Below are 72,089 nucleotides of genomic sequence, written 5' to 3'. Positions count from 1 at the left end.
TAAGGAACTTTACAGCATCAAATACTCTATTTTAAATAGTTTTCTATTCTGTACTAAGTTGTAAGTCATTTTCATTTTACCCACACCCTCAAGAAAGGCTTAACAAATAACATCCTTGCATCAGTGAGGTTTGGGGGAAATAAAGAACAGAAAGGATGGGTTCAAATGTGGGATGAACTGATGAAGAAAGAGGACAGTAGCCACATGAAGGAAGGCAGCAAGAAGGAATCAAGAATTCACTGACAGCATAAATTTTTAGAGTGAACTGACCAGAGAGATACACAAGGAATCCTCAAAAATATTAGGGAAAGTATTGGACTTCTCACAGATTAGACATGTGCCTGTGTTACTTTTTTTGCGTGTTAAAGGGAAAAAGAATCAACATGAGACTGAAGGACTTGGAAATATTCAAGTAATGCTTAAAAGGCTTTTCTCTGTCCCACCATAAAATAAATATTCACTTTTATTTTCATTTTTTTTTCATTGAACTCTCTAATCTATTTAGAATTTATTTTGTACGTTGTATGAAGCACTTTTTCCGTCCAGATAGTTAACTAATTGTTTTAGCAACGTTTGTTGAATAATCCATGCTAGACCTTCCTATTTATCACAGCTTCTTCATCATATGGTAAGGTCTATTTTTGGATTCTCCATCCTGTACCATTCACCTGTCTGTCTATTTCTGAGCTTATACTACATTTTTATTTCCCAAGTCTTTGGAAGGTTGTCTCCAACTTTGGGTTGCCAAATAAAATACAGGCCACCCAGTTAAACCACAAATTTCAAATTTAATTAGGTGTCCTGTTATCTTTAAAATCTGACAATTCTACTTCCATTTCATTATTCTTTCTTTTTCTTCACTATTTCCTTGGCCATTCTTATCCATTTATTCTCTCATGAACTTTTGAATCATATTATCAAGTTTCCGCAAAACAAACCCGTTAGGTTCTAATTGAGTTTGTATTAAATATATAAATAAATTTGGTGATAAATGCCTTTTTTCAATTTTTAGTCTTCCTAGTTTAGAATATGTAATATCTCTGTACTTGATCAAAGTATCCCTTTTGTTTCCTGGTAAAGTTCTGTAGAATTTTTTGTTTTGTTTTGTTTTTATTTTTGTTTCTCACACAGGTCCTGAATGTTTCTTGTAAGGTTTATTCCGAGATATTTGTGTATTTCTGTTTGTTTGCTGCCTTTGTAGATCTTTTTTTCAATATATTTCTAACTTTTTGGATGATACATAAGACTTTTTCTTTTTTAAGTTCATTAGTTTTTTTAAATTATAAAAGCAATACATTGCAGAAAAAAATAAACAGGACAGGAATGTAAAACAAAAAGAAAACAAACTTCATTCATTCCTGTTTGCTTACCAGCCAGCATCACAAATCTCACTACTCAAAGGTAACAAAAGCTAATAGTTCTGTGTATATCCTTCCAGGCATTTTTATGCATTTAAGGCATGACATAAAATGCATTTTACACAAATATGTATGCATACACCTTTCTATACACATATGATCTTACTATGCATATTGTTCTTTGAATCTTTTATATTAGATTGCTTAATCAACTCTTTTATTAGTTTTAAAATTTTATCAATTGGTTCTCTTGGATTTCTAGATATAACAATTATGACATTTGCAAAACATGATAATTTTCCAATCTGTATCTGTTTTCTCTCTTTTCTTTAATCTCTCTAACTAAAACTTTCAGAATAATGTTATAAAACAGTGGCGATGGTGGTTTATAGTTTGAGTGTGCTCCTTGAACAGAAGTCATAAATCCAAATGCCACAGGAGCCAGGCAGGCAATACAAATAAGCAAACTAGAATGAGAAAGATAATAAGGAACATCAAGGAGTGTCTTGAACTGGGGAGTTCACACTCCATCCAAAAGGGGACTCACACAGTTACTTCCTGCTTGCCATCACCATGTGGGAACATGGGCCAATTTTTGCCAAAACTGGTTTGCGATGCTGAAGATCTGGATATTTATGTGCTAACTAATTTTTTTAAATGCTGGAAATTAGTTCAACTTTTAAAACCTTTGCAAACCAAACAGAATTTGTCTGTGGGTTATATTTTGTCCTGCAGGCTCCAAGAAGGTGACCTCTGCCCTATTCTTTTAGCATTAAGGATGATGTTGGCTGTTCAATTATGACATATTCTTTATAATGTTAAGGGTTCTTCTGAAGATGAAATGTTAGATGTCTATGTGACAGTTCACAAAACAAATTTAAGAAGAATCTATGACACCATGTTACCAAATGGGTACAAGTCAGAAATGGATCAAGAGGCAGGCTGAGATATTCTGTGCCAGCTGACTGCCTGCATTTGGCATACACTGTAAACCCTTTCCAGTGAATTTCCCTTTCACAAAATTCTAGTTTTTGTGAATTTACTTCTGTAAAGTTTCCCACAATCCCAAGAAATGTGAGTATTGGAGAAGTAAAACATACATTCTTTTGATTCATAAAACAAAAAGGCTGTGAATATTGGGTGGTAGACAGCTACAGGGGAAAATAAATCATCTCAGTGTGCTAATTTTCTCAGTATGGTAATTCTAAGCAAAACAGACTAATTGGCCCCTATTGACAGTGTGAAGGAGGGAGTCTCTTAAATGTTTCTAATTAAGAAAATTAATTGTATAGTTCACACATTATTAATTTAAGATTATATCCTCTTTGTGTGGTTTGCTGGGTTTGCTATTTTTATTTTGATAATTAAAAAATTTGTTTATAATATTATACTCAGTTTACCCAAGATCTTTCCTTTTGACTTCAAAATATCTTGTCCCTGAATTTTAGAAATATATTCTCTACATTTGAGGAGATTATATTATAGTAAACATTTAGTAAAAATTTGTTGACTAAATGATATAATTAATGAACATATTTGTCATAATTTGTCATAATAATGACATAATTAATTGAAGTCTCATTCACCAGCAAAATTCTTAAATATTAACTCTAACATTTATCCTAAACTCAGCATTGACTTCAATCCCCAATTCTAACTTTAACCCTAAACTCAATAGTAATGAAAACCCTAACACAAATAATGAGGATAATAGTCCAAATTTTCACTCTAATCTTAAACTAAGATTCAGGTTCTTCTGTAGCCCCAAGAGAAAACAGGAAATGGAATGAATAACAAAGATAAAAGCAAGGCTGTGTCAGAAGAGAGAGGAACAGATACCTACAGCCAGAGTGGTACATTGTACATACATACTCTGACCTGGCCATTACCATTTTCATCAATATGACATTCAACTAAAAAGTAATTCAGAACTAAACCCTATTATCACTCAAACTACAAATGGGACATACCTGTTGGTGCCTCCATCAGCCAATCGACAACTTTCTGATACTGTTAGGAAACATAAATGAAACAATGAGTTTGAAAATTCCTTACACATCATTGGCACAGACACTCAACAAATTGCATATCCTAAAAACTCTTTAAACAGGCAGATCACAATGCAGGAACTCAACCAGTCCACCGTGACAGAATTCATTCTATTGGGCTTTGCCCCAAGCCCCAGGACCAATCCTCTGCTCTTCACCTTCTTTTTAGTCTTTTACCTGCTGATCCTTGTGAGCAACAGCCTCCTTATCACCCTCATCATCCAGGACTCATGCCTCCACACACCCATGTACTTTTTCATCAGTGTCCTCTCCATGTTGGTGTGTGCTACACCACCACTACTGTGCCCCAGATGCTTGTGCATATTCTCAGCAAGAAGAGGGCCATCTCTTTTGCTAGATGTGTGGCCCAAATGTACATCTTCCTCCTCTTTGGGGTCACAGAGTCTTGGCTTTTCTCCATCATGTCTGTGGACAGATATATGGCCATCTGTCATCCCCTCAGGTACAAGGTCATCATGAGCCGCTGGGTGTGTCTCCTCATGGTGGGCATCTGTGTGGCCTATGGTGTGGTGGGTGGCCTGTGTGATACCTTCTTTGCTATGCGCCTGCCCTATTGTGGTCCCAATGAAATTGACCACTACTTTTGTGAGGTTCCTGCTGTCCTGAAGCTGGCCTGTGCAGACACATCCCTCAATGACTTGGTGAACTTCATCACAGGCTTCAATGTCATTGTGGTCCCACTGTCCCTTGTTGCCATTGTTTATGCCAACATCTTTGCCACCATCATGAAGATCCGCTCAGCCCAGGGGCATATCAAGGCCTTCTCCACCTGTGCCTCCCACATCACTGTGGTCACCATGTTTGCCATTCCATGCATCATCATGTACATGAGTCCTGGCTCAGGTGGCTTATCAAACAGTGGCAAGAAAATGGCCCTCTTCTATAACATTGCCACAGCCTTCCTTAACCCTGTCATCTACAGTCTGAGGAACAAGGATGTAAAAAAGGCTTTCCTCAAATTGATGGGATGGAGCAGGACCCAAGAGTGAACTGAAGAAAGCAGGTCTCACCAATCACCCACTCCACAAGGACTTTTCCATGAAATGTGGAAGAACTGACTCCAAAAAGATGTCTTCACCTTTGCCCAAATGGGAGAGGCACAGAGTTCTTGGACATCTGTAGTATCTGTGGTGATATTGTTTGGAACAGAGACAACTGTGAAGGTATGGCGCAGTGACTGAGAGTTTGGACGTTAGTGCCAGACAGACAAGGTGAGAGACTTGGGTCTACCACTGATTAGATCTGTGAATTTTCGCAAGTCATTTAACTACACTAAGGTTTGAATTTCTTCCTCATAGGGAATTAATATATGAAAAGTGCTTAGTACAGATCCTGACATGTAGTAACCTTTAGATAAATGTTAGTTTTAATTTTCTAAACTTAGTACTCAGCTATAAACCACCAACAAACAATCAGCCATGATTCTCTTGGACTGTTGAAGTGATCAGAGACCTAGAGGGTAAAGAAAAAAAGGGAGGAAGTAGAGAAAGCAAAAATGCAGAAACTGAAAAATGGAGAATCTTTGGGTGTGATACTTAAGATGAGAAACAGACTTGAGAAGGAAAAAAATAAACCTTTATCTGCCCACCTACAGACTGCCAGTTAGAATATCTGAGATCAGTTGAAATTATCCAAGGAGTGAAAAAAAATACATTTGTGATCACTTGTGTCTATGCTTTTGTATTTTCATACTTCTTGATATTCTTTTTTCTCTTGTTTCTAATAAAATCCATTTTGGAAAGCTCCAGTATGTCTTAGGTGATCTACAGGAAAAAGTGTCCTCTGAAACTGGGGTGGAGTAGGGGGCTGAGGTTGTTCCACCCAGGTGCAAAAAATTTAGGGAATCCAGACAGCAGTAAAAACTCAATGGGGAGTTTTTGCTCTGTTTCTTCTTGCTTGGAGGGACTTTCCCAACCACCACGCTCAAAATCTGCTTACCCCACATAGAATCTTTACAAATGCAGGTTGTTTTTTCTCCCAGGATTCACACATAGAGCCTCCTTACCAGGCATTGCCTATATTTACCGACTTTTGCCTTTACCTGGTGCCGTTGGAGTTCCAGGACTCCACAAAGCTTCTCTCATAAGCTAACATGCAGACCCTTCTGGTTCTTCTTTTCCAGTCTCTGGCTGATGTACCTTTCCTGCAGAACCCCTTGCAAAAAAATTAGCTAGATTGGTCAGAAAAATGTAACATGAATCCTGAGTCCTCCATGAGAAACCAGTGTCCATGTAAGGGAGCAGGTTCCCAATATTCTCTGCAGTGCAAACCAACTGCTCCACCCATGAGCCAGAGTGTTACATAAATAATGAAGCAAAATTCAAAAGCATATGATAAAATAGAGCATAAAAATGCAACCCACATATCATCAATATCGTTAACACAGAAACAGTTCTTATGAATTGTTAAGAAAAATACAAACATCCAGGGAAATTGGCAGTAGATAAGAACAGTGAGTACATAAAGAAGAAATTAAAATCATCAACAAACATATGGGGAAATTTCACCATACAGGCATCAAAAAATGCAAACTAAAATATCAGTGAGTTTACCGAAACTCATATACAGATTCAATGCAATCCCTATCAAAATTTCAACAACCTACTTCAAAGACTTGGACAAGCTAGTTATCAAATTTATCTAGAGGGGGAAGATGTCTCGAATTTCTCAAAACATTCTAAAAAAGAAAAATGAAATGGGAGGACTTACACTCCCTGACTTTGAAGATTATTATAAAGCCACAGTAGTCAAAACAGCATGGTACTGGCACAAAGATAGACATATTGATCAATGGAATCGAATTGAGAATTTGGAGATAAACCCCCAGGCCTACATTTCACTGATCTTTGATAAGGCCCCCAAAACCACTGAACTGGGTCATAACAGTCCTTTCAACAAATGCTGCTTGGAGACATGGATATTCATATTCAAAAGAATGAAAGAGGATCCCCGCCTCACACCCTACACAAAAATTAACTCAAAATGGATTAAAGACCTCAACATAAGAGACAGTACCATAAAACTCCTAGAAGATAATGTAGGGAAACATCTTCAGGACCTTCCTAGAACTTACACCCAAAGCACAAGAAACAAAAGAAAAAATAGATAAATGAGAACTCCTCAAACTTAAGAGCTTCTGTACCTCAAAGGAATTTGTCAAAAAGATGAAGAGGCAGCCAACTCAATGGGAAAAAATATTTGGAAACCATGTATCTGAGAAAAGACTGATATCTTGCATATATAAAGAAATCCTACAACTCAACGACAATAGTCAGACAGCCCAATTATAAACTGGACAAAAGATATGAAAAGAAAGTTCTCTGAATAGGAAATACAAATGGCCAAAAAACAATGAAAAAATGTTCAGCTTCACTAGCTATTAAGGAGCTGCAAATTAAGACCACAATGAGATACCATCTCACACCAATTAGAACTACTGCCATTAAGCAAACAGGTGACTATAAATGCTGGAGGGGATGTGGAGAAATTGGAACTCTTATTCATTGTTGCTGGGGTTGTATAATGGTTCAGCCACTCTGGAAGTCAGTCTGGCAGTTCCTTAGAAAACCAGATATAGAGTTACCCTTCAATCCACTTCTTGGTATATCTGGAAGATCTGAAAGCAGTGATGCAAACAGACATCTGCATGCCAATGTTCATAGCAGCATTTTTCACAATTGCCAAGAGATGGAAACAACCCAAATGTCCTTCAACTGATGAGTGGATAAATAAAATGTGGTATATACACACGATGGAATACTACGCGGCAGTAAGAAGGAACGATCTCGTGAAACATATGACAGCATGGATGAACCTTGAAGACATAATGCTGAGCGAAATCAGCCAGGTGCAAAAAGAGAAATACTATATATTACCACTAATGTGAACACTGAAAAATGTAAAATAAATGGTTTATAATGTGTAATGTAGGGAACCTAGTGATAGATAGCAATTAGTGAAGGGGGAATAATAATCTAATAAGAAAAGATAAGTTATTATGGGTACATTTAACATTCTGGGAAGGCTCAGGAATGACTACGGTTTGTTAATTTCTGGTGGGTATTTTAGGAACATGTTCACAGAAATGTAGTTATCTTAGGTTAACTGTTTTTCTTATTCCTTTCCTGGGTTATAGTCTCTATATTTTCTTGGGGTAGAATAGGCACATGTTGGAAGTAATTCTAGGATATTTGTTTTTTCTTATTCCTTTGTTTCAGTTTTGTTTGAAATGGTTTTCTATTGTCTATGTTTTTAATTTTTTGAGAAAGTTAATTTAAAAAAAGAAACAATGAAAAAAAAATATGCAGAGCCCCCCCCACCCCGAGGAGCTGGGGGAAAATGCAGAGGTGTTGGGCTTCCTCACCTGGATGGTTGCTGATGTTCTCACAAACATTGAGGACTGGTGGGTTGATGTGCCGATCCCTCCATCACGGGACTTGCCTTTAAGAAACACGTAACTGCAAAGGAGAAGATAGGCTTGCTTATAATTGTGCCTAAGAGTCTCCCCTGAATCCATCTTTGTTGCTCAGATGTGGCCCTCTCTCTCTAAGCCATCCTGGCTGGGGATCTCACTGCCTTCCCCTCTATGTGGGACCTAACTCTCAGGGGTGTAAATCTCCCTGGCAATGCAAGATATGACTCCCAGGGATGAATCTGGACCCAACATCATGGGATTGAGAACATCTTCTTGACCAAAACGGGGACACAAAACAAATAAAACTTCAGTGGCTGAGAGAATTCAAATGGAGTCAAGAGGTCACTCTGGTGGACGTTCTTATGCACTGTATAGATTACACTCTTTAGGTTTTAATGTATTGGAATAGCTAGAAGTAAATACCTGAAACTATCAAACCCCAACCCAGTGGCCTTGATTCTTGAAGATGATTATATGACAATGTAGCTTACAAGGGGTGACAGTATGATTTTGAAAACCTTGTGGATTGCACTCCTTTTATCCAGTGTATGGATGGATGAGTAGAAAAATGGGTGCAAAAAGCTAAAGGAAAAATAGGGCAGGATGGGAGGGATGATTTGGGTGTTCTTTTTCCACTATTATTTTTTTATTCTTATCATTTTTCTGGTACAAGGAAAATGTTAAAAAAATAGATTGGGGTGATCAACGAACAAATATATGATGGTGATGTGATCAATTGATTGTACATTTTGGAAGATTTTATGGTGTGTGAATAAATCTTAATATATATATATATATATATATATATATATATATCAATGAGATATCACTTTTCCCCTTTGAAACTGACAAAGAGTTTTTAAACAATAGAGTCACGGGGCTAGCATATGATGAAAGATGGACTTTCATACATTGCTAGTAGGAACACAAATTAACATGAACTTTTTTGCAAGATGATTTGGTTTTATTTATTAATAGCCTTAAATATGTTCATACTCCATGACCCAATAATACCACTTTTAGGGCATTTTAGTAAATAGACATCAGAAGTATAGGAAAAGTAACACAAAGGTTTTCATTTCTGTTGCTTACAATAGGGAAAAATTGGAACCAATTGAAAATGAACCTATAATAGAAAAGCATTTAAATATATTATGGTAAAACCACATAATGGTATATTATTTAGCCATAAAAATTGTATTTTAGAAGAATATTTTAAGATACAAATGCCAAATGCTCACAACATGATGCTAAGTGAATAAAAACAAGAAATAGCTGGTGAACAGCAGCTGTAATCATACAATTAATAGTTCTATATGCCTTTTCACCTTTGAAATCAGACACCAAAGTTTAAAGTAGGCAGAGAGGACCACTAAGTCACACATCTCTGCTTACAGACACACACGTATACACACACAAACACACAAATATGCATACACACATTTCTCCACTTAAACAATTTTTTTTATTTAATTAAGGCAACTCATCTTGTGTGTGTGTTCGCATTCATTGTTTTACCCCATCCCCACCCATTTATCCAATTAATTTCACCTTCAGTCACAGTATATCCCAACATCTGGTGTTCCAGTTTGTTAATGCTGCCCTTATATGAAATACCAGAAATGGATTGGCTTTTATAAAGGGGATTTATTAGGTTACAAATTTACAGTTCCAAGGCCATAAAGGTTTCCAGACTAAGGCATCATCAAGAGGATACCTTCACTGACGGAAGGCCAATGGCATCCACAACACCTCTGTCAGTTGGGAAACCAGGTGGCTGGTGTCTTCTGGTCCTTTGCTCCTGGGTTGTGTTTCAAAATGGCTTTCTCCAAAATGTCTCTGGGCTTCTGCCTTCGCACCTCTCTCTCAGCTCCTGTGCAACCTTCCTTCTTTCTTCCAGGGCATTTCTCTCTAAGAATCTGCGGGGAGGTCCTCTCTTAGCTTCTCTGTGGCAAACTCTGGGCTTCATCTCTTGGCTTAGCATCTCCAAACAGTCTTCTGTCATCATCTCCCAGCATCTCTAAGCATCAGCAGCTGTGTCGGCTCTTGAGCTCTCTTAAGTACCCCAGTGAACTAATCAAGACCCACCCTGAATGGGTGGGGTAACACCTTCATGGAAATAATCAAGTGAGTGAGTCATAGCTCCATGGAAATCTCAATCAAAAGTTTCCACCAAACAAGATTGGGTTAAATGATCATGTCTCCTCTGGGGTCCATAACAGTTTCAAACTGGCACATCTGGTAAATGATAGTTTGCAATGATCTAATCCACTCTGTGGACTTCTCTGTCCATGTTTTTTAATTATAGAAGTTATGGGTTTACAAAACAATAATGCATAAAATACAGGATTCCCATATACCATCACTGTGTAGTGTAATTCCATGGATCCTTTTTCACCCTTCTTTTTGTTACCATGTATATAATCTAACATTTACCCCTATAGTAGCATTCAGACATATATTTCAGTATTATTACTCATGTTCACAATGCTGTGCCACCATCACCACCACCCATCACCAAAATACTTTCATCATTTTGAGTAGGAACCCAAGTTCCATTTCCTATTCCCACCCCGTTCCCTGGTAACCTTTATTCCATATTCTGACACTATGAGTCTGCTTATTCTAATAATTTTAAACCAATAAGGTCATGCAATATTTGTCTTTTTGTGTCTAGCTTATTTCACACATGGTAGTCTTCAAGGTTCAACCATGTTGCTACATGTGTCAGGCCCCTACCTCACACCATATACAAAAATCAACTCAGAATGACTCAAAGACCTAAATATAAGAGCCAGAACTATCAAACTCCTAGAAAAAAAAGGTAGTGAAGCATCTTCAGGACCTTGTGTTAGGCAACGGTTTCTTAGTCTTTGCACCCAAAGCACAAGCAACAACAGTTCACACAAAATAGATAAATGGGATCTCATCAAAATTAAAACTTCTGTGCCTCAAAAGACCTTATCATGAAAGTAAAAGGACCTCTTCTCTTAAATTCACACAGCAGGATTTGTGGTATGTCTGGAGTCCCGGGAAATTCTAGTAAATAAAGAGACACAAGTCTTTTTTGATAGAGCCTCTGTCAATATTCATATACTTCATTTTTTTGCAAACAGGGCAAACTTTGATTTCTGCAAGAAGCAAAGCTTTCTCCATTGAGACATCTAATAAAGTTCCATCAGGTGCATTTCAAATTTCTCTGTCTAAAGATCTTATTATGTCTACCCTATGTGACATTCCCTCTTCCATGGAGCTTCTGGTTATTTGTCTATTCTTATTTCCTACTTTTATTTGAGTCAATGTTGGCAATTTACATTTTTCCAGAAAGTTGTCCATTTTATCTAGTTCTTCAAGTTTACTGACTTAAAACTTTTAAAAAATCTGCTGCATGTTTAATTCTGTACCCCTTTTAATTCTTAATATGCATTTGTATATTCTCCCTTCACTCTTTGATCAGTCTTTTCAAAGGGTAATGCATTTTATTTGTCTTATCAAAGAAACAAATTTTGGCTTTGTTGATTAACTATCTTCTACTGAATTAATTTTTGCTTTTGTCTTTATTATTTCCCTCCTTCTGTTTTCTTTGCATTTACTTTAGTCTAACTTCTCAAGTTGAATGATTAGCTCATTTATTTTCAGTCTTTTATATTCTGTAACAAATGTCTATAGGGCTATATATTTCCATTTAAAGACCACCTTCATTGCATCCCACAAAGTTTTGGTATGTAGTGGTTGCATTGTTAACCAGTTCTAATAATAGTCTTTTCTGCTACAATGCATATTACCATAATGGGAATTAGTATAAATCAACTAATCAATATGGGAATAATGTCAATTATGAGAAGATCTCATTGGTTCATACACTTTTTTCTAACACATCCATGTTTTCTAAACCAAGTAATAGTATTTGCCTGACTGTGTAGCAGCCATAACTGCCTCAAACCTCAGGCTGTGGACTGAGCATCTCAGAGCAAAATCTTTATTTCTACCGAGCCAGCCATGTTCACATTCCAGGTTTTAACAGTTCAGTTGGAACATGTGTCAAACTGAAAGTAGGGCAGCTGAAAGAAGGAAAACCAGTAAAGCAGTATAACTCAGTCCAAGGAAGTTCTCACTCTCGGAAGCAGAATTCCAAATGAGGTAGTGAGTTCCCCCAGGTCAGTGAAAGTGATCATTCATGCTGGTAAGGAAGGCTGCAGACTTGAGTCCTGCAGAACCTGAATGACTTCTGAAGCAGCTTCCAGTTCTGTGGTTCATGATTACTGGAGATTTGTGGGATAGGGGTGCCAGGCATATCACCCATTTCTCCATTACTTTCCTCTTACAGGGGATCCTGATGAGATATTCTGCTCCCACTGGTCCCCAGGCTGGTACTTGTCAGACATGGTTGCAGTTACAGATTCCTCAGTGTCTCCAAGAGGATGCACATGGATCAGCTAGCAGCTGATGGGAGTAGTGAACACAGGAGTGTTGTGCTCTACTTTTGCTGGGCAGAAAGAGTTTTGTGCCAACACCAAAATGCCACTAGTACTGAGTTTGTGAAACCTCATGGATGGGGCTCCAGTGATCCGCAGGGGCCAGCCCCTTGTCAACTCCACCATTTTCCAGTGAAAGTAGTTGTGCAAGATAAGAGGCACTAGCACTTTGGTTATGTCTAGCTGGTTCAAACACACTATCAAGCAGAAGTGGCTGGAATATGGCCATGCAAGGCCAGCCTTGCAACACCTTGCTATTGATATCACTTAACGTTCACTCAGGGAAGAAAGTCATTGTATGTGTTATGAAATAAGGAATTATTTTAGGAATTAGAACTTATACAATTGTAGCATGAACTGGAGAAGTGAAGGTCTCGAAGGAAGCATTGGAGGATTGAAATCACTAACCATTCATCCTGAAACACTAGTACAAATAGACAAGTCAGAGCCTACAGAAAAATCTGAGAAGCCAAACAGGTCCTGCACTGAAGTGGGACTATAATAGGTGATCTCATGGAGAGGACTATTAGAAGCTACTCCCTCTGTAGGTCCATAGCTAAGCATCAAGTTGTGGGCCAGGGGTTACTGTTGGTTCAGAGGGCAAACATTTGGTAATATGAGCCAGACATGGTTTGGAGAAGAACAAGTTGGGGCCTTCACTGTCTATCCATCACTATATATGACCATGAAGACCTTCAAGCAGTAGGGAATGCTACTTCACTTATGCAGGCCAAATCCTGAAACAAATTAAAAAAAGTGGATTCTGGGAAATGTAGTTCCAAGCTTAATCAAGTTTGGGTTTATTTTAGAAATAAGGGATTTATTTTCAAAATTAGATCTTACACAATTGCAGGAGGAACTGTCAACAAAGTTGACAATACTGCAGCCAACCACCATTATGATTTCCTCTTTAATCCATGTATTATTTAGAAATAGCTTTTAAAATTCCATATGTGTGGAGGGACTTCTTCTGGCTAAGACCAAGTAACAGGTATTTCACCTACCTTCATACAATAAAAACTATATAACAGAACAAATTTTATGAATCAACTCTTCATAGTCCTTGGACAACAGATTGTGTAATACAGCAATCCTTCAGAGCATAAAAATACAGAAAGTAAGCTTTCTGGCCAGGAGAACATCCAATACATGACATAGGAAGGTGGAACCCAACCAGACCATAGTAGTTCTTATGATGGAGGAAACAAAGGTTGAATTCTGAGCCATTAAGGAATCTGAGGAATTTGAGAAAGGAAGAAGAGATATAGATAAGGAGTCTCAGAAATATACATAGAGGTCCTCTGGAGTCATTGGCCAAATTATGAGCTGCACATAGACAAGGTGAAACTCTTTAAATGGCAGATGGCAGCCACTGGGGGGTTGTGAGATGAATGAAGATTCAGGGCCATGTTGGGAAAATTGGGATTGTAACCAGCAAGAGTGGAGATACCTCACTGAATACTTTAAGGCCCCTGAAACAACCTCATCTTAAAAGTAGGGCTATTCTAGCCTTAGACTAAGGGTTACTCTTGATTCACCCCTGTAACCTAAAACCAAGTCTCAATAGGATTAAGCTGATATGACAATAAATTAACTGCCTACCAGAACAAAACTCAACACCCTTTGAAGGGAAACAATATAACACAGATTCTCTACCATGTAGCATTACAACACCCAGCATAAAATCAAATTTTACTAGATATATGAAGGAGCAGGAATATATGACACATAACCAGAGAAAAAACAATCAACAGATGCAGACTCAGAGGTTAAGCAGGTGTTAGATTTAACAGAAAAGACTTTAAAACAGTAATTATACATGTGTTCAAGGATTTTAAAGGAAAACATGGACATGATGAGTGAACAGGTGGAGAGTCACAACAGAGAAATGGAAACTATAAAAAGTTTTTTATAGTTTCCATATACAAATAAAAAATAAAGTGTATGGAGGGAGGAGCTAAGATAGCGTCATAGAGAGGAGTGGAAGATGGTTAATGCCCCCCGGAACAATTCATAAATGACCAAAAAACTAGTAAATAACCTGGAATAACTGTGGGGAGAAAAAAGTGACTGTCCACTCATCATCTACCAACCTGAATTGGGAGGAATGCCTGAGATAGCAACATAAAATCAGTAAGTAAAGCTGTGGACCCACACTGAGAGCAGAGAGCCCCTCCCTCATGGGCAGCACTCTCTCAGCCCAGCTCCAACTGGGGTTTTAATGTTAACTGCTCAATACAGAGTGTGAATCCTCAACAAGCAGACAGAGGCTTTTGGTGACAACTGACCTTGGGAGAGTCAGGGAACATATCTGTCTCAGGACAGGGAGCCCAGAGGATTGGGTGCTATCTCTGACTGATGGGTGAACCTGGGAGCTTTTCTGTCCCTTTCTCTCTGTGTGGAGAAAACCTCAGCTGTTTTCAGCCCACAGCGCTTTGCAGTAAAGACAGCCTCAGCCATTTTAAAATCAAAACACTTTGATCAGCAGAGTCAGAGAAAAAACTTATTGATACGCAGTGACCTCTCTGGAGGGGGCATAGCTTCCCAAGAGGAAAGGGAGGGGCCCAGCTGTACTGCCCACCTTTCTGGAACCAGACCCCAAGGCCTGGGAGAGGAGAGCCACAGGCCACACCCTCTTATACAGGTGGTGACAGGCTAACAGGTGCACCTGCAGAGCAGAAAAGCACAGGTGTATCAATCCTCTAAGAAAAACCATCAGGGAAATCAGATACTGAATATTTCCTCCTTCTGTGACCTGAGTCTGTTCTCGTCTGGGAAAACCTGACTGGGGTGGCCTAGGAGGTCAGATGCCTAAACAACAGAAAAACGAAGCTATGGCCCAGTGAGAGGAACAAACGTACACTTCAACTGAGATACAGGAATTTAAACAACTAATGCTAAATCGATTCAAAAAGTTTAGAGAATACTTTGCAAAAGAGATAGAGGCTGTAAAGAAAACACTGGGCATACATAAGGCAGAAATCGAAAGCTCAAAAAAACAACTAGTAGAATCTATGGAAATGAAAGGCATGACACAAGAGACAAAGGACACAATGGAAACATACAACAGCAAATCTCAAGAGGCAGAAGAAAACACTCAAGAACTGGAGAACAAAATACCTGAAAGCCTACATGCAAAGGAGCAGATGGAGAAAAGAATGAAAACATATGAGCAACGTCTCCAGGAATTTAACGATGAAACAAAGTACAAGAATGTACATATCATTGGTGTCCCAGAAGGAGAAGAGAAGGGAAAAGGGGCAGAGGCAATAACAGAGGAAATAATCAATGAAAATTTCCCATCTCTTATGAAAGACATAAAATTACAGATCGAAGAAGAGCAGCATACTCCAAACAGAATAGATCTGAATAGGCCTACGCCAAGACACTTAATAATCAGATTATCAAATGTCGAAGACAAAGAGAGAATCCTGAAAGCAGCAACAGAAAAGCAATCCATCCCATATAAAAGAAGCTTAATAAGACTATGTGTGGATCTCTCAGCAGAAACCATGGAGGCAAGAAGGAAGTGGTGTGATATATTTAAGATATTGAAAGAGAAAAACCGCCAACCAAGAATCCTATATCCAGCAAAGCTGTCCTTCAAATATGAGGGAGAGCTCAAAATATTTTCCAACAAACAGACAATGAGAGACTATGTGAACAAGACACCTGCCCTACAGGAAATACTAAAGTGAGCACTACAGAGTGATAGGAGAAGACAGGAGTGCATGGTTTGGAACACAATTTTGGGAGATGGTAGCACAGCAATGTAAGTACACTGAACAAAGATAACTATGGATGTGGTTGAGAGAGGGAGGTTGGGAGCATGTGAGACACCAGAAGAAAGGAGGAAAGATAACGACTGGGACTGTGTAACTTGTTGAAATCTAGTGTTCAACAATTGTGATAAAATGTACAAATATGTTCTTGTATGAGGGAGAACAAGCAAATGTCAACCTTGCAAGGTGTTAAAAATGGGGAGACATTGGGGGAGGGATGCAATCATTGTAAACTAGAGACTGTAGCTAACAGAATCATTGTATTATGCTTCCTTTAATGTAACAAAGGCAATATACCAAGGTAAATGCAGATAAGGGGGGGGATAGGAGAGGCATGTTAGACACTTGACATTGGTGGTGTTGTCTGACTCTTTACTTTGACTTAAGGTTATTTTTCCTTTTGGTACTTCATTTTTTTTCCTCTTTCTTTTGCCTCTCTACCTTCTTTGACTCTCCCTCCTGCCTTGTAGAAGAAATGTAGATGCCCTTATATAGATAGTGGTGAAGGTGGTGAACACATAAATATGTGACCATACAGAGAACCATTGATTGTTTACTTAGGATGGAATGTATAGTGTGTGAACAAAACCATCTTAAAAAAAAAAAATGGGTTGATGACAAAATCTCGAGGGCAATATACTGAGTGAAATAAGCCAGACACATAAGGACAAATATTGCAGGGTCTCACCAATAAGAACTAATTATAATATGTAAACTCATAGACATGAAATATAAGGTACCAAGATATAGGACAAGGCTTAAGAATGGGGAGCGGTTGCTTAGTATGAGCAGAATGTTCAACTAGGATGAACTTAAATGTTTGGAAATGAACAGAGGTGTTGGTAGCAAGATGTGAGAATAACTAACAGTGCCAAATGGTGCATGAATGAGGTGGAAAGGGGAAGCTCAGAGTCATACATGTCACCAGAAGGAAAGTTGGAGGTCAAAAGATGGGAATTATAAAACTGAATCCTATGGTGGGCAATGTCCATGATTAACTGTACAAATACTAGAAAACTCTTCCATGAACCAGAACAAATGTATGACAATACAACTAGAAGTTAATAATAGAGGGGCATATAGGGAAGAAATATGTACTATTGCAAGCTATAAACTACAGTTAGTAGTATTTCAACATTCTTTCATAAACAGTAACAAACGTACTATACCAACACTACAGACTTCAGAGAAAGCAAGGCCTGACAACATCTTGATTTTGTACTTTTAGTCTCCAAAGTGCAAGACAGTAAATTCCTGTTGTTAAAGCCAACCTGCCAGTGGTATTTATCATAGCAGCCCTGGCTGAGACAGAAAGTAAAATCTTTTCAACAAATATTCCTGGAACTATTGAATATTTATCTGAAGAAATGAACTTTGACTCTACCTGACATTATATACAAAAATTATTTCAGGTGAGGTCATTGACCTAAACTTAAAACCTAAAATTATAGAGCTTCTAGAAAAAAACATAGGCAAATATCCTTGTTATCTGGGGATAGGCAACATTTCCTTATAAGACTTGGGGACCCAGAGCCCGGGCCCTGTCCTCCCCTCTATGGTGATTTCACGGAACCACCTACTTGACCAGGACAGATCTTAAAAGTCAACAGACCTCATATGTAAATAGAGCATTGAAACTCCCTTCCCCTAATCACTATTGATAACAAATTGCCACATTCTTGTGTCACAAGACCCTGCTGAAACTCTGTTCTTACACCCTCCTTGTCCTAACCCTTATTAACCACCGCTTGGCAATCCCTGCTTTTGCAAAGTGCTAACTTCCCTCTTTCCTGGCCAGCCATCACTGTGGAACCATATCTTCTGTAAGTTAACTCCTATTAAACTCATGTCTGTCTCCATGCCTGATATGTTCTTTGATCTTGGGCTAAGCAGGGTTGGAACAATAGGCCATGGAAACTATAATAATAACAAAATTAAAAAACAATAAATCAGACTTTGTCAAATTAAAATTTTCTGCTCATGAAAGGATACCATTAAGAAAATGAATAATCAAACCACAGAGTTGGAGAAAACATTCACAAAATAAATATCTGACCAAGGGCTGTTATCCAGAACTTTTTAAAACACCTTCTACAACTCAATAACAATACAACCTGATAAAAAAAAAAAAAAAATGAGCAAAGAATTTGAACAGATGTTTCTCAAGATAAGAGATATTAATAGCCAGTAAGTACATGAAGAAGTACTCAACATCATTAGTTATCAGTGAAATGCAAAATAAAATCACAATGTTATACCATTATACCCCCACCAGAATAGATAAAATTAAGATGATTTGTAAAAAAAAAAAAAAAAAAAAATTGGCAAGGGTGTGAAGCAACCAGAACTATTAGGTATTGTTCATGGGAATAAATTGATCCAACTATTTTGGGAAAAGTTCTGCAATTTCTTATAAAGCTATAGCTACATCTATCCTATGACACAGCATTTTCACTCCTACATAATATACAATAAAAGTGAACACAAAAGGCTTACACAAAAATGTTCATAGATCTTACTCATAATAGCCAAAACCTGGAGACAACCCAAGTGTCCATAAACAGTAGAATGGGTAAACAAATATAATACTAGGCAAATAATAGAACAGCACTCAATAATAAAACAGTAATGAAATACTGATACATGCAACAACATGGATACCAAAAACATTATGCTGAGTGAAGAATACAGACACAAAAAAAATACATAGAAAACAATTAGATAGATGTTGGACTGAAACCCAATAATATCAATAATTCAATTATTGGTAAATGGCCCAAACTTATACTTTAAATTCCCATGGCAACTACAGCAACAACTAATCCCAAACCCAGATCAACTGCTGACTAAATTGACTTTATCCTCACATGAGTGGACTGACAGAAGAGGCATGCCATTTTCAAACATAAAAAATGGTTTCCTCAGTCTCTACTGTTTTTTTTACACAATGTCCTACACTTAATTTTAATTAATTAAAAGAAGCAGGAAAAAACTCTTGTGATGAGATAAAACAGATCCAGGCTAAGAAGTGATCTTTAATAGGAAGCAAATGTATGATTTCCACAAGGTGGAAGTTTAGACCTATACAGGAAATGAAGATCATTGGAAAAATAAAAGCTTTAATTTTTAATTTCTTTAGAAGATAATAAGTAACCATCTAAAGCAAAAATGTACTGTGGGGTTTATAACTCTGTAAAAGTATAATATATAAAAACAATGTACGGCTAAAATTTATGACAGCAGACAAAGGATGGGAGAGAAGAAATGGAAGTATACTGTGGAAGGCTCTTACTCTATACATGAAGCAGTATGATATTATTTGAGAGAGATTGGAGTGAGTTAAAGGTGTGTATTGTAAACCTAAGAGCAGCCACTAAAAGAAAAAAGTTATGGTTAATAAGCCAATTTTGGAGATAAAATGAAATCATAAAATAATATATAAGGTGGCAGAAAAAGAGCAAAAAAGGAACAGCAAACAGATGAGAAAAATAGAAAAAAATAGCAAGATGGCAGATTTAAACTCAGTTATATCAAGAACTGCATTATAGGTAAATGGACCAAATACTCTAATTCTAGGCAAAAATTTTCAGATTGGATAAAAAAGCATGACCCAGCTATATGCTATTTACAATAAAGCCACTTTAAAGATAAAGACATGGAATGGCTAAAAGTAAATGAAAAGGAAAAGAAATACCATGTAAACACTAATCAAAAGAAAGCTGGAGTTACTGTATTAATATCAGACATAGTAGACTTCAGAAAAAGGAATATTAGCAGGAATGAAGAGGACATTCCATACTGATGAAGGGGTCAATTTATCAAGAAGACATAAAAATCCTAAATGTGTATGCACTTAAAAAAGAGCTTCAGAATACCTAAAGCAAAAAACTGATACCACTGAAAGGAAAAGTCAAAAATTCACAATTTTTACAGGAGACTGCAATGTTCCTGTCACAGGAATTCATAGAACAAGGAGACAAAAATTCAATAAGCATTATAAGAATTGAACAACAACCTAACTGGCATTTGTAGAGTATTCCACACAATAGCACAATATCTACATGTACTCCCTGGTCACTCATTAGAGCTGGGGCCTGAATGCAGGTATCTGGCTCTTGACCCAATGCTCTTCTAAAGTCCTGGAAGAACATCAACATACAGATTTCAAGATGGGAAATGCCAGCTCAGCTGGCTTCTGACCCAAGGGGTGGGTGATGGAAGGAAGGCTAGGGTGAGAACCATGGGAGTCACAGATTTGGAATTTTCTCTAATCCTAACAGTGACATCAACTTCTGAGAGAACAATCTAAAGGTCCCATCTTAGATCTAGAAGGATTTGTTCTTCAGCATTTGAGCTCTCCTTTGTCAGCTACCCTAGCAGCCAGTTAGACCTTCTGAGATTCAGCATTCTCAGGTCATGTCCCAGGTTTCAGAGAATGAGTTGGAGACTACAACTTCCATAGGGCCTGGGTCACTAGTCTTGCTCCCTAATTTGGCCCTCTTCATTGTCAATGAACCAGACATCTCTGCCAACAACAGCACAAAAAGGGAGTCTGTTATTATGGTACCGTTAGAAGACTTGTGTCCTCAGGGTAAGGAGGCAAGCCTTGGGACTAAGATGTGTTGGTCCCTGTGTCCCTGGGCACCTATCTCTATGTGGTGAGTGGAGTTAGGGACCTAATTGTGAAAGAAGGGGAGTCCACTCCATCCTCTGTGTTCCTACAAAAGAAAGTTTTATTCTACTCATTTCTACAGGTTTTTATAGCATACAAGGTAGTTTCCTACATGACTGTTTTCAGGTATTTCAGGGAGGATACATTTTTTCTAAAGCCATAAGGTGTATTTACATATCCTTAATCTCAAGGGACAATTTCTTTGGGGCTAGACAGGAAACAGCAGGGGCAGGAGACAGGAGCACGGAAAGAGCCCAGCAAGAACTCAGAGACTATTTCCTTATCTAAATTGCTGTCTGCCTTCAGACATGCAAAGCTTTTGGCCTTTTCCCAGCCTGGTGCCCACCTTCAGGCTTCCAGATTTTGGGAAATGGGCCCTATGTATAATCGATTTAGCCAGGGGACCTTCCATGTCTCCACACCTAATTCTGGATGCATCTCTGCACCCTGTCTGTAATTGGCTTAGACTATGGGAGTGCTAGAACTTTCCCTGCTGCCCGGTCTCACCAGAGCAGCTGTGTAGGCTGGAGCAATGACCCAGCATCAGGGCAAGGCAGAATTTTGAACCACATTTTCCAAGGACCTCAAGCAAAAGGAAGTTGGAGTTAGAGTCTGCTTGCCTGGAGAAGACAGTAACAAGTAGTGCTACTTCTAGTATTTTGTGTCACTCACATATATAAACTCATTTCCTTCTCAAGTCAGCCCTGTGAGACAGACAGAATGAAAATGTTTTATCCTCTAATTTTCATTCTGTGAGTGATAATAATAGGGTCATATATGGAAAAAATATACCTAATAACTATAGATTATAGTTAATAGTAATATTTTGATATTTTTTCAATTGTAACAAAGGAACCAAATTAATGCAAAGTCTAATAATAGGTGGGTATATGGAGACATATTTTTTACATGACTTTTCTGAAAACTTACAACTTTTCTAATTAAAAATAATAATAATAATTTTAAAAAAACATTATGATATGTGAAAGAAACCAGACACAAAGTACTACATACACATTGTATGATTCCATTTATATAAAATATAAATATAAATAAATCTATAGAGACAAAAATAGAAAGATAGAGGGATTGAGAGGTAACTGCTAGGGGTATGGAGTTTTTTCTTTTGGAATAATGACAATGTTCTAAAATTGATTGTAGTGATGAATGCACAACTCAGTGAATATACCAAAATTGATTGTACACTTTGGATGGATTGTATGGTGTGTGAATAAAACTGTTTATTAAAATAGATTATGTTTAGTAATTCAATTTATTATGACAAGGAATAGTATAAGACATTTTAGAAGAAGTTTAATCAAAACAATTATCATTTACCCAGAAGGGTCATTTTTAGTCATCCGAATGATTAACTAAATCCAGACTATCTCATTTCCTTAAGAAATAATAGAATATTATTGTAAATGTGGCTGGAAAATTCTGTTAAGGAAGAATTTGAAAACTGAATTTTTTTTTTAACTGAATCTTGACTGGTCAAGTAGACTGTTCATCTTTGGATGTAGGGTTGGGAATAAAGGGAATAACTGACATAATTTTTTGCTACCAAGTGTTATTTCCTTAAAATTTTTTTATTGTAGAAACTAAAATATACATATAAAAATAAGTAAAATAGTACTCACTGTCTATTCCTATTTTATCACTACCACCCATGTCCCTCTTCTGTATAATTATGAAGCAAATCCTAGACTTCAGATAATTTTGTCTGTAAATATTTTGGTATGTATTTCTAATGGGTAAGGACTTTAATCCTGAAAATTCCATGATAATACCTATAAGAAACCCATACATAATAATGTTTTCATATAATCAAATATACAGTCACAGTTCAAACTTTCAATTATCACATGAAGCTATAACTTTTAAAATATTTATTTGAATTAGGATCTAAATAAGGCCCACACACTACAATTGATTGTTATATCTCTCCATTCATAAAAAAGTTCTTTTTACTTTTTCATTAAAATTAATTTTTTGAATACAACAGGGCATTTGACCTGCAGAATTTCCCACAGTCTGGACTTTGTTAATTATAATTTTGTGGCAGCATCATCCAATGTATTCTTCTCTCCCGTCCTCTGAATTTCTTGTAAATTGTTGTTGGAACTAGAAGCTTGTTCAAATTCAGGTTTGATATTTTTGCAAGATTACATGATGGGTGGTACTGTGTCTTCTGGCAGGAGGCTAATATTGGGTTGTCTGCTAAGTGGTCACAGTGTTAATGCCCAATATTAAAATCCTTTAATACATTAGGGCATGTAAAATGGTGATACTCTAATTCCACTATTCCTTATACAACACTTAGAGAAAAAATGCCCTTTATCTATTGTTTGGTTACCCAGTGGTAAAGTTCATATAGAAAAGCATAGCAGATGCTTGATTTCTTTTTCTTTACAGTTTTCAAAATAATGAGCTAGTTTCCTAGCACACACCAACAGGGAAAAATAAATTTCTTTTTGGTAACATTATTAACTCATAGCTTTATATATAGTTGATGTATTTTAATCCAAAAAAAAAAAGAAGAAAGAAAAAGAAATTACAGACCAATTTCTCCCATGAATATATATGCAAAAATCCTCAACAAAATACCAGCAAATCAAATCCAACCATACATTAAAAGAATTATATACATGATTAAGTGGGTTTTATCCCAGGTATGCAAGGGTGGTTCAATACAAAATCAATTAATGTAATATACCACATTAACAAAATGAAAGGGAAAAAATCTATATGATCACCTCAATTGATGCAGAAAAGGCATTTGAGAAAATCCAGCACCTTTTCTTGATAAAAACAGTCAGAAATATAAGAAAAGAAGGAAATTTCCCCAACATGATAAAGGCATATATGAAAAATCCACTGGTAACATCATACCCAATGGCAGAAGACTGAAAGCTTTCTGTCTAAGATTGGGAACAAGACAAGGATGCCCATTGTCACCACTGTTATTCAATATTGTGCTGGAAGCCCTAGCCAGAGGAATTAGGCAAGAAAAACAAATAAAAGGCAACCAAATTTGAAAGGAACAAGCAAAACATTCACTATTTGCAGATGACATGATCCTTTATACAGGAAGTCCCCCAAAATCTACATCAAAACTCCTACAGCTAATAAACAAATTCAGCAAAGTGTTGGGATACAAGATCAACATGCAAAATACAGTAGTGTTTCCATACACTAGTAATGAGCAAGCTGAGGAGGAAATCAAGAAAAAAAATCCATGTTAAATAGCATCTAACAGAATAAAATATATAGGAATAAATTTAACCAAGTACATAAAGGACTTGTATATGGAAAACTATACAACTTTGCTAAAAGAAATCAAAGAAGATCTAAATAAATTGAAGGACATTCCATGCTCATGGATTGAAAACTGAATACTGTTAAGCTGTCAATTCTACCCAAAATGAGTTACAGATTCAATGTAATCCCAATCAACATTCCAACAGAATATTTTGCAGAAAGGGAAAAGCCAATTATCAAATTATTTAGAAGTCTAAGTTGCCCTGAATAGCCAAAAACATCTTGAAAATGATGAATGAAGTTGAATGTCTCACAATTCTTGACTTTAAAACTTGTTACAAAGCCCCAGTGGTCAAAACATCATGGTACTGGCAGACAGATATATAGACCAATGGAATCAAATTGAGGGCTCAGAAATAGACCCTTGCATCTATGACCAACTGATTTGTTTTCTTCACAGTTTTCAGAAAACTCTATTTCATTATTGGTGGGTAGTGCACTTAACATTATTGGTGGGTAGTGCACTTAAATAATGTATAGGTGACTGCACAACTGCAGCATTGGTAAGTAGATAACCAATTCAACTAGAAACCAGCTAACAATTAACTGTCTAAATACTTAAAATACAGCTGTTGTTTAGAGCATCCTTTGTTTTGATCATCTTCTTGAGGGTAAAAAAGTGCCTGCTGGTCACAATGGAAATACATTAAGGCCAAATCTTCTGATATCCATTCCCAGAGGTTTCTTCAGCTGAATTAAGCCTCCAACTCCAGGGCAAGCCCAAGTTTGTGGGCTCCAGAATTAATGTGCTTTCCATCTACCAGAGCAGACAGCATAAGCTTCACACCAGGCCCGAGTCTGAATGTAGCCCACCCCAATTAAACCAGAATTGCTGACTTGTGCAGAAATAGAAGCAGTGGGATCCAACTGATATTTAGCTGCAACGCCAAAACGAGTGCAGTTGGTTCCTGATGTTCAAGCAAGGTTGACTAAAGTGTCAAGATCTTCACATACTTTCTGATGAATTTATTCTCCAAATTCTGTTCCATTGCTGATATTACTGTGTAGCTGGATTTCTCCACTCCTGTAGCCCACTGCAGTTATTCCTTGTCAGCTTTGATTTGGCACTGTCAAAGATCATTTGGTTACCAGCAAGCCAGCCCTCATAACCAAAGATGTCTGAACCATGGATTACAGTTCCAACAAAATAAAAATCAACGTCACAACCAAGGTTTATGCATTCCCTCTTGTAAGAAGACTTGATTTTACCATTTTCTTTCCTGCGTTTGGTGAGAAGAAGGTATCAAACATCAGCGTCAAACCATGACAAATCTGGTCTTGGACTGCAATTTCTGTTCCCAGAGTGTTATCAGCATTCCATTTTTCTGTGAAGGTGAGACCATACTCACATCATTCGTATTTGGTCTCCAAGGTCCCCATAACTTTACCAGTGTCTGTATTAGATGAACCAGATGCTGAGAATTCCACACCACTGCATGACTTTGTTTTCACATCCAGTTTAACCAGCCAAAACCAAATCTTTTGTTGAAAATATCTCTGGCAGCCTTGCCAAGGTCAGCATATGATGGAAGAATACGCCTTGGCCTCACACAGCTCTGCCTGTAGGTTGCCATGGCGAGGCCATGGGAAGAGGTGATCTGGTTGTCTCCTGAGGAGGGCCACCAATGCTGCTTGGGTCATGGCTAAAGTCACTGGGCTCTTTCAAGGCAGGCTGGCCAACTGATTTTTAACAAGGCTTCCAAGTTCACTCAATTGGGAAAGAATAGTCTTCGTCAAATGGTGCTGGGGGAACTGGGTATCCATATGCAAAAAGTAATTCAAAATATATCAGAGACCTAAATATAAGAGCCAAGACTATAAAACTCCTAGAAAAAAGGTTACTGCAGAACTCTATGTCCTATTTTTACAAATTATTTTGAGTTTTAAATTATTTCAAAATAAGTTTTTAAAAACAGTTCCTGTGTCCTGGTAGAGACTGAATGTCTATGACTAAACAAACAAAACTGACCATGATAAACCATGATATCCTGTCCAAACCACACAATTGGACATACACAGAAGAATTTCATGGTAAAATGGACATTATGTGGATGAACCCAGGTCTAGGTGATAGATTTCATAAGCAGTTACCAAGACTTCCATGTTTCCTGCTCCAATTACTTTGCTACTTCTCCCTCAACCCATGGGATTTCCCTATAACTAGTTAGCAGAGGAAGGAAAAATACAGGCCTGGTTTTCAGTGGATCTGCACAGTGTACTGACAGCATTCCCACTCAAGGGTGGCACTGAGTGTGGTGAGAACAATTCCTTCCTATGGGTAGAACTTTTAATGGCATATCTGGCTATTGACTTGATATGAAATAAAGATAAATAGCCTGAAGTGCAGATTTACACTATTTCATAGTTTCTAATGGGTTGGAAGGCTGATTGGGGACTTGAAAAGAAAAATATTAAATTAATGACAGGGATATCTACAAAAGGGTATACACATAGGTACCTTTCTCAGAACAGACACAAAATGTGAAGATAATGATATCCTATATAAATGCACTCTAGTAAGCATCCACCTTAGGGGTATTTTTCAGTAACCAAGTGGACAAGATGATCCACCTGTGGATTTCAGTCTCTTACCTTAGCCAGACCAGTACTTGCTATAACGAGGGAGCCAATGAGCAAGATGGAGATTACACATGGACTCAACCACATGTACTTACCCTTTGAGTGGTCTGTTGTCACTGCTATGTGCCAAACCCTAGCAACAGAGATTACTGCTGAGCTTTTGATGAGGTACCATTCCCCAAAGATACCATCCAGTTACCTGATCGATTACAGTAGACCCTTTCCATCATGGAAGGGCTGCAATATGTCCTCCCAGATTTACCTTTCCTATCTGCAGCATTTCTGCCCACACCACAATTCATAGTCTTACAGAATGTTATCCATTACCCTAATATCCCAGGGAGCATCACCCCCAAGTGGGGGACACTTTATCTCAAAGGAAGTATGACAGTGGATTCACACTCATTGTGAATAATAAATAATAAAGGCCTCCTATTATTCCCCGACATATAGAAACATCTGGACTTGACAATATGGTTCAGCTACTACTGAAGCCTCAGTTATCATCCCATCTTGGAGACAATATCCTGTAAGGTTGTAATATCAACCCATAAAATACAGTTTATACCTTAAACCAGCAGCCAATATATGGCACCATCATCCTCTGAGAGAGAATATACCAAGAGTTATAATGGGAGTGGCCCCTCTCACTAATATATGAACTAATATATGAACCAGATATATTTTTGCTTCATATCCCTGCAACCTTGTGTTTGATGGGTTTGGAGGTCCTACTGCTCAAAGGAGAGATCCTCCCATTAGGGAAGGGATTTATGGTTCCAATGAATTAGAAGCTGAGATTGCTTTCTGGCCACTGCTGCTAAATCAGCAGACAGAGGGGCTAGTATACTAATTAGGGTAATTGATCCCCTTTACTTGGGTGAATTTGGTTTACTCCTTCTTAAGGAGGGTGCTGGGGAAGTCACAGGCATGCTTAGTGGCCATCTACCAGCCCTTGCCTACCACCTCCACCTCCTTTTCCCCTCTTGCTTGACATGCAAGTGTTTGGTGTGTTTCCATTTGGGATAAGCAGTCCCAGAAGCTTGCCAGAGCAGAAACTCTGCACACAGGTCAGAATAGTAGGAATCACTCTCCCTGGGGTGTATAAAAACCCAACACTCGGGCAGCACAAGTGTCCCTCCTCTCTGAGGCAAAGTGGGGCATGCAGGGCTGCCATCCACAAACCCTGACTGAGCAGCTGGCCTCCCTCAGGGACTAGCCAAGATGGGACCTCTTACCCTGCTCTTTTGGACCCTTTGTTCTGTGTAAGTAATAAAATGGTCACTTGATTAAAATCTCTGTTGTCTATATGATGAAACTGTGAACAATTGTTGTACACATTGGATGACTGTATAGTATGTGAATATATTTCAATAAAATTACATTAAAAAAATCTCTGTTGTGCCTGAACCTGTGTTCCCTTGATGCCCCATGTAGAAACTTGCTTCACAGAGGGTAAAGAAGACTACATATATATTTTTAATTTTTTATTCTTTTGACTAGGACAAATTGTCAAGGAAATTGTGGTGATCTAGTAAAGATAAGACCTTTAAGCACTCAGATCCTACAGGAATGCAGCTTGAGACAAACCAACAGGTGAAGAACTCCTTCCAGATGAGGTGTTGGCTGAGGGTAATAAGAATATTGGAAGAAGAAAGCCATGATTAGCAACTTAAGTCTTAGGTCAAGCTACAGAAGTACAGACTAAAAGTACCTATGCTTTATAATACTAATTTGTACCTGATGCCTGTTGTTTTCATGTTACCTTATTTGAAGAGAATAGGTGGTGGCTAACATTTTAGATTTCAGACTGGAATAAAACTAGCTTGGCATCATCCCAATATTGTATAGTAGCTGAAAGGAATTTATTTGTCTCATGTGTTGGTGATAGGAATTTTTCTTCCAGACAATATACAGGAATGTATGTGTAAGAACTGAAGGTAAGAACTAGGCCATATAGCTGCTATTTGACCCTGTATAGCTCCTGTGAAGTAATCACCACAATTAGCATCATGGAGGGCTTTACTTTGTAATAAGTGGTATTAGTGATGTGATGAGGTGAAACCTGGTTGAAGTGTGTTTAAAAGACAATTGTACAACAGGAATTGGAGACAGAAGTAAGGACAATTATTTCTTGGATATTTTCTTCATACAGGAACAAAGAAATAGGGGTGGCAGTTGGCAGGGGAAATGGGGACAAAAGAAAGTTATTTTTCTTTATAATAATATAATAAAATATTGTAGTTTCTTCACTTTTATATTCCTCCATTCAGAGTAACTGTAGCAAACTCTTTTTCTTTTTCCTCAACAAAAACAAAGTAAGCTCTTGCAAACTAAGAGGACAAAAGACTAGGTCAGGTTTTCTATGGGATTAGCATAGGCAACATCAGACAGGAGACTCACTGTAGGCAGTGAAAGTCAACCAGCCAATGAGGTCACAGAGACAAGAGGGTGTGATGTCAGTGGGACCTGAAACCCTGGAGTCACATGCATGGCAAAGAAATTTAGAGTTCTCCTCTTCATTTTTCTAAAAGCTTTATTTACTTACAAGCTTTAAAAGAAAACCTAGAGCTTGTACTACAAGTCTACTGCAAAAGGTGGTTTGATATTGTCTCAGCAATGTTCACTAAATCACTGTTTCATCATTGTTTTTGCAAACTAATCTTGTTAAAGTGTAAATATAGTCCATAGGTGAGGGTGTGGGGGTTAAAATTATGCTGGTGATGTTGATCTGAAGACCACTCTGAGAAGCAAAAGTATAAATCACAAAAGATAAGTCTTTGGTATTCACACTCTTGTATAATCCCTTCCCTGTGAATGTGGGTTGGACCTACTGTTTTGAACCTGATGAATAGAATGCTCCCAAAGTAATGAAAATCACTTCCAACATTAGGTTACAAAAGACCCTGGCTCCCATATTGCTCACATCCTCTCTTGCCCTCTTGCTTGCTGTCTCCATCTGATGAAGACAGCTACCATGTGGTGGTGAGTTGTTCTGTGGAGAGGTCTACGTGGTGAGGAACAAAGGGATGATCTATACAATAGTCAGGAAGAAAAGGAGGTCATCAACCCAACAGCCTGCTAGGAACTGAATCCTGTCAACAATCAAGTGAGCTTGAAAACAGATCCTTCTCCAGTCAAGCCTTTGGATATCTTTAGCCCTAAATGATACTTTCACTGCAGCCTTGTGAGAACCCCTAAGCCAAAGGACCGAGATAAACTTCACTTGTATTCTTGACCCACAGAAAATTTAAAAAATAAATTTGTTGTTTTAAGCCACTAAATTTTGGGGTGATTTGTTACAGCAATAATAAAGAGGAATTGAAAAAAAAAAAGGGGGGGAAGGAAATGTAGGGGGATGTTAGGTATAGATTATGGTGATATATACATATGTGAGCGCTCAGCAAATTTATACTTTATCAACAGTTCATAGTATGTTGATGTTCTAAAGTAATGTTGGAAATGCATTTTGAAAAGTGTGTGGGTAAGAAAAGATTTTCACTCACGTACTGTGAGATTCTACTCCCCACTACAAACATCACTTTCCTAAAACATAACTCCTCTTTAGTGACATGAAGGTTTATGTTCCCTACTTTTCTAGTAGTATTGGAGGAAAACTGAATTGTGTTACTTCCTTAAACTGTATTTTCTATGATCACCATTGATTTACCTTAAATTGTTCTTTCACCAGAACTTGTCATGCCCTGATTGAACTACAATTGGGAATCTGGGAGTCATCTTGTGCCTACCAATTTGTATGTACTTCATGAATCCAAAGCTTGAGCATATAGTCACATGTTCATTTATTAAGAAAACAAATGAATATTGATGCCAAGTCTTTTCCAGGACTTGTAAATTCTTGGTACAGAGAGGAATCAGATATGTGCCCTGCCTTCATGGAATCCACAATCTGGTCTCTTCATTCTTGAGGGGCAGCCATCAACATAACCTTCCAAGGATCCTCATACATGATCCCACTTAATCAATTCCATTAATCTGTCCATGAGTGTCCACTGGGTGTTGTAAGGAATTTAGGTGGAGAAGTCATGTAGACTGTCACCCAGCCAGTGTGATTGCTGCTGTCCATGCACCCATGACTTCATTCTGGTGGTTTGCCCCAGCCTATCACTTTGAGGAAAGCCTTCTTCACATCTTTATTCCTGAGGCTGTAGATGATGGGGTTAAGGAAGGCAGAGATGACATTATAGAATAGAGCCAACTTCTTGTCCTCTTCTGGGGAAGCCTCAGAGCCAGGTCTCATGTACATGACCATACATGGGATAGAAAACATAGTGACCACAGTTATGTGAGAGGCACAGGTGGAGAAGGCCTTGAGCTGCCCCTGTACTGAGCGGATCCTCAAGATGGTAGCAAAAATATTGATGTAGACAATTATGATGAGGAAGAGTGGGATCAATAGAAGGATGAAGCCCAGGATGAAGTCCAGTTGGTCATTGAGAGATGTGTCTGCACAGGCCAACTTCAAGACAGCAGGTACTTCACAGAAGAAGTGATTGATCTCATTGGGGCCACAATAGGGAAGAACCATGGCAGAGATAGTGTATATCAGGGCACAGCTGATACCCCAGAATCCACAGAAGGCTACCATTGACCCACACAGCAAAGGACTCATGATGACCTTATACCTGAGGGGATGGCAAATGGCCACATACCTGTCATAAGCCATGACTGCAAAAAGCCAAGACTCAGTGATGCCCAGCATCAGGAAGATGTACATCTGAGCCACACATCCAATGTAGGAAATGGTCTTTTTCTTATAAACCAGATGCACCAGCATCTGGGGCACTGTAGTGGTGACATAGCCCATGTCTAGCATGGAGAGGACAATGAGGAAAAAGTACATTGGTGTGTGGAGGCGTGAGTCCATGCATATCAGTGTGATAATTAGCACATTGCCTAAAAGGGTGATCAGATAGAGGAAGAGGAAGATAGTGAAGAGAATAATATTTATCTTTGTGTTACTAGAGAATCCTAGTAGAATAAATTCAGTAACAGAGCTGTGGTTTCTCCAGAGGAAGTCCTGCATCCTTCTCCTGTTAGAGAGATATAAGAGTCATTATTCATAAAGGTGAAACCTCCAGATTCTAACCCCACTGCTGTTCATATATTACGAATGCCAAATACCAGTAGCAGGGTAAGTATATATTAGGATGCCCACAAACCTAGGGACCAAAAATTTTAAAAGAATTTCTTATATGAAGCAACACATTAATATCATACTATTTTAATCTCAGTTTATTTTGATATTCCAAATAAATTGCACATTCTAAAATGTAGGACTTGCAAAATGAGGATCCTAAACTGTGTCTTGCCTTCATAGTTCATATAGCGTATAAAATATTTCAAAGAGTTTGAGGAAATATTTGGAGATTTAAGAATATAGCATTTGCTGTGAGTTTCACACCACATGGGGGAGAAATGGGATTTCTGTCCCTCCTTTGAAGATCCTCCCAAAATTGTCTTCAGTGGGGCCTCTTGAAGAGCTTGATGGGTACTCTGGAACTTTAGAAGGAGAGTTATTTGGTATCTGATTAAAACATGTAGCAGCAGAAAAACAACTATTATTTGGAAATAAATGATACTGTTAATCAAGAGTCAAAGTTATTTGTTTCCATGGACCAGAGGTGAGTGATATTTGGGGTGCTGAGGGGGGAAAGAGAGAGAACTAGAAATAGGTTGTCTGAGATCCTGTGGTTAAGTGGTGAGTTCTAGATTCAGATTTCCTAAATTTATACTCAATCCCTGCTACTTATCAACTGTGCAACCTTGGCCAAATTGCTTAATCTCTCCGTGTTTCATCTGTAAAATGGGGAAAATAATAGCAACCCACCTCTCAGATGTTGTGAGGATTAAATAAGTCAGTACATGAAAAAGATATGGAATGAAAGTGACCTGGCATATAGAAGCACTCAATAAGTGCTAGCTACTACTATTCCTATTTCTATTGATATTACCTTTTCCAAGAGAGCCACAAGGTGGGGCAAAAGTATATTACAAGAAGGAATCTGGAGATACACCCTTAGATTGCTTAGAAGATGAGGAAAGATTCTTAAAAGATGCATTCTCCCTTATCAAGGGAATGGCAAGTGAAAGATCTCCAGAGATAGAGGAGTCTTAGAAAACAAGAACTGTGGATTCCCACTGCTAGACAGCATTACTCATTCTGTAACAACTAGAAAAAATGGCAAATATAATACTTTTAACAATAGTGGAAAGATGGGAAAGTACAGAAGAGTAAATGAACTAAAACTCCAGAGAAAAACTTTTCCATGTAACCTGATATCAATGGCCATTTTCTTCCTTGGAAACATTTGTTGAGACTCCTTACTGGCTATGGGTCAGGTTTGCTTATGGATTTGAAGACTAAATGTTGTTATGGTGTCAACTACACCCAAAATGATTTACAGATGCAATGTAAATTCAACAGCCTACTTTGTAGAAATGGAAAAGCCAATCATCAAATTTATTTGGAAGGGTAAGGGGCCTGAATAGCCAAAACCATCTTGAAAAAGAAGAACCAAGTTGACAAACTCACATTTCATGACTTAAAGCTCATTTCAAAGCTACAGTGGTCAAACAAGCATGGTACTGGCACAAGAATAGATATATCTACCAATGGAAGCAAATTGAGAGTTCAGAAATAGACTTTCACATCTATGCTCAATTGATTTTTGACAAGGCTGACACGTCCACTCAATTGGGAAACAAGTCTTTTCAACAAATGGTGCTGGGAGATCTGGATATCCATATGCAAAAGAATGAAGGAGGACTCCCATCTCATACCATATACAAAAATTAACTCAAAATGGATCAAATACATAAATATAAGTACCAGCATCATAAAACTCCTAGAAGAAAATGTAAGAAAGCATCTTCAGGATCTTGTGTTAGACAATGGTTTCTTAGACTTTACACCCAAAGCACAAGCAACAAAAGAAAAAAATAAGATAAATGTGACCTCAACAAAACTAAAAACTTTTATCCATCAAAGGACTTTATCATGAAAGTGAAAAGACAACATATTTGATGGGAGAAAAACTTGGAAATCACATATCCTTTAAGGGTTTAATATCCAGAATATATAAAGACATCCTACAACTCAACAATAAAAGACAAACAAGCCAATTTAAAAATGGGCAAAAGACTTGATTGAATAGACATTTCTCCAAAGAGGATGTACAAATGGCTAAAAGCAAATGAAAAGATACTCAACACTAAATATTAGGGAAATGCAAATCAAAACCATCATGAGATATCACTTCACAACCATTAGAATGGCTACTATTAATAAAACAAAAAATTACAAGTGTTGGAAAGGATATGGAGAAATAGGAACACTCATTCATTGCTGGTAGGAATGTAAAATGATGCAGCTGCTGTGGAAGACAATTTGGAAGTTCCTCAGGAAGCTAAATATAGAATTACCATATGACCCAGGAATCCCGCTACTAGGTATATACCCAGAATTGAAAGCAGGGACTTAAACAGATAGTTGTACACTGATGTTCATAGTTGCATTTATCACAAGCAACCCATGTGTCCATCAACTGATGACTGGATAAACAAAACGTGGTATGCACATAGATGGAATATTATTCAGCTCTAAAAAGGAATGAAGTACTGATGCATGCAACAACTTAGATGAAGCCTGAGGACATTATGCTGAGTGAAATAAGCCAGGCACAAAAGGACAAATATTGCATGATCTTACTGAGAGGAACTAATAATATGCAAATTCATACAGTTAGAATCTAGAGTATATAGGTTACTGGGGGGGTGGACTGGGGTAGAGAATGGGGAGCTGATCCTTAATTTGTACAGAATTTCTATTTAGGCTTATTGTAAAAGGTTTGGATATGGATGGTGGTGATAGTAGAACATTATTGTGAGTGTAATCAGTAGCGCTGAATTAAGTACATGAATGTGGTTGAAAGGGGAAATTTTGGGTCCTGAATGTTACTGGAATGAAAGTTAAAGGATAGAACATGGGACTGTATAACTCAAGGAACACTGTTGTGGATGATGGACTGGGGTTCATATCACAAGTATAAGAATATTCTTTGATGAATTATAACAAATAAAACTAATACAGGATGTTAATAATAGGGTAGATGGTGAAAAATGCAGTTAATATAGTTAACAGTATTACTTTAATATCCTTCCATCAGTTGTAACAAAGGTACCACACTAATGCAAAGTGCCAACAATAGGGAGGTATATGGGAACACTATTTTTTACATGACTTTTCTGTAAACCTACAACTTCTCTAATTAGAAAATAATTTTTAAAAACATTATGCTAAGTGAAAGAAACAAGATACAAAGTACTACATACTGTATGATTACATTTATAAATGTAAATATAAATAAATATAGAGAGACAGGAATAGATTATTCATTATGTAAGACTGGGGAAGGAGAGAGAGATAAAGAGGTGACTGCTAAGGGGTATGGAGGTTTTTTTTGTAATAATGAAAATGTTCTAAAATTGTGGTGACAAATGTACTCTTCTGTGAATATACCAAAAGCCATTGATTGTATACTTTGGATGGACTGAATGGTATGTGAATATATTTCAAGAAACCTGCTTAAAAAGAAAACAGATGGGAAGCAACCCAAGTGTCCAACTACCAATGACTCAATAAACAAAATGTGAAACGAAATACAGTGAAATATTATTAAGCATTAAAAAATGAATTTCTGAGTCATGAGATGACATGGATGAACCTTTAAAACATAATGTTGAGTGAAATAAGCCAGACAAAAAAAGGACGAATATTGTATGATCTCATTCATATGAAATAATTAGAGAAAGCAAACTCATAGAGTTTGAATCTAGAAAATAGGTTACAAGGGGCTGGGTTATGTGTAGGGAATGGGGAGTTAATACTTAAATTGTACAGAATTTCTATTTGGGTTGATTGTATAGTTTTGGAAATGGATGGCGGTGATGGTAGCACAATATTGTCAGTGTAATTAACAGCACTGAATTATATACACGATTGTGGTTAAAGGGGAAATGTTAAGTCATATATATATATATTACTAGAATAAAAATTAAAAGGAAAAAACAGAGGACTGTACAATACAGTGAACCCTATTTTAAACTGCCTGTATGTCAGGGATGCATTGGGATCAACCTAGGCTTAGAGAGTGGTGGGGCAGAATGACCTTTGAGGTTCATTTCATCAGGAAGAGTCAAGGACTTTCATGTCTTCTCTGTTCTCTTTATTATCCAACTTCACTTGATCCTGACACCTAATGCCTGGAATATTGCAGCAACCTCTCACTTGTGACTCCTGCCCTCCACCCACCCTCTTAGTCCTATAGCATTTCCAGGAACAGTCTTGATAAAACATTATTTTCACTGTGACCTAGGTCTGCTCACGTATACATAATATGGTGCAGAATGTATGTGGGTAAGAGAGTGGGGTGCTTAGAGAGGAAGATCATAAGCAATGGGAATAAGGCAAAGGTGAGCAGGCTCCAAAAGGACTCTCAGCCCATCATTCCTGGGGTGACTATAACAGGGAGTATCACTAGACAGCAGGTGTCTTGGAAGGAGGTGTGTGCCTCACTACCTCTCCCGAGTATAAGATCTTTGGGTGAGTGTCAATTCCAAGGTGGTCCTCCAAATCCTTGCATCCCTGAGCGTTCCTTGCAGCCTCCCTCCTATTCTCCTATATCCGAGTACTTCTGTATCAACCTTCCCCACTTCCCATCTGCTACACCTTTGTCTTGCCAACTTCCAAGAGTCCTACCCGACTAGGATGGGGCATGGGAGAGCCCAACCGCCTCATTTCCCCTAACAACGTCCCCTTCTCTTTCCCATTGTCTTCATTGGCAACTGAAGGACAGCATTCTTAAGGAAGATGCTCACCCTAATTCAGGTAATAAGGGAGAGAGAAAGAAGGGCAGCTGGATGGAGAAAAGAAAGCAAAACAAGCCAGTCAGAGCTATTGGGAAAAAAAAGTTAGAAGCAGCAGGACAGAGCAAGAGACACAGGCATGAAGGGACACAGATGTCAGGATTTGTAGACATTGGCAAGAGCCAGAGGCAAGCAAAAGAAGGGATGCCTCAGGTGGGAGGGCCCCCATGCTACAGCTCTCTTGCCCCCTCCATGCCTCCTTACCTTCTGTCAGGCTCTGTGTGTGAGATGGGCCTCTGAGAGCCTTAGGAGCTCTCCTTTGAAACTCTGCTCTTGGGGGCCTTGATTCCCAGGAGGGCAAATCCAGCAACTTCCTAATGAGCTTCCTGTGCCTTTGAATTCCCCAAGATCTGAGCATCAAGTCTGAACTCTAACACCTGGTACTCACAGACAGCTATGCACAGCCAGACCCCCTGAACTCTAAGCTTGAGCCCCAATTGCTCCCCACAGGCCCTCCTTGTGCTCTGGTCAGATGAGTCTTCAGTCTGTCCATGTTGACTTGTGCTCCATATTTTCTCCAAGTTAGCACCAGACTGCTTGGGTGTCATTCCTGCTTTAGATACACTTACCAGCTGTGCGACTTTGGGTAAGTTTGAAAACTCTAAGTTTACATTTTCTTATCAGTAAAGGGAGGATCATAATAGAACTTGTCTCATTGGATTGTTGTGAAGACGAAATGAGTTAATAAGTATAAAGCTTTAAGGACTGTGCCTGGATTATAGTGATTTGTAAATGTATTATTCTCCTGCCTTTTCCCCCTACTGTGCACCCACCTGAAAGACCCTCTCCCCTTATGTTTTTAAGTCTCCTCTAATTTCAGGTCCACCTCCTCCAGGAAGTCTACCAGGGCTACTGGACAGGCCTCTGTTCTCCTGTTACCCTCACTCTTGGTCATTGTTGTTGCAGTTCCTGAATGACCTGTGGGGACTCTGAGAATCCCAGCCTTCCGTCCCAGCTGAAGTTCCCAGCCTAACACACCTGTGTGACTTCTGTCTTTCAGAAAGTATGTGTCAGCTCCTTTGAGATCCCCCACTTTCTGTCTTCCAGCAAACACTTTTGTATAACCTCCTCCGGGCCAGGTCTTGTGATGGGTAGAGGGAATGTAGAGCCAAGAGGAAATGCTCCTTGTAAATACCTACAAATAGGTGTCTTCAGGGCTTCATAAGAGCACTACTTAATTGCAGCTAAGTTTCCCCAAGGGAATGACATTTAAATTGGGTCTTTCAGAATGCAATGGAATATTCCATATGGAAAGGAATGAGAATGTTAGGCATAAGTAAGCAAAGGCTAGGCAAAGCCACAGTGCACAGCATGTTTAGAGAACAGTGGATGTCTGGGTCAGAATGAAAAGAGTAGTCAGAGTGGGAAGCAGGGTTAGGTTACAAATGCTCCTTAAACCATGATAAGAATCGAGAACTCTATCCTGAGCAGTGTGGAGCAACTGGAACACTTAATGTGGGGGAATGACATGGTCACGTTTGAAATTCAGAAATACAACTCTGATGACTGGTGTGTGAGAGAAACTGGAGAGGAGAGAGTATATATAGGCACAATGATACCAGGATAGATGAAACTGCAAACTGGAGACATTTTTGGTTTTCACTGCTGGTGTGTGTGCTGGGGGAGGGGGATGAATATGCTACTGGCATCTAGTGGATAGAACACAGTGGTGCAGTTAAATATAAAACATTGCACAGGATCGCTCCCCACAACAATGTATAACACAGTCCAAAGTGTCAATAGTGTCAAAATTGAGGAACCCAGGATGATAGGAACATTAATTCACATGTTGCCCCTGGGTGCTAACCTGCCTGTATCCTGGGAAGTGGTTATGCTTAGGCTTCTTTGGGTGTCCTTAGAATGGGAAGGGAGCTACTTGGGAGGTCAGAAGCCTGAAGAATGTCCTGATTCCATAACTTGTAATCTGGGACAGGTGAATGAATAGTAACTTAAAGAGTTGTTTCTTATTAGCCCATCCAGAGTGTCTGCTATCTTAAGATCAAACGAATGATCTTACTCCTACTCTCAAGGGATTTACACACATGTTGCATACATGCATAGTTGCTGTAGCTTAAAGATAGCAGTGCATGGTCATAAAATTCTAAGTGCTTAATGAAACAAAGAGGTCTAAATAGAGATTCAAGGGCTCATGAAATACACGATATAGCAATGTCAAGAAATGAAATATGAGCTGCCAGAGCTCTGGAAAGAATGGAAGAGAAAAATAAAATGACCATAGAAATGTTGACCATATTACATAATACACAAAGGAGACCAGAAAATGCTAAAAATACCTGAATGATAGGGAAATCAGGATTGAGAAAATTAAGCAATTGAAATGGAAGAGAACAAAGATTGTGAAAGGATAAAAAAGTGATAGATATATAACACAAATAAAGACTAATATATGCAGATAGTTAGTGTCTTTGAAGACTAAACTGAATAAATCTAACAAATTAATATTTAAACTACAACGCAAGAAAAAATAAAATGTGTTGATCCCACAGATTGAAAGGTGACATAACATAACACATTAGTAAAATCTAATATAGAGATGAACAAAGAAACAAATCCTAATAAGTATATTGTGCCTCAGTGATAAATAAAACTCCTACAGGGGTACAAAGAAAAACTTCTATGAAAGAAAAATATTAGATTAGCCTCAGACTTTTTCATATCATCATTCAGTGGTAGAAAATGGGACAGTGGAACAATGCTTACCCAAAGTCCTCAGCTGAAAAAAAAATGTGTGGCTCAGGAATATTATATCTAGTTCAACTTTTTTCTCATACATACATAGCAAACATTCTTTATACACAAGAACTTAGGAAATATAGTTTTCCTCTCTTTTTTTAATTCTGTTTTATTGAGATATATCCACATAGCATATAATCATCCAAAATATATTATCAGTTGTTCACAGTACCATCTTATAGTTGTGCATTCATCACTACAATCAATTTTTGAACATTTTCATTGTTCAAAAAAAAAAGAATAAAAATTAAGTAATAAAAGAACACCCAAAACATCCCATTTCCCCATCCCACCTATTATGAATTTAATTTTTGTCCCCATTTTTCTACTTATCTGTCCATACACTTGATAGAGGGAGTGTGAGTCACAAGGTTTTCATAATCACACAGTCACACCGTGTAAGCCATATACTTATACAATCAGAAAATATAGTTTTAAGAATCCCTTCTTGAACAAATGACTAGAGCATGAACTTTGGCCAACTAAGAGGTGATTGGAAAAACCATAGATATAAACACTGAATTGATCTAAATAAGGTTATATATTTAATCTTTAGTTCTAATATTAAAATATTTGTAGAGAGAATTTTCATTATTTTATCTCCCCAGTATTTCCCTGGAAGACTTTGCTTGCAAGGCTCCCATTACTTGACCTAACTTGGACCTTGCACAGTGTGAAAAGCCTTTTCCCCAGGAGCATTTGTCAAAAGCAGTTGAGGCCATTGATTAACTATACAGCTGTTTGTGCTGGTGGATAACTATGGTGACAAAAACAGGCCAACCAAAAAGAAAAAGCTGGAGAATAAGATGTCGATAGGGGCTTTGAAAAACTTAGACATATTTCTTGGAATCTAGAGGGCCCCACACATGCCTAAGGCTGTGTACATGTTCAGCAAAGACCTGAGGGGGCCCTAATATCTCACCTTGGGCTAATCTTGAGGCTCTGTGCAATCAGAATGTGAAGACTAAGCAAAAGTTGTCAATGACATGGCTGAGTGTTGAAGGCATACCCCAACATGCACCCAGAGCACTCAGAAAAGACCAGGAGACTTATTGTTTCCAGAAACTTAAGGAAATCTCTGTCCAATCATTATCTGACCACTAAGCTAACTGAGCAGAGACTTAAATGGTCACACACAATGAAGAACACTGACTTTAAAGAATTGATACAGAAAAGGAACAAAACAAAGTAACAACAAACAAAAAAACCTTGGGAGGGAGGAGAATCTGTTTTCCAAAATTGCCACATAATATTATTTAAAATGTCAATTTTTCAACAACAATGAAAAATACAAGGCATGCAAACAAGCAAGAAAAGGTGGCAAATGCACAGCAAAAAACTGTCCTTGGGAAGCCCAGGTTTTGAATTTACTAGACTAAGACATTAAACCAGCTATTTTAAATATGTTCAAAGGACTAAGGGAAATCATGTCAAAAATAACTAAAGGAAAATTTGAGAATGCTGTCTCATCAAGGATAGAATGTCAATAAAGAGATAGAAATTGCTTTAAAGTAAAATGAAAACCACAGACATCGACATCATCAAGATGGCAGTGTAAGATATCCCCATGAATGTTTCTTCCTAGAGACAACTAAATAAAAGGGAAGATTCAACTCTCTTAGAAATCTAGAGGAAATTGAGACTGGAGACTCTATAAGAACTGAATTGGAAAAAAAAACCTAAAAAGTTAGGGGAGCAATGGAGCAGATTTGCTGGTCTGGCTCACTCCCCATGCTCAAATCTGCACTGTTTATGCAAGGCTTAACAGTGGATTCCTGGCCATGGCATATCCTGTTACAGTCACTGATATAGTTTAGCATCCCATGCACATTCGTTCATAAGGAACCAAAACTATACAGATCCATAGTGGCACTCTAGTGGTCTGCACATTCAAAGCAGTTCCCTGAGACCAGAGTGGCCTGTGGTGCAACCTTTTGTAAGCTGTCCACACTCCCAGGCCAGACCCTAATTGCCAATTCATCTAAATGAAAAGATTGGTTGTCTTTTCACATTGACCTTATCTGGTTCTGTGGGTCAACAACCTCTAATCTGGAAGTTATTGGAGGCAGAAAAAACTGCGTAGAGGTGGACAGTGATTGCTGTACAGCAGTGTGGACCCAGGGCTGGAAACTGGAGTGAAGGAGTGGTCCAGAGCACAGACCTCAGGCTGAGCAAACTGCAGCTGACAGAAAGAAAAATCTATATAAAACAAAGAGAACATCCCAGGATGCCAAGAGGAGAAACAAAAGAATGAAAATCCTCTTCTGGAGAGGAAACAGTCAAGCATCCTAGGGTACTCATGAAAGCTACTGCATCTCTAAGAGGAGAAACAAAGAAAGGAAATCCTCTCCTGGAGGGGAAACAGTCACACATACAGGTGCAGAAAGACCTGAGAAAAATCAAATGGTTAAACATGGACTGCTCTAAAGATTCAGTATAAACTGGGTGGTCAAGCATTGAAGAAGAACTTTAACACACAGCAAATCTACAATAAAACATTAGACAAGAGGAAGAAACCTACTTCCAGAGTTAGCACATTAAAATAATCAAATGTGCAGACAGCAATTGTGCCAGTTTGGATATATTATCTCCCTCCAGAAGCCATATTCTTGAATGCAATCTTGCGGGGGCAGATTGGGTAGTCTGTTGATTAGGGTGGAAATGTTTGATTAAATTATTTCCATTCAGAGTGGGTCTTAATTAAATCACTGGAGTCCTATAAGAAAGCTCACAGACAGAAGGAGCTCAGAGCAGCTGAGAGGGACATTTTGGAGAGAAGCTAAGAGTGACACTGACACTGACACTTGGAGATGCTTGGAGACATTTGGAGATGCTAGACCAGAGTTTGTTCTGGAGAAACTAAGAGAGAACCCCCAGATGGTTAGATGCACAGGAACTGACGAAGTTAAGAAAGACAAGCCCAGAGACATTTTTGAGAAAGCCATTTTGAAACCAGAACCCAGGAGCAAAGGATCAGCAGATGCCAGCCATGTGCCTTCCCAGCTGTATTAGTTAGGGTTCTCTAGGGAAACAGAATCAACAAGAGATATTTATAAATATAAGATTTTATAAAAGTGTCTCATGCAACTGTGGGTCTGCATGAGTCCAAATTCTGTAGGGCAAGCAGCAAACTGGCAACTCCGATGAGAAAAATTCAAAGGACTAAGGGAAACCATGTAAAAAATAACTCTGACATGCTTTGAATGTGCAGACCACTAGAGTGCCACCATGGATCTGTGTGGTTTGGGGTCCTCATGACTGAATGTGCATCTCTGATGAAGGTGTTTGATGAGCTCCTCAGGCAGCAAACTGGCAATTCTGATGAAGGTGTTTGATGAACTCCTCAGGAAACACTTTGCTGGCTAGCCAAAGAAGTGAAGTTCCTCTGTCTTTCTCATTTAAAAGTCTTCAACTGATCGGATTAAATCCAGCTGATTGAATTCTCTCATTACAGAAGACACACCCTTCGTTGACATAATCAGTCACAGCTGCAGCCAATTGACTGATGATTTAATAAACCAGCCACTAATGTCCTTGCAGTAACAGACCAGTGCTTGCTTGACCAGACAGCTGAACACCATCACTGGCCAAGTTGACACACGAACCTAACCATCACATCAGCTGACAGAGGTGTTCCAGTTGCCATTGGCCATCATTCTTCAGTGAAGGTATCCTCTTGTTGATGCCTTAGTTTGGACACTTCTATGGTCTTAGGATGATAAACTTGTAGCCAAATAATACCCCTTTATAAAAGCCAATCCATTTCTGGTATTTTGCATAATGGAAACATTAGCAAACTGGAACAGCAATAAAAGATCACAAGTCATACAAAGAAACAGAGAGAGATGGCTTATTCTAGGGAACAAATGAAAACAACTGAGGAAGCACAGATATTGAAGCAATTAATAAAAGATGTTCAGTCAAATCCCCTAAATGAGTTCAGTGAGCTAAAGGAAAACATGGACATAGAACAAAAGGGGGTCAAGATGACACGGTGTGAATAAAAAGATTTGGAAAGTCTAAAAAGTAACATAACAGAAATTATGGGGATGAAAGACACAATAATGGAGATTATAATTAGAGACATTCAACAGCAGATTTGGACGGGCAGAAGAAAGAATCAATGAACTACAATATAGGACCATTGAAATCATGCAGTCTGAAGAGATAATAGAAAAAAAAGAATGAAAGAAATGAGCAGAGCCTAAGGGACCTGTGGGGCAACATAAAACACACCAATATACACATTATGGGAGTCCAAAAAGGAGAGGAGAAGAAAAAGGGGGCGTAAAGAATACTTGAGGAAATAATGGCCCCGAACTTCCAAAATCTGACAAAAATAAACATGAATATTCACATCCAAGAAGAGCAATCAACTCCAAACAGCATAAACCCAAATAGACCTATGCCAAGACATATGATCAAAATATTGAATCCCAAAGATAAAGAGAAAATTCCGGAAGCAGCAGGAGAGAAGAAATTCACCACATACACTATAACCCTGATATGACTGTCAGTTTCTCATCAGAAACCATAGAGGCAGAAAGACAGTGGTATGACATATTTAAGTTACTATAAAAGAAAAAATGCCAGCCAACAAAACTGTCCTTCAAAAATGAGGGAGTGTTTAAGACATTCATGAATAAACAAAAACTGAGAGAGAATATCATCAAGAGACCTACCTAACCCCCAAGAAATGCTAAAGGGAATTCTTCAGGTTGAAAGGAAAGGACAGTAGATTATAACTTGAAGCAGTGTGAAGAAATGAAGATCTCCAGTAAAGGTAACCTCATGTTTAAATGCAAACCCTAGTAATATGGCATGCTTGGTATGAATCTCTATGCTTTATGTCCTATAATATTTGGATTACAACTGAATAAGGAATAATCATATTCCTATGTTATAAACACAATATAAATAGGTAATGTGTGACAAAAACATGAAGAGGGGGAAAAGAGTGGTATAGGAACAGACACTGTATATGCTACTGAAGATACATTGGTATCATCTTGAACTAGGTGTCACAGACTTGGGTTATTTAATACAAACATCATGGTAACCAAAGAAAGTATTTAAAATATATACAGAAATGGGAATGAGAAAGGGATAAATGAGTTATATCACAAAGGTCAACTATACACAAAAAGAAGTGCAATAAAGGAAAAAGGGATAAAAAAGGTATGACATAAGAAACAAAGGACAAAGTGGCATAAGTCCTGTGTTAGTAATGATACTGAATGTAAATGGATTAACTTTCCAATCAAAACAAAAGGTGAAGAAATGGATTAAAAACTATGATATAACTATATGTTGTTCACAAGAGACTCACCTTATACCTAAAACACAAATAGGTTGAAAGTGAAAGGATGGAAAAAAATATTCCATTCAAATAGCAACCAAAAGAGAGCCAGATGCCACTACTTATATTAGATAAAATACTTTACAAGAGACAAAGAATGGCACTATATAGTCAATCCACCAAGGAGATATAACATCTATGCACCTAATCATAATGTCCCAAAATACATGACGCTAATACTGACAAAACTAGAGGGAGAAATAGAAGCCTTTCTAATATTAGTTGGAGACTTTAATATACCATTTTCATCAGTGTATAGAGCAGCTAGCCAGAAAGATCAATAAGAGAATGGAGAACTTGAACCATAATGTGTCAGTTTGTATATATTATGTCCCTCAGAAAAAGCCATATTCTCTAATGCAATCTTGTGGGGACAGATCTATCAGTCTTTCTGATTAGGGTGTGACCTCTTGATTGAATGTTTCCATGGAGATTTAACTCACCCAACTAAGGGTAATACCTTTGACTAGATTATTTCCATGGAACTGTTACCCCACCTATTCAGTGTCGGTCTCAAGCAAATTACTGCAGTCCTATAAGAGCTCACAGACAGAAGGAGCTCAGTGCTGCAGCTGAGAAAGAGACTTTTGGAGAGACATTTTGGAGCTGACTGCTCTGGAGACACTAGCCCAGAGTTTGCTCCAAAGAAGCTAAGAGAGACAATCCTGGAGACATTTTGGAAAAAGCCATTTTGGAACAAGAACCCCAGAGAAGATGCTAGCCATGTGCCTTCCCAGTTAACAGAGGTTTTCCAGATGGTATCAGCTGTTCTTCAGAGAAGTTATGTTCTTGTTGTTGACTTAATTTGGACACTTTTATGGCCTTAGAACTGTAAATTTGTAACTAATAAACTCCCTTAATAAAAGCCAATCCTTTTCTTGTATTTTGTATAACTGCAGCATTAGCAAACAGGAACAAATGCTATATATGAACTAGACCTAAAACAGACATATACAGAGAACTCCACCCAACAACAGCAGAAAGTATATTCTGCTTAAGTGCATGTGAATCATTCTCCAGGAGAGAGCACATGTTAGATCACAAAACAAGTCTCAAGAAATTTTAAAAGATTGACATTATGCAAAGCATCTTCTCTGATCAGGAGGAAACTTTTCCTAACTCATTTTGTGAAGTCAACATTACCCTAATACCAAAGCCAGATAAAGATACCACAAGAAAAGAAAATTGCAGACCAATTTCTCTTATGAACTTACATGCAAATATTTTCAATAACATACTACCAAATCTAATCCAACAGCATATTAAAAGAATTATACACCATGATTTATCCCAGGAACATAAGGGTGGTTCAACATAAGAAAATCAATCAATGTAATACCCCACATTAAGGGAAAGAAGGAAAAAACCACATGATCATCTCAATTGACTTAAAAAAGGCCTTTGACAAAATCCAACACCTTTTCATGACAAAAGCATTCAGAAAAATAAGAATAGAAGGTAACTTCCTCAAAATGATACAGACTTATATGAAAAACTCACAGCTAGTCTTATACTGAGCAGTAAAAGATTGAAAGCCTCCCCTTTGAGATCAGGAACAAGAAAAGGATGCCTGCTTTCACCACGGTTAATCAGCACTGTATGGGAAATCTTTGCTGGAGCAATTTTCAGCACTGTACTAGAAGTCTTTCTGGAGCAATTAGGCAAGAAAATGAAATAAAAGTATTTTAATCAGAAAGAAAGAAGTAAAACTATGTCTACTTACAGATGGCATATTTCTTTATATAGAAGATCCCAAAGAATCCACAAGGAAACTACTAGAACTGATAAATGAATTTAGCAAAGTTGCAGGCTACAAGATCAACACACAAAATAGTTCTATTTCTAAATAGTTCTATACTACCAAAGAATATTCTGAAACAGAAATTTTTTAAAATCCCCTTCACAATAGCTCACAAAAGAATAAAATACCTAGGTATAAATTTAAGGATATGAAGAACTTGTACACTGAAAAACACTGCTGAAATAAATAAAAGAAGATCTAAAAAAAATAGCAAGACATCCCATGCTCATGGACAGGAAGACAATGTTATTAAGATGTCAATAGTACCCAAAGTTATCTATAGATTCAATGCAATACCCATCAAAATCCCAGCAGTCTTTTTTACAGAAATGGAAAAACCAATCCTCAAATTCATATGGAATTATGAGGGGCCCTAAACAGCCAAATCAACATTGCAAAGGAGGAAAAAAGTTGGCGGCCTTACATTTCCAGATGTGCAGAGTCACAGTAATCAGAGCAATGTGGAACTGGCATAAAGATATTCACATAGACCAATGGAATTGAATTCATAGTTCAGAAATAAACCCACGCCTCTGTGGCCAACTGATATTTGACAAGAGTGCCAAGTACATTAATTGGGGAGAGAACAGACTCTTGGTTTGGGAAAACTGGATATCTACATGTGAAAGAATGAAATTAGACCCATACCTTAAACCATACACAAAAATTAACTCTAAATGGCTCAAGGACCTCAACTTAAAAGTTAAAACCATAAAACTCCTAGAATAAAAATAGGGGGGAGCCATCACAAACCTTGAATATGGTAGTAATTTCTTAGATGTGACACCAAAAACATGAGCAACAAAATAAATTTATAACTTTGGTTCATCAAAGACACTATCAACAAAGTGAAAAAACAACCTAAAGAATTGGAGAAAATAATTGCAAACAAAATACTGAAAAGAGTTTAGTATAAAGAATATATAATGAACTGTTAGAATTCAACAATGAAAAGACAACCTCATTGAAAATAAATGGACAAGGACTTGAATAGGCATTTCTCTAAAGAAGATATATAATTGGACAACAAGAACCTGAAAAGAGGTTCAACATCGTTCATCAGGAAATGCAAATCACAGCCATGAGATACCACTTAACACCCATGGGATGGTTATTACTGGAAAAAAAGAGAGAAAAGAATGTGTTCACTAGAATGCAGAGAAAGAGGAACTCTTACACATTACTAGCGGCACTGTAGAATAGTGTGGGCACCGTGGAAATCAGTTTGGTAGCTCCTCAAAAAATTGAAACCAGAATTTCCATATGACCCAGCAATCCCACTTCTAGGCATATACCCAAAAGAATTAAAAGCAGGGACTTGAACAGATATTTGTACCCATGCTTATAACAGCATTATTCACAATAGCCAAAAGGTAGAAATAATCCATGTCCATCAACGGATAAATGGATAAGCAAAATGTGGTGGGTATAGACATACAACAGAAAATTATTCAGCTGTAAAAAGGAATGAAGTTCTGGTGCAAACTGCAACATGGATGACAACTTGAAGACATCATGTTGAGTAAAATAAGCCAGACACAAAAAGACAAATAAACAAATATGTGGTAAATACATACAATGGAATATTATTCATCCACAAAAAAGAATGAAATTCCGATGCATGAGACAACATGAGCCTAGAAGACATCATGTTGACAGAAATACAACAGAGACAAAAGAACAAATATTGTACGATCTCACTGATATGAAATAATTATAATAAACTCATAGAGTCAAACTCTAGACTATAGGCTACGAGGGGCAGGGTGGGGATAGGGAATTGGTAGTTAAGGCTTAGACTGTTCAGAGTCCCTTTAGGAACAATGGAAGTGTTTTGGTAATGGATGCTGGTGATGGTAGCACAACATTGTGAGCATAATTAACAATGCTGAAATGTATATCTGAATGTGGTTAAAAAGGGGAAATGTTAAGTTGTATTTATGGTAATAGAAACAATTTAAAAAAAAAAATCCATGAAACTGAACTACATGAACAGTGAACCCTAAGTTAAACATGGACTATAGTTAATAGTACAATTATAAAAATGTGCTTTTATCAACTCCCCTCCAAGATCTCTTCCAGCCACTAACCTTCCAAAATTTAATCCCAAAACCTGTTTTATGTTTTGATAAAAATTCTTAAAGGAACTGCGTATAGGGGCTCAACTAGGTGCTAGGAAATATCAGGCAAAACAATGAAACTTACCCACAGGAAACATGTAAACAAGGAAGACTCTGAAGATTTCTATAAATTGAGCTAATAATCAGATCAATAAAAATACTGGCATGAAATGCTGTATACTGAAACTGCCATACTAGTACAAAGAGAGAAAAGGAAGAGAAAAGATATTCACATTTGTTTAGCACAATAGAGACACTGTTCAATCTCCAGCCTGCTTTTCTTGGTACTCCTGTTCAGTGACCAGGACCTTCAAGTGACCAATCTTAATTAGGTCAGTCCCCTGTGTACTTCCATGACACAAGTAAAAAAGACATAAAAATAATTATGGCAGTTAACACTTAATTCTGGTATTGTTTTGTAGGCAGACTTTTTTAAATTCCTTCACACTGTACACAAAATCAAATAATCCTCATGATAATTTTATAAGGCAGTCTATTTTGACACCCATTTTACTGAAGAAGAAAATAAGGCACAGAGAGATTAAATCGTTTCCCCAAGGCCATGCAGCAAGAAGATGGTGGAGCTATAATTCAAAAACATGTAGCCATACACAATTTATATGGGATCATAGCCCAAAATGTGAAAAGGAAACAGATACAAAGATTTTACAAGATATCATAAGAAAATACTTTATGACCTCAAGATAGGCAAAGATTTTTAAAAATAAGTGAAAGCCATTCACCATAAAGGGAAAAAATTTAAATTATACTCTGAAAATTAAGAATGTCTGAAGTTACCATTAAAAGAGTAAAAGACAAGTGGCAGGATGGGAAAAGAAATTTTTAACAACAAAGGAGTCATATCCAGAATTCAGTAAAAGACAACCCAACTTATAAATGAGCAAAAGACTGTGCAAAGGGGAATTCAAATAGTTAGTAAACATATTAAAAATGATCAGCACCATTAATCGTTAGGAAAATGCAAAATAAAACCACATTGACATACCATTACTCCCCAATAAGAATGGTTCATTTTTAAAATAAATTGACAATACCATGAGTTGGTGAGGATATGGAGCAACTGAAATTCTCATGTTCTTCTAGTGAGAGTAAAAATTGATGCTACCACTTATGAAAATTGTTTAGCAGTAAATAGTAAAGTTGGACATATACATGTCCTGTGACTCAGCAATTCCAACACTAAAAAGATACCAAGTAGAAATTCATGCATATGCATGTAAAAAGATGTACAAATATTTATAGAAGCAGTATTTGCAACAGCTAAAATAAAAAAATTAGTCAAATGTCCATCAACAGTAAAATGGATACACAAATTATAAAATAATCATATGGAATGCAATGCTACACATATTATTTTCAAAGAACAAAGAAGCAATGGTAGCACTACCATTGGCCGCCTCAAAAGAAACAACAGAATCCAGAAAATAAATAAATAAATAAAAAGGAATGATATTGTTAAAGTACTGAAAGTAAATAACTGCCAACATAAAAATCTATACCCAGTGAAACTATCAAGCAAGCATAGAGGTGAAAAAAGTGACATTTTCAGACAAACAAAATTTAAAGACTTTAGGACCAGCAGACTCACACTAAGGAGAATACTAAAATATCTTCTTTGGGCAGAAAGAAAATAATCCCAGATGGAAGGTCACAGATGCAAGAAGAAATGAATGAAAAAGAAAATGATAATCTAAATTGACTGTATTAAACAGAAACAATAATGTGTGAGGTGAAGAATTGCTATATAAATAAAATTATGGTAATAATGACATGTAGATTGAAAAGGTAAAAGGACATGCAGTGTTTTACAATCCTTAAACTGTCTAAGACAATAAAACTACTTGTTAACTATAGGCTTTGTTAAGGATGAATTTTGTAATCTCTAGAAGCATCAGAAAAAATAGTAAAGGAATATAACTTCTAAACAAAGAAGAGAGAAATAGAAACATTACTCTGAAAAGAAGACAAGAAAGAAGAAAAAAGAAACACAACAGAGGAAGGACAAATAGAAAACAGGAAGTAAGATTGTAGATTCAAACCTAAATATTTACATTAATTGTAAATGAAGTAAATGTTTTACTTAAAAGACAAAACTTGTCAGGCTAAACTTTTTTAGTACAACAACTAGAGATCAAGACAAATATGTCCCCTCTTGCCACTTCTATACAACAGTATGCTGGAGGTTCTAACCAGGGCAATTAAGCAAGAAAATGAAATAAAAAGTATCCAGATTGGAAAGAAAACATAAAACTATCTCTATTTGAAGATGACATAATCTTATACATAGAAAATCCCATGGAATCCACTAAAAAACTAAGTAATAAAGTAGGTTCAGCAATTCATATGGAATTGCAAGGGATTCAGGATAGCCAAAACAATCCAGAAAAAGAAGAGCAAGTAAGAAGACTAATACTTTCTGATTCCAAAACTTACTGCAAAACTACAGTAATCAAGACAGAAGTACTGGCATAATGATAAATGGAAGAGAACCGGAAGTACACAAATGAACCCACATATTTATGATCAATTGATTTTCAACAAGGGTGACAAGGCCATTTAGTGAGTAAAGAATACTCTTTCAACAAATGGTGATGACACAACTGGATATCCAAATGCAAAAGAATGCAAAAGAATGAATTGGAGCCCTAACTCACATTGCATGTGAAAATTAACCTACAATTGATTAAATACCTAAATGTAAGATCTAAAACTATAAAACCTTTACCAGAAAACATAGAGATAAACCTCTGGGACATATGATTAAACAACAGTTTCTTACATGTTTTTGGTATAAAAGCATAATCAACCAATGAAAAAGCAGATCAACTGAATTTCAAAAAAATGAAAAACATTTGTGCATCAAAGGACACCATCAAGAAAATGGAAAGAAAACCTGAAGAATGAGAGAAAATATTTGCAAATGATATATCTGATAAGGGACTTGTATCAACAGTGTATAAGAGAATCTTACAATGCAATAATAAAAAGATAAGTAATCAAGTTAAAAATGGGAAAAGGTCTTGAATAGACATTTCTCCAAAGAAAGTATACAAATGGCCAATAATCACATAAAATGATTAGCAACATCATTGGTCATTAGGGAAATACAAATTAAAACCACACTGAGATAAAACTTCAAACCTACTAGGCTATAATCAAAAATACAAATAAGTGTTGGAGAGGGTAAGGAGAAACAGGAACCCTCATATATTGCAGGTGGGTATGTAAAAAAGTACAGGCACTTTGGAAAAAAGTCTGGCAGTTCTTCAAAAAGTTAAACATAGAGTTAACATATAAACCAATAATTCCACTCCTAAATATATACCCAAGAGAAATGAAAATACATATGCCCACAAAATCTTGTATAAAAATGTTCATAGCATTATTAATCATAATAGCCAAAAGTGGAAAAATGTCCATTGACTGATAAATGGGTAAAAAATAAAAAAAAAAAAATACAATGGAATACTATTTGGCCATAAAAAGGAATGAAGTCCTGATACATGCTACAAAGTGGAGGAAACTTGAAAACATTATGCCAAGTGTCTTTCACAAAAGACTGCAGGTTTCAGGATTCCAGAATCATTGTATGAAAAGTCCAAATAGACAAATCTACAGAGACAGAAGAAGAATAGTGGTTGCCTAGAGCTGGGGGTGGAAGGTGATTAGTAGATGACTCCTTGAGGGGTGATAAAAATGTTGTAAAATTGTGGTAATGGCTGCACTATTTTGTGAATATACTAAAAATCACTGAATTGTACACTTTGAATGGGTGAGTTGTATGGTGTTGAATTGTATATCAATAAATCTGTTAATAAGAAAACTAGATATACTGTTTTAAAGATATATCTAAAACACGAGAATACAGAAAAATTGAATCAGAGTGGGAAAGAACTACCATACAAACTGAACCAAAAGGAACTTATATGTATTTAATAATATCAAATAGAAGAAATTTTAGAGAAAACAGCATTACTAGAGGTAAAAAGGAACATATCATAATTTTTAAAGTTTCACTTTACCAAAAAGTTTTAACAATTCTATTGTGTATACAGCTAAAACATGGTTTCAAAACATATAAAGCAGAAGCAGCAGAACTACAAGAAGAAATAGAGAAATCCACAACCACAGAGGGAGATTTCAACACATTCCTCTCAGTAACTGATACAAAAAGTAGACCAAAGAAAACAGTAAGCATGTCAAAGGTTTAAAAAGAAGAGTTAACAAACATGCTTAATAGACCACATATAGACATTGTCTCCCCAAAACTGCAGAATACACATTCTTCTCAAGAATTTATGGAACATTTACAAAAACTGACCAAATAAAGAGCCATAAACCAAGTTCCAAATTTCAAAGAATTGAAATCAAGTGGAGGTTTCTTTCTTACCACAATACATTTAGTCCAGATATCAGTTTTTTAAAAGATAACTAGAAAATGCTTATGTGTTTGAAAATTAATAAATACATGTTAGAAAGAAAAGAAAGAAATCTCCAAATTACCCAAAGAAAAAAATTCAATGTAAACAAATATAGGTGAATATTATGACTGAAAAAAATTTTATAAACCAAAATTGTGGCATGTAGAGCTAAAGCAGTGCTTAGAAGAAAATTTATGGTTTTAAATATACCTATTTTAAAAGAACAATTGAAAATTCATGGAGTAAGCATCCATCTTAAGAAATTGGAAAAAAATAAAAAATAAACCCAATGAAAGTAAAGAATGAAGAACAGAAATTTATAAAATAAAAACAGACATACAATAGAAAGGATCCACAAAGCCAAAAGACTTACAAAATTGTTAAACTCCTTGGAGGATTAAAGAAGGAAAAGGAAGACAAAGAAATAACTTCTATCAGTAAGGAAATGAGAGACACCATTACAGATCTTGCAGACATGCAAAAGACATAAATTTGAACATTTTTATTAAATGGACAAATTCCTAGAAAAATACAAGTTACTGATGCAAAAAGAAAAAAAAGTTTCGATGGTCCTATAATTATAAAATGAATCAAATCTGTAATTTAAAAACCTTCACACCAATAAAACTCCAGTCACAAATGCCTCAACAGTAACTTCTACCGACTATTTAAGGAAAATATATCCATTTTATACAAACTCTTTCAGAAAAGGCTAAAAGGTAAAACACTTCCCAAATTATTTTATAAAGTTAGCATATTATTGATAATAAAGCCAACAGCCAATAGGACCCTTCGCTTTCTGTCTGAAGCCCTTTGGAGCTGCTCCATGAACAGTCATAACAGTGCCTGCAGGCTACTGGTGCAGCTGTGCCTGCACACCCAAATCCCCTGCCCTGTTAAATCACTGAGTAAATCCTTCAAGACCAGACCACCAAGACCAAAGTTGCACCCAAGTACTAAAGATAAATCTTTAGTCAACCAAAAGTTCAGAACTCTCTAGTCATTCATTTCCCCAGACTCCCATTCCTCATTTATCACTGTTATCCCCTTGTTGACCCAACTCTCCACTCCTGCTCCCTTTCCTCAGCTCTCTTCCTCCCTCTCTGTGATCTCAACTCCAGCACGATAATCAGCAATGCCCTTCCGAACAACTTCATCTTTTTCCAATATTCTTCCTTCCATCTGACCTAACTGGTTCCAACCTGTAATTCTCCCTGGGGTCACCCAATACCCTGCAGCTCTCTAAAGGGGAGGTCATTTATTCTCACATACCTCAAGTTGGATAGTAGTGCACTTACCTTCCTTAATCCCCATTATTCCTGCCGGAACTCTACTCCCCCATCTCTTCTGCAAAATCCCTGGTTCTGCCACCTCCGGCCCCTCTTCACCACTGTTTTCCACTGACTTCCTGATCACTTCCTTTCATTCATCAAACATGTTAGCATCTGGCCTCATTCATCAAATACATTAGCATCTGCCCAAGTTTTCCTCTCCATTCCAACCCCTGCCATCAACCTTCATGACTTTAGTTTCAACATATACACCATTACAACCCCCAATCTGTGAATTTCCTGAGATTTCTCATGGGGAGAAATGAGGATTGACCTTACTCCCACTCCCTTTTCAATCATTCTTTCCTATAGTACAACCACGCTGGAGCTTATCAACCTAAAACTGAACACTTTCCAATCAGAATCAAACATTCCACTGTATGTCCACTGGCCTATTTATTCCAGCTCACATTTTCAAGTCACGCTGTCTTGGGGAAGGGGGAGACAAGAAGAGCATTTGATCTCATAAAAGGAAACCTACTTAGCAAGAGTGGACAGGTAAGTCCTTACTGAGGAATTAAGATTTCATCCTCTCAATGTTAGTCTTCTTCCCCTTCCCATTTCCATGATTCTTAGTTCTGGAGAGCATAGAGTGCTGAGGTCTGCAGTGGTGGATGGTAGTGGAGTGAGGTGTCATCTGGTTCTCCATGCCTGGCACTCACTGAGAGAATCTCCTTCCCAGGAGGGCCTCAGTTTCCACAGGGCATGTAGCACTGTCTCCTTCTTGACCACACATCCTGTTCAGACCCACTGGCACTTGGTGCCATGGCTGGAATGCTTTACAGTACCTGCCACCTGGACTGCAGGAAGCCTCATCGCAGGCAACTCTCAGGTGCAATGAGCCACGCTGCTGCTCCTGCTTCATGCTGTGGGGTGAGGATCTCTAAAAGGCCGCCTCAGGCTGAGCAGCAAACTCCTCCCACACCATGCTGGGCAGAAGGGACCTCTGGGAAGTTGTCACTCCACTCGGCTCTATTCCGAGTCCCAAACCTACCAAGGGGTAACCTCCTTCCCTTTCCCTGCCAAGATTACTGCATGGGGGAAGCAAAGGAAAGGTGGGGACATAGAGCTTCTTTCTAGAGAGCACACCCTTCGAAGTTCTCCTTCTGGCCCCTCCAGAGGAATCCCCAGCCAGAGGGATCTGTTCTATTTTTTTTTTTTATCATCATTTTATTGAGATATATTCACATACCATGCAGTCATACAAAACAAATTGTACTTTCGATTGTTTACAGTACCATTACATAGTTGTACATTCATCACCTAAATCAATCCCTGACACCTTCATTAGCACACACACAAAAATAACAAGAATAATAATTAGAGTGAAAAAGAGCAACTGAAGTAAAAAAGAACACTGGGTACCTTTGTCTGTTTGCTTCCTTCCCCTATTTTTCTACGCATCCATCCATAAACTAGACAAAGTGGAGTGTGGTCCTTATGCCTTTCCCAATCCCATTGTCACCCCTCATAAGCTACATTTTTATACAACTGTCTTCGAGATTCATGGGTTCTGGGTTGTAGTTTGATAGTTTCAGGTATCCACCACCAGCTACCCCAATTCTTTAGAACCTAAAAAGGGTTGTCTAAAGTGTGCGTAAGAGTGCCCTCCAGAGTGACCTCTCGGCTCGTTTTGGAATCTCTCTGCCACTGAAGCTTATTTCATTTCCTTTCACATCCCCCTTTTGGTCAAGAAGATGTTCTCCGTCCCACGATGCCAGGTCTACATTCCTCCCCGGGAGTCATATTCTACGTTGCCAGGGAGATTCACTCCCCTGGGTGTCTGATCCCACGTAGCGGGGAGGGCAGTGATTTCACCTTTCAAGTTGGCTTAGCCAGAGAGAGAGGGCCACATCTGAGCAACAAAGAGGCATTCAGGAGGAGACTCTTAGGCACAAATATAGGGAGGCCTAGCCTCTCCTTTGCAGCAACCATCTTCCCAAGGGTAAAACTTATGGTAGAGGGCTCAACCCATCAAACCACCAGTCCCCTATGTCTGTGGTCATGTTAGCAACCATGGAGGTGGGTTAGGCGAATACCCCTGCACTCTCCACAGGCTCCTCAAGGGGGCACTACATCTTTTTTTTCTTCCTTGTTTTTCTTTCTTTTTTTTTTTTTTTTTTTTAAATTTCCCTTCTTTTTTAAATCAACTGTATGAAAAAAAAAGTTAAAAAGAAAACAAACATACAATAAAAGAACATTTCAAAGAGACCATAACAAGGGAGTAAGAAAAAGACAACTAACCTAAGGTAACTGCTTAACTTCCAACATGTTCCTACTTTACCCCAAGAAAGTTACATAATATAGCACCATTTCTGTGAACTTGTTCCTACTATATCCATCAGAATTTAACAGACCATAGTCATTTCTGGGCATCCCCAGAACGTTAAATAGCTTATCTGTTCTACTTGGATTATTGTTCCCCCTTCCTTAATTGCTCTCTACTGCTAGTTCCCCTACATTCTACATTATAAACCATTTGTTTTACATTTTTCAAAGTTCACATTAGTGGTAGCATATAATATTTCTCTTTTTGTGCCTGGCTTATTTCGCTCAGCATTATGTCTTCAAGGTTCATCCATGTTGTCATATGTTTCACGAGATCGTTCCTTCTTACTGCCGCGTAGTATTCCATCGTGTGTATATACCACATTTTATTTATCCACTCATCTGTTGAAGGACATTTGGGTTGTTTCCATCTCTTGGCAATTGTGAATAATGCTGCTATGAACATTGGCGTGCAGATATCTGTTCGTGTCACTGCTTTCCGATCTTCCGGGTATATACCGAGAAGTGCAATCGCTGGATCGAATGGTAGCTCTATATCTAGTTTTCTAAGGAACTGCCAGACTGACTTCCAGAGTGGCTGAACCATTATACAGTCCCACCAACAGTGAATAAGAGTCCCAATTTCTCCACATCCCCTCCAGCATTTGTAGTTTCCTGTTTGTTTAATGGCAGCCATTCTAACCGGTGTTAGATGGTATCTTATTGTGGTTTTAATTTGCATCTCTCTAATAGCTAGTGAAGCTGAACATTTTTTCATGTGTTTCTTGGCCATTTGTATTTCCTCTTCAGAGAACTGTCTTTTCATATCTTTTGCCCATTTTATAATTGGGCTGTCTGTACTATTGTCATTGAGTTGTAGGATTTCTTTGTATATGCAAGATATCAGTCTTTTGTCAGTTACATGGTTTCCAAAAATTTTTTCCCATTGAGTTGGCTGCCTCTTTACCTTTTTGAGAAATTCCTTTGAGGTGCAAAAACTTCTAAGCTTGAGGAGTTCCCATTTATCTATTTTTTCTTTTGTTGCTTGTGCTTTGGGTGTAAAGTCTAGGAAGTGGCCGCCTAATACAAGGTCTTGAAGATGTTTTCCTACATTATCTTCTAGGAGTTTTATGGTACTTTCTTTTATATTAAGATCTTTGGTCCATTTTGAATTAATTTTTGTGTAGGGGGTGAGGTAGGGGTCCTCTTTCATTCTTTTGGATATGGATATCCATCTCTCCCAGCCCCATTTGTTGAAAAGACCATTATGACTCAGTTCAGTGACTTTGGGGGCCTTATCAAAGATCAGTCAGCCATAGATCTGAGGGTCTATCTCCGAATTCTCAATTCGATTCCATTGATCTATATGTCTATCTTTGTGCCAGTACCATGCTGTTTTGGCAACTGTGGCTTTATAATAAGCTTCAAAGTCAGGGAGTGTAAGTCCTCCCACTTCGTTTTTCTTTTTTAGAGTGTCTTTAGCAATTCGGGGCATCTTCCCTTTCCAAATAAATTTGATAACTAGCTTTTCCAAGTCTGCAAAGTAGGTTGTTGGAATTTTGATTGGGATTGCATTGAATCTGTAGATGAGTTTGGGTAGAATTGACATCTTAATGACATTTAGTCCTCCTATCCATGAACATGGAATGTTTTTCCATCTTTTAAGGTCCCCTTGTATTTCTTTTAGTAGAGTTATGTAGTTTTCTTTGTATAGGTCTTTTACATCTTTGGTTAAGTTGACTCCTAGGTACTTGATTTTTTTAGTTGCTATTGAAAATGGTATCTTTTTCTTGAGTGTCTCTTCAGTTTGTTCATTTCTAGCATATAGAAACATTACTGACTTATGTGCATTAATCTTGTATCCCGCTACTTTGCTAAATTTGTTTATTAGCTCTAGTAGCTGTATCGTCGATTTCTCAGGGTTTTCCAGATATAAGATCATATCATCTGCAAACAATGACAGTTTTACTTCTTCTTTTCCAATTTGGATGCCTTTTATTTCTTTGTCTTGCCGGATTGCCCTGGCTAGCACTTCCAGCACAATGTTGAATAACAGTGGTGACAGCGGGCATCCTTGTCTTGTTCCTGATCTTAGAGGGCAGGCTTTCAGTCTCTCACCATTGAGTACTATGCTGGCTGTGGGTTTTTCATATATGCTCTTTATCATGTTGAGGAAGTTTCCTTCAATTCCTACCTTTTGAAGTGTTTTTATCAAAAAGGGATGTTGGATTTTGTCAAATGCTTTTTCAGCATCTATTGAGATGATCAATTGATTTTTCCCTTTCGAGTTTTTAATGTGTTGTAATACATTGATTGTTTTTCTTATGTTGAACCATCCTTGCATGCCTGGAATGAACCCCACTTGGTCATGGTGTATGATTTTTTTAATGTGTCTTTGGATTCGATTTGCAAGTATTTTGTTGAGGATTTTTGCATCTATATTCATTAGGGAGATTGGCCGGTAGTTTTCCTTTTTTGTAGCATCTTTGCCTGGTTTTGGTATTAGATTGATGTTAGCTTCATAAAATGAGTTAGGTAGTGTTCCATTTTCTTCAATGTTTTGAAAGAGTTTGAGTAAGATTGGTGTCAATTCTTTTTGGAAAGTTTGGTAGAATTCCCCTGTGAAGCCATCTGGCCCTGGGCATTTAATTCTGGGAAGATTTTTGATGACTGATTGGATCTCTTTGCTTGTGATGGGTTGGTTGAGGTCTTCTATTTCTTCTCTGGTCAGTCTAGGTTGTTCATATGTTTCCAGGAAATTGTCCATTTCTTCTACATTGTCCAGTTTGTTGCCATACAGTTGTTCATAATATCCTCTTATAATTTTTTTAATTTCTTCAGGATCTGCAGTTATGTCACCTTTTTCATTCATTATTTTGTTTATATGGGTCTTCTCTCTTTTTGATTTTGTCAGTCTAGCTAGGGGCTTGTCAATCTTGTTGATCTTCTCAAAGAACCAACTTTTGGTAATATTTATCCTCTCTATTGTTTTTTTGTTCTCTATGTCATTTATTTCTGCTTTAATCCTTGTTATTTCTTTTCTTCTACTTGGTTTAGGATTGGTTTGCTGTTCATTTTCTAGCTTCTTCAGTTGATCCATTAGTTCTTTGATTTTGGCTCTTTCTTCCTTTTTAATATATGCATTTAGTGCTATAAATTTCCCCCTTAGCACTGCTTTTGCTGCATCCCATAGATTTTGGTATGTTGTGTTCTCATTTTCATTCGTCTCTATATATTTAGCAATTTCTCTTGCTATTTCTTCTTTAACCCACTGATTGTTTAGGAGTGTGTTGTTTAACCTCCAGGTATTTGTGAATTTTCTAAGTCTCTGATGGTTATTGACTTCTAATTGTATTCCATTGTGGTCAGAGAATGTGCTTTGAATAATTTCAATCTTTTTAAATTTATTGAGGCTTGTTTTATGTCCCAGCATATGATCTATTCTGGAGAAAGTTCCGTGAGCACTAGAAAAGTATGTGTATCCTGGTGATTTGGGATGTAATGTCCTGTATATGTCTGTTAAATCTAATTCATTTATCAGATTGTTTAGGTTTTCAATTTCCTTATTGGTCTTCTGTCTGGTTGATCTATCTATAGGAGAGAGTGATGTGTTGAAGTCTCCCACAATTATTGTGGAAACATCAATTGCTTCCTTTAGTTTTGCCAGTGTTTCTCTCATGTATTTTGTGGCACCTTGATTGGGTGCATAGACATTTACAATTGTTATTTCTTCTTGCTGAATTGCCCCTTTTATTAGTATGTAGTGGCCTTCTTTGTCTCTCAAAACATCCCTGCATCTGAAGTCTATTTTATCTGAGATTAATATTGCTACACCTGCTTTCTTTTGGCTGTAGCTTGCATGAAATATTTTTTTCCATCCTTTCACTTTCAGTTTCTTTGTGTCCCTGTGTCTAAGATGAGTCTCTTGTATGCAACATATTGATGGTTCATTTTTTTTGATCCATTCTGCGAATCTATATCTTTTAATTGGGGAGTTTAATCCATTTACATTCAACGTTATAACCGTGAAGGCATTTCTTGAATCGGCCATCTTATCCTTTGGTTTATGTTTGTCATATTTTTCCCTCTCTCTATTAATATCCTTTATTGTACCCATACCGAATCTCTTTAGTACTGAACCTTTCTCCAAGTCTCTCTGTCCTGTCTTTGTTTCTCTGTCTGTAGGGCTCCCTTGAGTATCTCCAGTAGGGCAGGTCTCTTGTTAGCAAATTCTCTCAGCATTTGTTTGTCTGTGAAAAATTTAAGCTCTCCCTCAAATTTGAAGGAGAGCTTTGCTGGATAAAGTATTCTTGGCTGGAAATTTTTCTCACTCAGAATTTTAAATATATCGTGCCACTGCCTTCTTGCCTCCATGGTGGCTGCTGAGTAGTCACTACTTAGTCTTATGCTGTTTCCTTTGTATGTGGTGAATTGCTTTTCTCTTGCTGCTTTCAGAACTTGCTCCTTCTCTTCTGTGTTTGACAGTGTGATCAGTATATGTCTCGGAGTGGGTTTATTTGGATTTATTCTATTTGGAGTTCGCTGAGCATTTATGATTTGTGTATTTATGTTGTTTAGAAGGTTTGGGAAGTTTTCCCCAACAATTTCTTTGAATACTCTTCCTAGACCTTTACCCTTTTCTTCCCCTTCTGGGACACGAATGAGTCTTATATTTGGATGTTTCATATTATCTATCATATCCCTGAGGTCCATTTCGATTTTTTCAATTTTTTTCCCCATTCTTTCTTTTATGCTTTCATTTTCCATTCTGTCATCTTCCAGGTCACTGATTCGTTGTTCAACTTCCTCTAGTCTTGTACTATGAGTGTCCAGAGTCTTTTTAATTTGGTCAACAGTTTCATTAATTTTCATAAGATCATCCATTTTTTTATTTAGTCTTGCAATGTCTTCTTTATGCTCTTCTAGAGTATTCTTGATTTCCTTTATATCCCGTACTATGGTCTCATTGTTCATCTTTAGTTCTTTGAGTAGCTGCTCTAGGTGCTGTGTCTCTTCTGAACTTTTGATTTGGGTGCTTGGGCTTGGGTTATCCATATCATCTGGTTTTTTCATATGCTTTATAATTTTCTGTTGTTTTTGGCCTCGCGGCATTTGCTGAACTTGATAGGGTTCTTTTAGGGTTTGTAGACCTATTGAAGTCCTTATCTCTAATTTATCAGATCTACAGCTTCGTGGAGTACACTTTCTCTAACTAACCAGCAGGTGGCGTCCACGAGCCACCTGTTCTCCACAAGCCAGTTCTCCCCTGCTTAGCCTTTGTGGTGAGTGGGGGAGTGAGTCTTGTGGGGCCCAATTGGTGTACCAAGCTTGCGTGTGTAGTTGGTGTTGCCTGCCCTGTATGTGGGGCGTGTTTCTGGGCAGTCGGGGAGGGGGGGTTGCCCTAACAATAAAATCTCCCTGGTGATCCTAGAGTTTTAAAGCTGCTGCAATAATCTAATCCTTCAGTTCAGTCCTGCCACAGTTTGTCTCTGCCACTGACCCACAAGTCCTTGGTATTGGCGTATGGCTCCTGAGACTTGCAAGTGGGCTCCTCTTCCAGGCTGTGCACCCCAGGTCCTCTGTTGAGGGATGACTGTGCTATGTCACAGGTGAGTGCCGTCCCCCCAGGGCAGTTCTGGGCTGCTGGGCTGTGTAGGGAGGCTCCCAGTCTGCTGAAATGATGGCTGAATGGGGCTTTGTTAATTCACACTGCTCCACCTTCCCAACTCTGGGACAATCAGCTGAGGTTGCAGGGAAGGCTAATGTCCACGCCCAGTTTTGTGGTGTGTGCCTGTTATTTGAAGCACTTCCGTCACACTGGGTTGTCTGGGGCAGCTCTGGGCTATGGGGCTGGCGATGGGCAGGAGTGTTTCCTGTCCACCAGGATGGTGGCTGTGAGCAGACACCCCCCTTTTCTTGGGAAGTTGTGGTGTTTAGTGAGTTTTCTCAGCCACTGGATTATTGCCTTTTGTCTCAGAGCTCTCTTAGTTCTGCTCTTGACTTGACGTGCCCAAATTGAAAGTCTTTGAAGCTTTCTGTATTGGGCTTCTTAGAGTAATTGTTTTAGAAAAAGAAAAAAGGATTAAAAAAAAAAAAGAAAAAAAAAGGGCCCTCCTCAGAGATCTAATGGGTTATTGAAATGCTAATAGACAAACCAACCAGAGCCATTAAGGAAAGGTCCACAGGGCAGAGAGATCAGCTTTTCTTCGGGATTTGCATATGCGCCTCAAGGCCTGAGCTCCGCCCTTCCCCTTTCTGTGTTCACCAGAACTCCAAAAATCCTCTGCTTTTATTTTGGAGTTTTTCGTGTTGTTTTTTTTTTCTATGCCTGTCTCCTCTCTGCTGGGCTGGCTGCTCTCATATTCTCTGGTGTCTGGTCTCAGTCTATCTATGGTTGGAGTTTGAATCAGTAGAATGAGTTTCCGATAAGGGCTGCCACTGCAGTTCTCCCTTCTCCTTCCCGGAGCTGACAGCCCCTCCTCCCACGGGACTGAGCCTGGCAGGGAGGGGCGCGGGTCCCCCGGCCGCAAAAACTTACAGATTTCGCTGATCTCAGCAGTTCGACATTTTCATGAGTGTTGTATGAAGTATGCCCAAAGACAGATTGCTCTGTGGTGTCCAGTCCATGCAGTTTCTGGCTTTCTACCTACTTTCCTGGAGGAGTAACTAAAACATACAGCTCACCAGTCTGCCCCTGTTCTATTTTTAAGAGTGAGAAAGCTCATCTCTTGTTCTTCGACACATCACAGAGCCTTGGTTTTTGAAATTCAAAACCACAATTGCCTCTGTGGTTTGTAATTTCTGTGGTATTTAATACCATGACTGGAGAGATGCTTAGAGAGTAAAAGAAAAATGAGAAGCAGAATGGGCAATGAAATAATAAATTATGTCTTGAAAACGCATTTATTTATTTCCTGTTTCCCCCACTAGGGTTTAATCCAAATACCACAGGGATAGGAACTTCTTTACAATAAGATCTTAATAATATATGTTGAACATATGAATGAATGAGTGAATGAATAAATGAAATTTCTCATTTTGGCTTCAAGCCCCTCCACAATCTAAGCAGTCTCCCAATATAAGGCCTCTGCTCCAATAGGTAACATGTCCTCCCTGTGCTCTGCATATCTCGGCTCATTCATTTCTCCCTCCTCACCTTTGCTTCAGGTGTTCTTTCTTCTGAAATGTCCTTTCCTTCACTGCCCCAACATTATTACATTTCTTAACTTCATTGTTCCAACTATGTATTTTTAAGAGTGGGCTGTGGTGCCAGGTGCTGTGCCAAGCACTAGAGAAACGGACATAAGTACAACAGCAGGTGTCTGCCTCTTGGCTCATACATCTTCCATCACCTCCCAACCTACTAAGCTCTCATTTACTAAATGCTGTCCTAGCTACTTCACATATATATCTTCTTTAAAATGTGAACATGTCTGCAGGGGAGTTACCTATAAATACATTTCACATATGAAAAAGTTGAACCTCAGCAATGTGAAGAGATTTCACCAGATTGGCTGAGCATGAATTCCAACCAAGGTGCTCTGACTCCAGAAGCTATGCTTTCTCCAGTGCATTCCCCAACTCACTGACCCTGAGGCAGGTGTCAGCTCTTGCAAATTGCAGCACTTGGGTTGTGGTATTATAATTTCATGACTGTACATTTCTCCACATATCTCTTGGTTTTCACAGTATCTGGCAGTAGCTGGGCCATAATGGATGGTCAAGTAATGCTAGAACTGAACTGGCTCATCCCAAGGCCTCTGGGCCACCAAGGAGACCTGGAATTAAGATGTGTGTCCATGACAGGAGTATTAGAGAGTCCATATGTCATTTTGATCCCTGGGCAGAGTAAGAGTCACTGCTATATGTGCTGCCCACTATGATTTATAGATGGATGAAATGTGCATATAGCAGTGACTCCTTTTTGATGGTTTCTTATTTCTCTTATGGTTCAAAGAAGATTTTCAACAATTTTCAGACACTATACCCACTTCGCCTACTATGGCAAAAAATTTTAGAGGCATCTAAGAGGCCTTGTAGATCATTAAATTCGGTGTTCCTTTTATAGATGAGTAATGTGATGATCACAGAGAGGAAGTAAATTTCCCAAAGGCCCACAGAAAGTTACAAGGTTGGAAATAGAACCCAGATCAGTTAGTAAATCCTGTGTCCTTTCCCCTATACCGTGCAGAGTTTACCACATTCATTTCGTACACCAAGTCAGATCCATGGGCTATATTGATTCCATACACCACTGGTTTAATTATCAGCATTGACAAAGATATTTACTGTTTACACGTACCACTTTAATTGCCTAAATCACCTCGGTCCTCTAGTGTCTCCATGATCCATTTCATTTACATTAACTTATTTCACATTCTTTACATATATTCTATTGGTTCCTGTGCCGTTGTAGTAGATTATATCATCATCCCCATAATTTGCTGCCCTACCTATATATGAAATATATAGCCCTAACCATTGCCACATCACTTGTATTATTGTCCATGAGAAGAAAATACTTCATGGCCCATTGTCATAAGCCTTGACTATGTGACTTGATCAACAAGTTGTGAGCAAAGAAAAATATGTCACTTTTGAGCAGAAGCTTTAGGAATCATCATATTTTTGGCCATTTCTCCTGTCCCTCTGTTACATGTATGGCATGTTCCAGATAGGGGCTACTCCTTCAGCTTTGACCTGAGTCTGCAGAAGGCCACAGCCACCTCACTACTGATGTGAACATGAGCAATAAATGAAATTTTGCTGTTGTAAACCACAGAGATTGTGGAGCTGTTTGTTATTACACCACAATGTAGCAAGGTGATAAAGACAGCCATGTTTGTTTGATGTACTAATTTATTCCACCGATGAAGTACTATATTTGTTGGGAAGCACAATGATGGCTGGATAAATCAAAAGGTATTGGTCATTGTACCCCATTTCCAGTTCATCAGGCCACCCTACCATGCCCCATCACCTTGAGAAAGGCCACCTTGATGTCCTTGTTCCTCAGACTGTAGACCACAGGGTTAAGCAGAGAAGTGAAGACATTATAAAAGAGTGAGACCTGCTTGTCACATTCAGGGGAGTAACTGGAGTTGGGTCTCATGTAGATGTAGATGGATGGAGCATAGAAGAATGTGACCACAGTCAGGTGGGAAGCACAGGTAGAGAAGGCCTTGCAGCGGCCCTGGGTGGACTTGATCTTGAGAATGGCCAGGGCAATACGTATGTAGGAGGCAACAATGAGGGAGAGTGGGGCAACAATCACAATGGCAGTGATGACTAGGTCCACCAATTCAATGAGGTGGGTGTCCATGCAAGCCAAGCTCCGTACTGAGGGGCCTTCACAGAAGTAGTGGTTGATGATGTTCGGCCCACAATAGGGCAGCCTCATGGTGAAGAAGGTGTGGATTAGAGAGAAGAAGAAACCACAGGCCCAGGTCCCAACTGCCAGCCGTATGCACAGGCCCCAGGTGAGGATAACAGTATAATGCAGTGGGTAGCAAATGGCCACATATCGGTCATAGGCCATGACTGCAAAGAAAATGCCCTCGGTCAGGCCCAGGGCACCAAACACATACATCTGCAGCCAACAGCCAGCAAAGGAGATGGTCTTGGAGGCAGCAAGAAGGTGCACCAGCATTTGGGGTATAGTGGTTGTGACATAGCCCATGTCTAGCAAGGAGAGTATACAGAGGAAGAAGTACATGGGAGTATGAAGATTTGAGTCCAAGTATATCAGGGTGATGATGAGCCCATTTCCCAGAACTGAGCTCAGGTAGAGAAGAAGAAAGACAATGAAGAGGATTCCATTGGATGTTTGGCCACCGAGAAAGCCAAGAAACACAAATTCAGAAACCCAGCTTTGGTTCTGCCCTGGAATTATCCACATGGTGAAGCCTATAAGAGAATCAAAATCATACAAATGTCATTAAAGTGTGACACTTGGCAAGAATGTCAGCTCTGGAAACAGACAGGCTAGGATTTTAATTCTAGCCCTACTACTCATCTGCTGTGTAATCTTGAGCAAGTTACTTAACTTCTTTGACCCTCGGTCTCCTCATGTGTAAAATGTGGCTAATAATACCCACAAGTGGTTGTTTGAATTACATACCCCAATGAAGACATGTGCTTAATCTTCATATGCATCCCCGTGAGTGTGAACTCATTTGTGAATAGGCTCTTTTATGGTCCTAGTTAGGTGTGGCAAAACTGAATGAGGGTGGGCCTTAATCTGTATAAGAAGCAAGAACCAAAGAATGTATTTTTCAGGGCTTATCAATAGGAAGATCCATCTACATGACCCTCGCTATCTTGCCAGATCCAAGTTAGCGTCCCACTTGTCTTCTTCAGTCAAAAGTCCTAGGGGCATAGAGGAGCAAAGACTTAACGTTGTTTAATTGTACCACACTTTCTCTCCTTATCCTTTCCATCTGCTAATCTTCTACTTGATTCCCCTTATTTATTAAAGACTTTGGCACCTGGCACCAGAATTCCTCTCAGTTATAAGACTTGCCATTTTCCAAAATCTGATTTTGATATTGGCATTTAATACATTTAATAGTGTAACTAGGACTAAAACAAGTTGGGTGTTTTGGTTCGGTAAAGCTTTTGAAATGCAATATACCAGAAATGGTTTGACTTTTACAAAGGGAATTTATTAACTCACAATTTAGAGTTCTTAGGCCATGAAAATGTCCAATTCAAGATATCAACAGGATGATACCTGGACCTGAAGACAGGCTGCCGGCACCCAGGACACCTCTGTCACATAGGAAGGCACATGGCTGGTGTTTGTTGATCCTTTGCTCCCAGGTTTTGTTGCTTTCAGCTTCTGGTTCCAGTGGCTGTCCTCAGCTTCTGTGGGTGTGTCCTTGTCTCTCAGCTTCTCCCAGGCTTTTCTCTCTAAGATCTCTCAGCTTTTTCTGTTCTTTATCCTCCCATAAAGGACTCCAGTAAAAAAGACTGAATGGGGTGGGTCACATCTCAATTGAAATAACCTAATCAAAAGGTCCCACCCACAACAGGTCTGCACCCACAGGAATGGATTAAAAGAACATGGCCTTTTAATCAGCACAGTGGGGATACAAGTAGAAGAATAGTATAACATGTTCTGTCAAAGTAGAAACAATACAACTTTTAAATGGGAGGAGATAAGAGAAGTAAAAGGTAAAGTACTAAAAGTCAGACAGTTGTTGCATAGTTAATAACTGGGAGTCAAAGGAAAGCACTTAATATTAACTAACCAGATAGTTAAAAGGTAAAAAGCTAGCATGTTACCTAACGGAGAAACTCTGGAGACATAAGGAATAAGGCAAGAAAACCCATTATCTCCACTACTATTTCACATTGTCCTAATGGCATTAATCAGTGAAATTAGGTAAACAATTTCAATTAGAGGCATAAGAATTGGAAAAAAGAAAGTAAATTATTTCTATTTGCAGAAGAAATGATAGTATATCTCAAAAATCATAGAGAATCAATAATATGACCAATTCAAACAATAAAAGAATTTATTAAGATATGTTTGAGTCCTAACCCCCAGTACCTGTGAATGTGACCTTATTCAGAAATCAGGTCTTTACATATGTAATTAAGTTAAGACCAGATCATAAGGGTGGGCCCTAAATCCATTCCTGGTATCCTTGTAAAAAGAAAGAGATTTGGAGAGAACAGACTCAGAGGGAAGAAGGTGATTTGACCACACAGGCAGACCGTGGAGTGACGCAGCTACAATCATCATTGGCATCCAGCATAAGCAAGAAGAGGCAGGAAGGAATTTTCCCTAGAACGTCAGAGGAGGCACAGCCCTGCTGACAGCTTGATGTCAGCCTCTCACCTCCAGAACTGTGCAAATACTTGCTGTTTTAAGCCACCAAGTTTCTGGTACTTTGGGGAGCCCTAGACAACAGCAGGATATAGTATTAAAATTAAAATTTACAGTCTTTATATATGCAAGTAGTAACCAATCAGAACTTATTGAAGAGAAAACTCCATTTGTAATAGATAAAAAGGAAAAAGAAAAAATTCTTAAGAATAAGCTTATTGAGAAATATGCAAAACCTTTAAACCTCTTCTGAAAGATGCAAAAGAAGACTTGGACAAATGGAAAAACATTCCCTGTTCTTGCACAGGACCTTTCAACATCAAATGTACATTATTCCCTAATTAATTTATAAATTTAATGCAGTCCTAATAAAAACACCAGGAGCTGAACAAGTTGTTAGTGAACTTCAAGTGGAAAAATAAACATACAGGAACAGCTGCAAAAATACTGAAAGACCTATGAATGGGGACTAGCCCTACCAGATTTTAAAATGTAGTACTATGCATCTACATTGTTAAAAGTGTGGCACTGGTACATGAATAGACCAATAGATTAGAGTAAGATTGCAGAACTAGATCCAAGAACATATGGAAATTTTAGTATATGATAAAGATGTTACCTAAATCATTGGACAAAAGGCAAACATTCTAATAAATAGTGCCTGATTGATTGAGTGGACATTTAGAATAAAATAAAAGTAGATCATGAGTAAGAATAAATTCCAAATGAGTGAAAGATTTAACTGTTTAGAAACTGAAACTACTCAAGACAAACTCAAATTTGGATTAAAGGAAAGCTTTCTAGCTAAAACTGAAAATCCAGATGCAGTAAGAGAAAAGATTGACAAATTTGACTATATAAAAACAAAAATATTTGTTTTTCATAATAAGAAACACCATAAGCAAAAATCAAAAGATACGTAAATTGGTAGAGAATACTTGGGTTAAATCACAGATAAGGGATTACTTGTATCCCTAATATAAAAAGAATATATAACAAAAAGAACTTCTATAAATCAAGGGGAAAAAGACAAAAAGGGTTATAGACCATGGACAAAAGACATGAACAAACAATTCACAAAATAGATATTAAAATGGCCATTAAGCTTATGAAAAAATGTCCAACTCCACTCATTATAAGAGAAATATGAATCAAAACTATGAGATAGTATTTCTTACCATCATACTGCCAAACACTGAAGGGTTAGAGAAGCACATTTTTGCACCTGTCATAATAAAAACAAATTCGGGCAACATTCATCAATGGATGCTGTTCCTGTTATCAGTTCATTATCTCAGCCCTAAATCCACTCTTTTGTGCCCTGCTTTCTGATGCTGGATCCATTTGTAAACACTGCTCCTTTGCCAGCTGGCACGTCAGGCTTTGTCAATAGAGGGCGCTGGATGGACACTGTAACAAGACAGCAGCAGGAAGGTACTTCTGTTTCAGTTTTCAGTCCTTCCTTTGCTATTCAGCTTGAGAGCCAGTGGGTTGTGTGTGAAGGGCCAGTAGCACTCACCTCAACTGACCACAGTGGACCAGCTCCAGCCACGGTCAGGCCACCATCTCCCCACCCAGCAACTGCAGTCTTGGCAGCTCCACCTGGTGCTTTCATGACAACTCTGGCCACACCCTCAGGTAACTGTTTACCCACCTGGCAGGCACTTCCAGAAACCAGCTGTAGCCACACACTGGGATCACCCTCAACCCACCCAATAGCCTCTTTTCCAGACCGCTCTGGCCACACCATCAGGCAATACTTTCCCCACCTACTAGCTTCTACTATGTTGCTCTGACCTGCTCCCCCTGGCAGGCCCTGCTTCTGTATGAATCTCAGCCTTTTTTATTTTTGGCAGGATCGGGGAAGTCCTTTAGGAAGGATCTCCTAAATCCTTTGTCCATTCAGCGGGCGCTCTCTTTCAGCCTGGAGGTAGTAGCTGCTTTTTTTTTTCCTGCTCTTTGCTATTGGATCTCTTAGAGTCCTCCTTCATGTCTTTAACTAGCTACATTTACTAGTTAACAGTTTTTTAATTAAAATTACCCTGTTCAATCTTCTTGACGAAAAGGGGGATGTGAAAGGAAATAAATGAAATAAGCTTCAGTGGCAGGGAGATTCCAAAAGGAGCTGAGAGGTCACTCTGGTGGGCACTCTTACGCATAATATAGATAACCCTTTTTAGGTTCTAATGAATTGAAATAGCTGGCAGTAAATACTTGAAACTCTCATACTACAACCCAGAACCCTTGAATCTTGAAGACGATTGTATAAAAATGTAGCTTATGAGGGGTGACAATGTGATTGGGAAAGCCATATGGATCACACTCCCCTTTGCCCAGTGTATGGATGGATGAGTAGAAAAATGGGGGCAAAAAAAAAAAAAAGGCCCCCAGTGTTCTTTTTTACTTTAATTATTCTTCTTCACTCTAATTTTTATTCTCATTGTTTCTGTGTGTGTGGTAATGAAAATGTTCAAAAATTAATTTTGGAGATGAATGCACAACTATATAATGGCACTGCGAACAATTGAATATACGCTTTGTATGACTGCATGGTATGTGAATATATCTCAATAAAATTGAATTTCAAAAAATTATCCTGTTCAAATTACTGGTGTGTTCGGTCTCTTGACTGGATCCTAACTGATACAAATGTTAAATCAATGGAGAAAGAATTTGATAAGGAAGAGAATATTTATACAGTTACAAACTATCTACCTATAAATTACTCAGAATTACTTTTACAAAAGTCAAAAATAATAGCTATACTGTGGGGAGTTTGGACAACATATTATTTGAGTGATCACAATTAACATCAAGAATAAGGACCAAATAGACATGATGTGTCTCCAGATGCAATATCCTAAGAATACATCACCTAAAAATGTAAACCCTGAATCTAATAATAAGGAATTGAAAGAAAAAAACAAGTTGAAGAATATTCTATAAAATAAACAGCTTCTAATCTCCACAAATGTCAATATCCTGAAAGACAAAGAAATGCTGAGAATCTACAATAGAAACAAGGAGACTAAAAAGACAACTCAGACAATACATAATCCTGGGGTATAAATGACATTATTGTGACAATTGATAAAATTGGAATATGAATTGGATTAAAATATTGCATCAGTATAATTTTCCCTTAATTTTATAACTACTATATAAGAGAAGATCCTTGTTCTTAGAACATATTGACTGAAGTATTAAGGGGTAAAGGAACATGATATATGCGAATTATTCTCAAGTGCTCAAAAAATTGTAACAACAGTAATAGGTTTATAAGGAGAGAAATGATGATAAAGAAATCAATAAGAAAACAAAGAATTCACAATAGAATAATGGGCAAAATATTTGAAAAGACACTTCACAAAAGAGACTATCTAAATGACTATCAAGCAAGTGAAAAGGTGTTCAACATCATTCATCAACCAGCAATTGCAAATTAAAACCACAGTGCAGTACCACTACACACCCACCAGAATGACTGAAATGAACAAAACCTAGTGTTGGCAAGAACTACCAGAACTTTCTTACACTATTGAAGGCAGTTATATTTTAAGCC

At 38.0% G+C, this 72,089-nt stretch overlaps 3 protein-coding genes and 1 pseudogene across 3 annotated transcripts; 1 reads left to right on the top strand and 3 right to left on the bottom strand.

Moving 5' to 3' along the window:
- The first annotated feature begins 3,478 nt into the window (after positions 1–3,478).
- Positions 3,479–4,416, top strand: LOC119519608 (olfactory receptor 2D2-like). The gene is given in 2 exon segments (XM_037817348.1): positions 3,479–3,683; positions 3,686–4,416. Coding segments are annotated over 2 exon segments (936 nt in total).
- Positions 4,417–24,786: 20,370 nt separating this feature from the next.
- LOC119519601 lies at positions 24,787–25,665 on the bottom strand (annotated as a pseudogene).
- Positions 25,666–30,770: 5,105 nt separating this feature from the next.
- Positions 30,771–31,718, bottom strand: LOC119519593 (olfactory receptor 2G3-like). The gene has a single exon (XM_037817329.1). The coding sequence runs from the start codon at positions 31,716–31,718 to the stop codon at positions 30,771–30,773; it is 948 nt and encodes a 315-aa protein (XP_037673257.1).
- Positions 31,719–65,647: 33,929 nt separating this feature from the next.
- On the bottom strand, positions 65,648–66,592 carry LOC119519584 (olfactory receptor 2D3-like). Its single transcript, XM_037817318.1, has one exon. The coding sequence runs from the start codon at positions 66,590–66,592 to the stop codon at positions 65,648–65,650; it is 945 nt and encodes a 314-aa protein (XP_037673246.1).
- Between the last annotated feature and the right edge of the window lie 5,497 nt (positions 66,593–72,089).

Source organism: Choloepus didactylus, chromosome 2 (assembly GCF_015220235.1).
Source record: "Choloepus didactylus isolate mChoDid1 chromosome 2, mChoDid1.pri, whole genome shotgun sequence".
Classification (NCBI taxonomy): domain Eukaryota; kingdom Metazoa; phylum Chordata; class Mammalia; order Pilosa; family Megalonychidae; genus Choloepus; species Choloepus didactylus.
This window is presented reverse-complemented; position numbering and strand designations above follow the sequence as displayed.

What these genes read in the sequence shown, in the direction of transcription:
- LOC119519584 (XM_037817318.1), bottom strand. Translation starts at nt 66,592, where the DNA reads ATGTGGATAATTCCAGGGCAGAACCAAAGCTGGGTTTCTGAATTTGTG.
- LOC119519593 (XM_037817329.1), bottom strand. Translation starts at nt 31,718, where the DNA reads ATGCAGGACTTCCTCTGGAGAAACCACAGCTCTGTTACTGAATTTATT.